Here is a 72,089-nt window from a genome sequence, read left to right as displayed (position 1 = left end):
TATGAAACTTTCAGTTGCATCATATAGATTTCTTCTTCAAGATTGCCATTAAGAAATGTAGTCTTGACATCCATTTGTCAAATCTCATAATCATAATGAGCACTAATGGATAAGAGAATTCTAATAGATTTAAGCATTGCTATTGGCGAAAAAGTTTCATCATAGTCAATGCCTTCTTTTTGTGTCTACCTTTTCGCCACTAGTCTTGCTTTAAAGGTACCTTTCCATCTATCCCTCTCTTCCTCTTGTAAACCCATTTGCAACCAACTAGTTTAATGCCGTTAGGCGCCTTTACAAGATCCCACATATGATTGGAATACATAGAATCTAATTCAAATTTCATAGCTTGGACCCAATGATGTGCATCTATATCATTTATTGCTTCCTCATAAGTGTAGGGATCCGATTTAGCCTCTTCTGAGATAGCTTCATAAGTTTCTCCCAAACCTATAAATCTTATAGGAGGCCGAACAATTCTCTCACTACGATGAGGCAACTGTGTACTAGGCATCTCATGAGTAGTATCTTGTGGTGTATCTAATACAGCCACATCATCCCTAGTTTCATACATTGGATGTTTAACTACAGGTTCATTCATTTTAGCCAAGATAACTCTAGTTGTAGGAGTAAAATTATTCATGTAGTCATTTTCCAAGAATTCGGCATTTGTACTAACAAACACTTTATTATCCTTATGACTATAGAATAAACTTCCAACAGTTCCTTTTGGATACACTACAAAAAATACCACTCCTATTTTAGACTGTAACTTGTCAGACTTTCCTTTCAAGACATGTGCTGGACAACCCTAAATGTGGAGATGTCTCATACTGGGCTTATGCCCATTCCACAACTCTACAGGTGATTTAGGAATAGATTTCGAAGGTACTAAATTCAGAAGATATATTGCAGTGCTTAAGGCATATCCCCAAAAGAAAATTGGTAGAGTCGAATAACTCAACATGGATCTAACCATATCTAAAAGAGTCCTATTCGTTCTTTATGCTACACCATTTTGTTGTGGAGTTCCTGGTGCAGTTAACTAGGATATAATCTCATTTTCAGTCAAGTAATCCTTGAAATTCCCAAGAAGGTATTCGCTACCTCGATCAGATCGAATGGCCTTTGTGCGCCTACTCAATTTATTCTCAACTTCAGCCCTAAACTCTTTGAACTTTTCAAAGGTTTCGAACTTCCATCTCATTAGGTACACAACCAAATCTAGAGTAATCATCAATGAAAGTAATGAAATACTTATGGCCACCTCTTGCTTGGATTGACATAGAACCACATACATTTGAATGTACTAGTTCTAGCAAATCTTGGGCTCTTCTACCTTTTGCATTAAAAGGTCGTTTGGTCATTTTACCTTCCAAACAAGATTCGCAAACTGGAAAACCATTAAAGTCCATGGGTCCTAAGAGTCCATCTTTGATAAGTCTTTGAATTCTGTTTGAATTAATATGATCCAAACGCAAGTGCACAAGATATGCTTCACTAGTGGAAGGAAACTTTATCTTTAATGATTTTACATGAGAGTTATTATCTAATTCAAAATTATATAATTCATGCTTATTAGGAGTTAAAATATAAAGACCATCCACAATATTGCCAAAACAGATAAACATTTTACCCTTATTTATTACAACAATGTCTTTAAAGATAACACAATATCCATCATTACCTAAATAAGTTGCAGAAATTAAATTCCCACGAACATTAGGTACATAAAGACAGTCTTTCAATATTAAAACCCTAGACTCAAAGTACAAATTAACAACTCCAACAGCTACAACCGGAATTATGCTCCCATCAGCCAAAGTAAGAAACAATTCCCCTTCACTCAGCTTACTAGTCTCCTGAAACCCCTGCAAAGAATTGCAAATATGATTAGTACAACCTGAATCCACACACCAGAAATTCATGGGATTTGGTACCAAACATATTTCAAGAAGAAAGGAACTTTTCATACCCTTATTCTTGGCAGCTTTGAACTTTGGACAATTCCTCTTCCAATGTCCTTTTTTCACCACAATAGAAACACCTTCCTTTGATCTTCTTTCCTTTGTCGGCAACCCCTAAGGCAATTTGCTTACCCTCTTACTTAGTGAAATCCTTCTTCTTCTTCTTCTTACCCTTGCCTTTCAACTTAGGTTGAGAAGTAGAAGCTTCACCCACATTAGCTTCAACACTAGAAGCATCAAGGATGCTTTCCGCCGCCACTAACTCATTCATTAATTCAGACAATGAATAAATTTTTTTGTTCATGTTATAATTGAGTCTGAATTCCTTGAATGATTTCGATAGTGACTAGAGTATCATATCCACTTGGGATTCTCCATCAATGTCGGCACCTAAAACTTCTAATGTATTCAGATTAGAGATCATTATAAGACAATGCTTTCTCACTGAACTACCTTCAGCCATTTTGGTATTATAAATTTGCCTCATGGTTTCTTGCCTTGCTGAACGACCTTACTCACCAAACATCTCCTTCAGACTTAGCATAATGTCCGAAGCTAGTTCTACATCCTGCATTTGATATTGTAAAACATTTGAGATAGATGCTATGATATAGCACTTGGCCATTTCATTAGATTTCTGTCAACGATCATATTATTGTTTTTCTTCAGAAGGAGTATCTAATGAAGGAAAGTTAGGACATTGTTGAGTAAGCACATATTTGTGCTCTTCAACAGTCAAAACAATGTCCAAGTTTCTTTTCCAGTCAACATAGTTGGATCCAGTCAGTTTGTTTTGATTAAGAATAGCAATAAGTGGGCTAAATGATGCCATGATAAATCTGAAAACAATAAACATGAATATAATGAGTAAACTGGACATTATCAATTTAGCATATAAACATATAGTATGAAACCTTAATAAAACTATAATATAATATATGCAACGACTCTGCAATCCCATATTCAATATCCCTCAGCATAGAGTGAACATTAAATACTATGATTGATTGAGAACTATTCTCATTATTAGTGCTATCATGATAACTCTTATTAAACACTAATAATATATTGTACATTTAGCCTCTAAGTAATAATAGTAAGAACTCAGCATAGATAATATTATAATACTTAGTTTAGTGTATACCATTATCTAGAATCATGTGTAGCCACATTTCATCCCTTTAACAGGCTTATTTTGTAGTATCATGATACAAAACACCCTCCGCATGGAATGCAAAGCTCAAGGCTAAAACAAGGTGTTTGATCAAACCACTATAAACTATGAAATTCAATCTTGTAGAACCATGAAATAAATATTCTCCGCATGGAATGCTAAGCTCGAAGCAAAGACAAAGTATATATTTCACACTAATATGAACCAACAATGAAGGCCGTGAGATGCAACCCTTGTATCTCTCTCCCACTAGATGTTTTAAAATAAATGTTTTTAAATTTAAAACATGCGTAAACAAATCACACATAGCCTTGCTCTTTTATATATGTAAAAAAAAAAAAAAAAAAACTTTAAGAAAATTCTGGATCTTCAGTCCTCGATCGATCGAGAATGTACCTCAATCGATCAAGAAAAGTTCTGGCTGCTCGATCGATCGAGAAGAATCCCACGAAGCTCGATCGATGCTTGACAGATTCTTGATCGATCATGAAAAGTTCTGCCAGCTCGATCGATGCTTGATAGATGCTCGATCGATCGAGCGTCGCGAATTTCAAATTTTCCAGAATTTTTCTAAGACAGTTTTTTAACAACCATCATATGAACATATTGGACAAAGATTGATATCTAAACTGAATATCATCGATGCTATAACCTTAAAATTCAATTTAACATACTTAAACTCAAATTTAAAGAACATCATAACATCAATATTAGTTTTTATCAAACAATAATTTCAACAACCATGCAGAAAACTAATTTCTAACAACATGAAACTATTGTCACTAATTCCAAAACTCAAAACATGTTAAACAGATATGAAGACTGCTTTGATACCATTTGATGGAAAATGCATGTTTGTATTGCATACAAAACATACGCAGCAGAAAAATAACGGATCTACTTCATTCATAAAAGTTAACATGTACTATGTAAGTTTCAGAATTTGAGAACAAGAGAGTTTACCTTGGTGCGGTGAATTTTGAAACCAAAGATCATAAGTTCTTGAGAACACTTTTAATCTTAAGCTCTTGAGAACACTTTTAATCTTTATTCCAATTCCACTAACGCCCAAGATGTGTGGTCTCTCAATCAGTTTTCAAAGCGAGAATGTCAAAGTGTCTAACACTTCTTACACACCATTTCACAATAGTGTTGTTTTTCTCTCACACTCAAAAATTATGTATGCTTCTTCCTTTGTATCTAACTGATTATCTAATTGGGCTGGCCTTTTGGGTCTTTCCAATTGGGCTTAAGTGTGTGGCTTGAAGTGGGACCAAAGAGGACCAATAAGACACTAGCTCCAATGGGTCTTGGGTTTTTCTATCAACTCTTGATAAGTTCAAAGTTACTATTAACTATATTTAATACCACTATATAAATATAGTTGCACTCTAGGCCTTATTTATAAATTATATACCAAGACTTTATTGTACATGCAACCTCTTCATAAAATATTCGTAATAATATAAAGTCATGAATGTAGACTGCCACTTTGTAAATTACTACATCTTATCCTTGAGTACCCGGTTTAATCCTTTAAGTTATTCATTATATATTTATGAAATTCAATTTCATAAATATATACTTTAGTAACTCCTTACTAAAGTGGTTAGGCCTAACTCTCTGAATAACCAAACCCATTAAACTTATCTCAAGGGAATATTTTGTATCTCCGTTAAGAGACTATGAATTCTATCTTCAGAATATATGTTCCATCAACACTAAATGTGGTTGCCCCATATACTAAGGTTTTGACCGTAACTTTAGATCTCACTCCTGATATATCAAAGCAACCTACACTTCATGATCATGTCTATTATCCTCTCAAGATTAAGAGTTCATGCAAATATAATTCGTGAGTTTATTATTCATTTGACAGTCGTTAGAAGAACAATAAATCTCACAGCGGTCCAGTTTAATATGTCTTAACTCTTAAGACATATTAACATAGCAACTAGAAATCTCAATTTCCATGATCAAGACAAATCATGTTAATTGATATGTTATAGTCTTTGCAGATGAAATGCCCAATTTTATCACCGACTACGAACTACAATTCTGAGTTTACAAAGAACTTGTGATTTATATTTTCTGTAACTTTTCATATAAATCACATACTATGCATCTCATGGACTATATGATAATGTCTCAATATTCATGTTACCATTATTTTTAGATAATAATAAAGTAACTTTATTAGTCACAATATTAAGTCATACATAATGTCATACATAATAACATACATAATAACATACATAGTATCATACAATAGGATTTAAGGACACTAATCCTAACAAAATGAGCTTTGATGTTAGAAAGCATTACATAAATAAAAGTAAGAAGGATGGAAAGAAAAAATCAAGGGGATTTGTATGCGCAAAGCTGGGCATTCGAGGTCCAGAAAAAGAAGATATGATTCGCACTCGTAACCGAGATGATACAAGGACTAATTGTCCTGTAAATCTATATGTTTCATTAGTGCGAGAAACTGAAAAGTATAAAGTGACTGATTTTATTGAAGAACATAATTACACTCTTCATCTATTAGAAACAGTTTATATGATGAGATCTCAACGAAAAATCTCAGAAGTTTATGCAGGATTGATTGAGTTAGCATCCTCTTCTGGAATCAAGCTAAAAGCAGCACATGAGTTAATGAGTAGAGAGGCTGGTGGGAGAGCTAATCTTGGAATCACTGAGCTTGATCAGTATAATTATCTTAGAACAAGACATCAAAAAAATTTGATATATGGTTAAGCTGCATGCTTATTAGGATACTTTCAGGAACAATTGACTACAAATTCATCATTTCAATATGTAGTACAATTAGATAATGTTGAACAGATTACAAACATTTTTTGGGCTGATGCTAGAATGATTATTGATTATTCTAATTTTGGTGATGTGGTGACATTTGACACTACATATGGTATTAATAAAGAGATAAGACCCTTAAGGGTGTTTACCGGTTTCAATCACCATAGAGGGTTAACAGTTTTTGGGGCTGCTCTATTATATGATGAAACGGCAGAATCATTTAAGTAGTTGTTTGAAAGGTTCTTAGTTGCACATGCAGGTAAAAGACCTAAAACAATTTTTACGGATCAAGATCCTGCAATGGCAAAGGCATTGAGTGAGGTAATGCCTAACACGTATCATTGATTATGTACTTGGCACATAATGCAAAATGGGATAAAACATTTGGAGAATTTGATGAAGGATGGTTCTTCTTTTCTTCAAGTTTTTAAAACTTGTATGTTTGAGTTTAATGATGAAATTGAATTTGAAAAAACTTGGGAGGACATCATTGACACATATGCTATACATGATCGTAGTTGGTTGGATACTATCTATAAATTGAAAGGAAAATGGGCAAAGAGTTATATGAAGAATGAATTTACATTGGGAATACGAAGTACCCAACTCAGTGAAAGCTTGAATGGAGATTTGAAAGACTACTTGAGATCTGATTTGGATGTGGCAGAATTTTTTGAACATTTTGATCGGGTGATTGAGCAAAAATGAGAAAGAGAGTTACAAGCTGAATTCAATGCAAGACAAAAATTTCCCCAGTTAGGCTTGAAAAATTCTTTATTGTTGAAGCAAGCAGTACAAGTGTACACACCTGTAATATTTTGAATGCTTCACGATCAATATGACCTTGCATCAGCAACAAGGATAAAGAATCGCCCAAGAGGACTTGTTAGTGTATACATACACTATTGAGTTTATGCATAAGCTTGGTGAGTTCATAGTCTCTTATGACACTGTAGATAAGACATTTTCATGTAGTTGTAGAAAGTTTGAAATTGTTGGGATTTTATGTTGCCATGTTAAGTCTTTGACTTCCTTGATATAAAAATAATTCTTGTTATGTACATTTTGAAAAGATGGACAAGAGAGGCAAAAAGTGGAGGTATCTTGGACAATTTGAGAACAAATGTGGAAGAGGATGTCAACTTGAGTGTCACATGGCGATATAGAAGATTATGTCCCAAGTTGGTACAATTAGCTTCTATAGCGGCAGACAATGAAGAGACATTTGCATTAATAGAGAAGATGATAAAGGAATATGAAAAAAAGGTTGAAGACATTGCAGCAAAAAATGTGGCTGGTCATCAATTGCCCCATTAAATACCATTATGTAGTGGTGCAGAAAATCTTGATCCCAACCAACATTTGGAAGATTAGGTTGAAAGAGCAAAAGGTCTTACGAATAAAGAAGGCCGCAAGGGTGGAAAAGAAAGAAAAGTTGGGTTAAGAAGCAAACAAAAAAAAGGAGTACAGTTGGATTAAATGATGAGGTTAGCCAATAGTTTTCCAAAGTAAATTTTATTTATTTATTTTTATTCCTTACTAAGTTTTCATTGTTTGTAAACTTTTATATTGTTGTGGCTAATATATATATATTGTAAGTGCACAATTGCACCTAGACCCGAAGATAGACGTGGGCTCAGGCTCAATAAGCCTTAAACAATAAGATTTGTAGAGTGTGGATTTGAAATATATATATATATATATATATATATATATATATATATATATATATATATATATTGTAAGTGCACAATTGCACCTAGACCCGAAGATAGACGTGGGCTCAGGCTCAATAAGCCTTAAACAATAAGATTTGTAGAGTGTGGATTTGAAATCTAGTTTAAGGGTATTGGAAACTTGGCAAACAGGCTAGAGCGCCACTATCTTTACAAATGATAGACAAATATGACAAAGGAACCTCCTCGGTCGTAAGCCGAGAACGATTTATGTATTGCTTCTCTTTTATGCCAAAATTACAATTCTTAGTTCTTTTTCTGCTAACTGACAGCTCTCTCTTTTCACAACCTTCTTCAAGTCTTTAAATAATAGCTGGAAAGTTTAATTCTACTGTTCAAGGGTCATTTCCCTATTAATGCGGCCAGAGAGGTAGGTGCAGGGTCTTTAATGTGGAGGTAGCAGCCTTTTTCACAGATATTTTTACCACGCCGTTGCCTTTAGAGGGTACTTGGATCTCCCTCTTACCCAATAGTTTTTTCAGGACTCTGCCTTTAATCTTCTTGGCAAATCCTAGGGTGCGTGCCGGGCCCATCCGAGGAGGCATTCATCCTCGGACGATTCCTCGAACGCCTATAGTGTAGGCTGGCTCGTGGGCTTAAGGGCCCAATGACAAAAACAAACCGGTACCAATTGATCAAGCCCACAACCCATCTACTTATTTTGTAAATCTTACCCCCCACAATAGCCCCTCAAAACTTTATTTTTCCCCCCATCCGAGGAGAGAAATAGATTTTTGATCCAACCAGAATACTTGTCACACGTTTTGTACATCGCCACGCGTGTGGGGGTCTTTTTATTTCCTAGAAAATGTCGTCTGGCACTTCGAATCCCGGAACGCGCGCATTTATGACCGCAAGTTATACCCTGTTCCCCACGTTCAATGGTGAGATGAACATCTAACGGTCCAGGTCGCCCCTCGAAAATTTGAGCGGGACAAATATAATTTCAAGGCCGTCTCCCGCACGTCAAAACGCTTGGAAATCTGCGCCTTCATTCATTTCTCCAGAATTCAATCACATCAAAATATCAGTCATCGTCTTTTCTCTCCAGAAACTCGTGAAGACTTGCATAACCAAACCCCGTAAGTTCTTGCTTTCTTTGCTCCTCCCTTCTCAGATTCTGTCCTCGGCTCTACTCTTAACTTCCTTCCTTCTCAAAACTTGTATTTTCACATCTTCTAAATGGGTAGATTCAAGTGCCTAGTAGATATCGATGCTGGTATGGAAGGGTTTAGGACCAAATACCAGATTCCTAATGACATAGGTCTAAAATACTGCCCGGTAGAAGCTGTGGGAAGCTCTAGGAAAACGGGGGAAGTCATCATTCCCATGATCGCCATCATCAAAGGTGGAATGACTCTCCCTATGAGAAGTGTGACTAGGGAATACCTCTTCAGCCATAGGTTATGCCCAGACCAGTGCGCACCAAATGTGTTTAGGGTCTTAGGAAGTGTCGACACTCTAAATGAGCAGATGGGGTTGAACCTCACATGGCACGATGTTGCCTTTATGTACGAATGCCACAAACTTAGAAATGTAGGTTATTACATTAAGTCGCAGTCTAGTGTAGTTAGGTTGATCTCGTGTCTACCCAAATCCAACAAAGGCATAAAGGACACCTACCTCATCGCCTCAGGGAACTGGTATGACAGTCCCCACTGCCCAGTCGAATAGGGAGATCCAGGTGTGACTGCTTAGAAATTAGACTTACTAACCCCTAATTCAATCCTACTACCTTTACCATTTTTAAACTTTTATCGCATATTGTTTTCTTTTGGTTTGATGTCTATCCTTAGTCTGACCATGTCCTTCTTCTTTGACGTTTTTCCTTGCAGATAAACAATACGTGCGCCCACGCCTAAGCCACTGCAATGTCGCCGATCTAAACAGAGTTCTCAGCTCAGAAGTCTTTGTGAGTGAAGACCTACAAGTGAGAGCGGCACACTTGATATTAGGATACAATCCTATATCAACGGACTTCCAAGAGATAGAGAACATGATTATCGCAGGGGACCGGCGACGCCGAAGGATAAACGTAGCAAGGCCGCACTTTCTCTCTGACCACGATATTCCCGACGAACCCAATACCATCCTATACGCGCACCTTATCGCAGCGGTTCCACTCTCGGCGCACTCCCAAACGATCGCCATCCCGGAAGAATAAGCCTCTTCGCTGAACTCGTTGGACGAGGAGATAGACCAATTCCAACTTGAAGACGCTGAAATACCGAGAGGAAACCCGTTGGTCGTACTCTCAGACGAGGAGGATGAGCCTGCCGAGACTTCCAGGATCGCAGGTTTGATTGTTGCCCGCCCCGACTCCAGCTCTGAAGAGGAAGAGATGGATATGCTGAAAGGGCTAATGCAGCAGAGGGGCGAAAGAGTCGCCAAGAAAGGAGTAGGGGGATCTAAAGTTCCCTCATCCTTGCCACCACCTCCTCCTCCATCCAATCCTAAGCCTCACATCGAGGAGCCCAAGAAGAAGAGGAAAGGAGAGGCCGAGGAGGCTGGTGGGGAAAAATAGAAAAAACAGAAACAACAGCAACAGCAACCCCAGCAGCAAAAGCTGGACAAAGACAAGGGGCGTGCTCCCTCAGTAGAAAGCGGGGAGATCCGGGATCTTGCCGAAGTGTGCTGTGCACCGGCTAACTGGTCTCCCAAGCTCACACTGGACGGGGCACCGATCTCCTGCCAGTCTAACATCAGGATGTTCCAACATGGCCATGCCCTCCACCTGGCCGAGGCCTTGGAACGTCCTCTGTTGCTGCCCAGGGACATGGAGAGCCTAGATAAGATGACTCAGTCCCAACTGTTCCTTTCACTAAAAAGGGACTTGGGCTTGGTAAATGTTCACGTTTTATTTCCCTTTTTTTTTAAACTCACCGCACGAGATCTTTTTATACGTTTGATAACCTAATGTCTTGTTACAGGCCGTCCAGCAAGTCTTTGCTACCGAGAAGTGGGTGGAGGATTCTCGGAAGAAAGCTGGACTGGAACTGGAGCTTCAGGTGGAAACCGAGAAGTCCCTGGGCCAAGCCCTCGCGAAAAATGAGAAGATCACTTCTCAACTGGCTGGTCTAAAAAGAGAAAGGGACGGCGCTAAGGCCAGCCTGAGGACCATGAAAACCCAAGTGGAGGGGCAACGCAAGCTTCTTCATCAAAAGGATGAAGAGCTATCCAAAGTTCAGAGGGACCGCTCCAACTTTGAGAAGGAGCTTGCAAAGATAAAGGACGCGGCTCGTACCTTCAAGGGTTCGCTAGAGGCCGCAAAGAAGGCAGCTTACGACGAAGGGGTGGGGGCCACACAAAACCAGCTGACAGAAGAGTTCGCGGCTTTGTGCTGAGAATACTGCTAGCAGGTTTGGGGGGAAGCCTTAACTACAGCAGGGATCCCCTCAACTTCCGAGCTGAGGAGGCCCGAGAATGTTTGGCTTCCCCTGGACATACAAGAGATAGAAGATCCTCCTGCTGTCATTCCTGCCTTTGAGACAGCTCCTTCTCTGCCCCCCTCAGTGATCCCAGAGCCCATTCCACCTCCTACAGAACTTATCAGTTCCAATAAAGAGAAGGAACATGGTGAAGGTGCTGAGAAGGCCCCAAGTCAAAGTGCTGAGCCCGTTGTCCTCCCTCCAACTGCAGTGGACAAAGGAAAACAAGTCCTGTCTTCCTTTGAAATGGAACTAAAGAGTACCGAGGCCACCAGTACTTCCCAGCAAGACCCCCCTTCCAAAAGCTTAGGGCCGAACCTAGGACTTTTTTTTTTTTTTTTTTTTTTTTGTAATTGAGATTTTCATTGTAATGCATATCAAGAGCAATTAATGAAAATTTGTCTTCTTTGATCTTCATTCGAATTGTGTTTATATTATTTTTGTCTTTATCATAAGAGCTCTCATTAGCACACAAAGAAAGAATGAATGAGACAACTAACTCCAGTTCCAATAGTTGAACTCTCATGACTTTAAACAATAGTACACATGCTTGACTTGTGCTTCACAAATTACACCTAAAAAATATAACATGTGCAACGGAATGATAACGCTTACCAAGCCAACTTAGAATTTAATTTGAGGCATGAAGTGATCAAAAATACTTCATCAATATCTCAACATTAACACGACATGGATTTTTGCTAGCCTTTATAAAGCAAACTTTGTTTTAATGGTAAGTACGACATCAATTTGCACAAGGCCTATGGGCCGAGAACCACGCATACCAATGTGATACTTTGAATTTGTAACTTGGAACGTTAATTTAACCGAGGTAAGGGGTCCGAGGACCCTACATTATGTGGTCTGAGGACCATGCATCACGAAGTTTCTGTTTGATACTCAATAATAGTAACTTAAGATGTTAATTTCCTCAAAGTAGAAGGTCTGTGGACCCAACATAACTAAGGTTCTGTTTAACAAATAATGAGATATCAATTTTCACAAGGTATGTGGTCTGAGGACCATCCATGACCAAGTTTCTGTTTGATACTTAATAATATATCAATTTCCACAAGGCATGTGGTCCGAGGACCATGCATCACCAAGTTTCTGTTTGATACTTAATAATAGTAACTTAAGATGTTAATTTTCCCAAAGTAGAAGGTCTGTGGACCCGACATAACTAAGGTTCTGTTTAACAAATAATGAGATATCAATTTTCACAAGGTATGTGGTCCAAGGACCATCCATGACCAAGTTTCTGTTTGATACTTAATAATATATCAAATTCCACAAGGCATGTGGTTTGAGGACCATGCATCACCAAGTTTCTGTTTGATACTTAATAATATATCAATTTCCACAAGGCATGTGGTTTGAGGACCATGCATCACCAAGTTTCTGTTTGATACTTAATAATAGTAACTTAAGATGTTAATTTCCTCAAAGTAGAAGGTCTGTGGACCCAACATAACTAAGGTTCTGTTTAACAAATAATGAGATATCAATTTTCACAAGGTATGTGGTCCGAGGACCATCCATGACCAAGTTTCTGTTTGATACCTAATAATATATCAATTTCCACAAGGCATGTGGTCTGAGGACCATGCATTACCAAGTTTCTGTTTGATATTTAATAATTATAAGAGATAAACCCAAATAGATATTCATAATTTGAAATGCAAACGACACAAGTGCTTTTTATTAGTAATAATACCTTCGAAGGTTGTTTACATTACATGGGCGTTGTACCATTTTTTCATCTAGGTCAGCTAGTCGATATGACCCTATGCCTGCTACAGAAATGATCTGATATGACCCTTCCCAATTTGGTCCTAGCTTCCCCCAAGCTGGGTTTTTTGCACTACCAACAAGCTTTCTTAACACCAGATCCCCAGGCACTAATAGTCTTAGCTTTACATGAACATTGTACTCTTTCCTAAGCTTCTACTGATAATAAGCTATTTGAACCATTACAGCCTCTCGACGTTCCTCAACCAAATCCAGGCTCTTTCCCAAGAGACCATCATTATTTTGTAGGCTAAAAGAACTCGTCCTTAGCGTTGGGAAACCAGATTCTAAGGGTATTACCGCCTCGGCCCCATAGGTCATAGAGAACGGTGTCTCTCTAGTGGACCTGCGCGGCGTAGTCCGATACGTCCATAAACATGTGGTAGCTCCTCTACCTATCTGCCCTTCGCGTCATCCAACCTCTTCTTAAGTCCGCTGACTATGACCTTGTTAATGGCCTCGACCTGCCCATTTCCCTGAGGATAGGCTGGGGTGGAGTACCTGTTTATGATGCCCATGTCACTACAGTACTTCCTGAAGGCTTTGCTATCAAATTGAACGCCATTGTCTGAAATAAGCGTGTGGGGCACCTTAAATCTAGTGATAATATTCTTCCAAATAAACCTCTTGGAGTCGATATCCCTAATATTCGCTAAGGGCTCAGCTTCGACCTACTTGGTGAAATAGTCGGTCCCCACGAGCAACCATCTTTTGTTTCCTACAGCTCTCGAAAAAGGACCTACTATGTCTAATCCCCATTGAGCCAATGGCCAAGGACTGGACAGAGGATTAAGGGTTCCCCCAGGCTGATGAATGTTGGGAGCGAACCTTTGGCACTGATCGCATTTTCTTGCATAATCCTGAGCTTCCCCCTGCATATTGGGCCACCAATATCCCTAAGTCAGAGCCCTATGGGCTAAGGACCTTCCCCTGATATGGCTTCCACAAATTTCCTCATGCAATTCTTCCAAAAGCGCCTCCGTTTGCTCGGGGTGCACACATAGCAAGTATGGTCCGGAGAAGGAATGTTTATACAGTTTCTGATCCTCGGATAGCCAGAAACGAGGGGCCTTTCGACGAATCTTATCTGCCTCATATTTGTTCTCGGGAAGAATGTTGCTCTTCAGAAAAGATACCACAGGGTCAATCCAACTGTGTCCAGGCCTTATCAGGTGGATACGGGCGGCACTTGCAGTGGTCAGAGTTGGCTCTAGCAAATCCTCGACTAGGATAATCCTAGGTAAACAAAGAGCCGAGGAGTTGCCAAGGTAGCCAACGAGTCTGCATGTGTATTCCCACTCCTAGAAACGTGTGTAAGTACAAAGGAATCGAATCTAGATTGTAAGCTTCTAACCTAGGTCAAGTATTCTTGCATTCTTGGATCTCTAGCCTCTATGGTCCTTGTCACTTGGCCAACCACCAACTGAGAGTCCGAGAGCATATGAACTTCCTTTCCGCCCATCCTATGCACCATGTTCATGCCGACCAAGACCGCTTCGTACTCTGCCTCGTTATTAGTCATCGAGAACGCTAACCTCAAAGATTTTTCAAAGACAATTCCCTCAGGGGATATCAAAACAAGTCCGATACCAGACCCTCTTTAGTTAGCTGCGCCATCGACGGACACTTTCCAAATCGAAGGTCCCTTGTTCATAATCATGCCAACTGATTTCTCATCCATGTGTGATTCCTTCACAGTTTCTTCCAACAATGGTTCAGCAAACTCTGCCACCAAATTTGCGAGAACCTGACCCTTCACCGAGGTGCGTGGCATGTATTTGATATCAAAGGCTCCAAAAATAGTTCCTCATTTAGCCACCCTTCCAAAGTAGTCAGCACTGCGTAACACTGACTTGAGCGGCAGTTGGGTCAAAACTACAACGGTGTGGGACTAAAAATAGTGAGGAAGCTTCCGTGTGGCATGAACTACAGCTAAAAGTGCCTTCTCCAAAAATAGGTAACGCACCTCGGCTTCATTCAAGGATTTACTGACGTAGTAGACCGGTCTTTGCACCCCACCATCGTCCCTCACGAGGACCAGGCTGACCGCATGGACGACCACTGCCAGATATGCAAATAGGATTTCATCCTCCTCAGGCCTAGACATAAAGGGTGGCCGGGACAGGTATTCCTTAAGTTGTTGGAAGGCTATAGCGCAGTCCTCGGACCATTGGAACCCTTTCCACTTATTCAACAGTTGGAAGAAAGGCCTGCACCTGTCAACTGACCGAGAGATAAACCTGTTGAGGGCAGCGATCATTCCGGTCAACTTCTGAACTTCTTTTGGATTCCGAGGTGGCTGTAATCTTTGAATGGCCCTGACTTGTGCCTGGTTCACTTCTATCTCTCTATGGGTGACCATATAACCTAGGAACTTTCCGGAACCCACACCAAAAGAACACTTTGAGGCATTCAGGCGCAACTTGTACTTTCTAAGTACTTGAAAGGTGTCGTCCAAATCCTTCACGTGCGAAGGTATTATCTTACTTTTCACTACCATGTCGTCCACATATACCTCGATAGTGTTTCCAAGTTGCAACTCAAACATTCTGGTCATCATTCTTTGGTATGTAGCCATTGCATTCTTCAATCCGAACGGCATAACCTTATAGTGATAGTTCCCTGTCGGAGTAATAAAAGCGGTCTTCTCCTGATCTTCTGCCACCAATGGAATTTGATGATAACCCTGGAAGGCATCCAAAAAGCTCATCCGAGGATGTCCGATCGTGGCATCCACAAGCTGATCAATGTGTGGCATAGGGAACGAGTCTTTTGGGCAGGCTTTGCTTAAATTTGTAAAGTCCACACATACCCTCCACTTTCCGTTCTTCTTTTTCACCACGACCGTGTGTGCCAACCACTCTGGGTAGAAAACTTCTTTTATAGCCTCGGCCCTCTTGAGCTTGAGCACTTCCTCTTTAACAACCTCAAAATGCTCTTTAAAGGAGCGCCGAGGTGGCTGCCTTTTAGGAACAATAGCAGGGTTGACATTTAAATGGTGACAAATGAAGCTTGGGTCAACCCTCGGAGCCTCGTAGGGGTCCCAAGCAAAAACATCGATGTTGTTCTTTAGAAACTCCACCAATTCCATCTTCTCTTGGTGTGGTAAACGTACCCCAACTTGGAAGAACCTTTTAGGATCATCAGCTACCAAAAACTTCTCCAAATCTTCACACATGGTTTCCTCCGATGTCACCACTTCGGGTGCATCCGGAGTTGTTAACTACAATAAGTCCTCTCCGGCCGATATGCATTGCCTTGCCACTGATTGGCTACCACGAATTTCTTCGATGAATTCCCCCGATGGGAACTTTACCTTAACATGTAAGGTGGAGGAGACAGCACCCAAAGCGTGCAGCCAGGGCCTGGCAAGGATGGCTGTGTATGGGGAATATGCGTCGACCACAATAAAATCTACTTCAACCGTTTCCGAGCCAGATTGTACAGGCAACCAAATCTGTCCCTTTGGTATAACGGCCTTCCCCTCAAAACTTATTAACGGCGAGTCGTAAGGGGTGAGGTCCTCCAATTTCAACTTCAGCCCCTTAAATAAGTCAGGGTACATAATATCTGCCCCGCTGCCCTGGTCAATCATTACTCTCCTGACGTCGTAATCCCCTATCCTCAAAGTAACTACTAAGGCGTCATCATGGGGTTGGATGGTCCCAACCTTGTCCTCCTCTGAAAATCCCAAAATGGGCAGATTCACTCTGAGCTTCTTCGGTTTCGCGCCTAACTCCTGGCCCGAGAGTGTGAAACTGCCATCACTCTGGTGGGGCATGAACCGGTCCGGCCAGGTGCAGCGAAGATAACATTTATCGTTCCTAAGGACGGCCGAGATGAATTATTCTTCTAATGGTTAGAGCCAGACTGACTGCCTTGCCCGTTAGGTTGGTATAGGTGCTGCTTCAATTTCCCCTCGCTAACGAGCTGCTCCAAATGGTTCCAGAGAGTCCGAAAATTCTCGGTGGTATGACCGACATCCTGGTGGTACTGGCAGAAGAGATTCTGATTCCGCTTCGCAGGGTCCCCTGCCATCTTACTAGGCCATCTGAAGTAGGGTTCCTTACGAACTTTTTCCAACAGCTGGTGCACTAGCTCTCGGAATACAGTATTAACAGCCTGAGGAGTTGCCGAGCCAAGTTGCCCGGAATAATCTCTCCTCGGCTTATTGTTGTGATATCTGTCCGACCTGAAATCCCTTCTTTCCTACGGGATAACCTTCGCCTTACCCTTACCCTGTTGTTGGTCTTCTTCCACCCTCTTATACTCGTCGATGCGGTCCATGAGGCGACGTACACTCCGTATGGGCTTTTTGGTCAAGGATTTCCTTAAATCATGATCAGTGGGAATACCCACTTTAAAAGTATTAATTGCCACCTCGTCAAAATCTCCATCTATCTCATTGAACATCTCCCAATACCTGTCGGAGTATGCTTTCAATGTTTCACCCTCCCTCATGGCCATAGATAAAAGTGAATCCAGCGGCCGAGGAACTCTGCTGCATGTAATAAACCGTGACGCGAATGCTCTGGTAAGTTCCCCAAATGACCCGACAGACCCCGATTTCAGGCCATTAAACCATCTCATAGCAACAGGTCCCAAGCTAGAAGGGAAGACTTTGCACATCAAGGTCTCGTTGTGAGAATGCACCGCCATTCTCTGATTAAAGTGGCTCACGTGCTCCACCGGGTCTGTCCGGCCGTTATAAATGGTGAAGGTGGGCTGAGTGAACCGCCTGGGGAGCCTCCCATTCTCAATCCTACACGAGAATGGCGATTTGGAAAGTTGGTGTAGCGCCCGACTCATAGCATCGTTCCCCAAGCCCCTAGAGGGGAGCTTCCTACACCTGCGGCCTGATAGGTCACCCTCTTCGCAAGAGGAAGTTTTGCTGGGGGGCAACCACGACCTTGAACTATAACTACTTCCCTAGGATTCCCCAGAAGAAAGATCAGATGGGGGGTGAAGCACGCCTTCGTTTGACGCGGCGCAGCTTCTTCTTGAGGTGGTTTATTTCCCTTTGCATGGCCTTAGCATCATCTTCATGGGTGGCATTGCCTCCACCGCAGGTATGACTCGCGCCAGGATATACAGTGTGAACACTCCCCTATCGATCCCTCCGGCGCTCAAGACGTTCGAAAAGATCTTCGGAAAGATCTTTAGGTGGTGATCCCTAAGATTCTGCATGGTGTGAGCCTAAGCCTGCCATGGTGTTCCAGTTCCTCCAACACTAGATTCCCACAGACGACGCCAATTGTAAGTGCACAATTGCACCAAGACCCGAAGATAGACGTGGGCTCAGGCCCAATAAGCCTTAAACAATAAGATTTGTAGAGTGTGGATTTGAAATCTAGTTTAAGGGTATTGGAAACTTGGCAAACAGGCTAGAGCGCCACTATCTTTACAAATGATAGACAAATATGACAAAGGAACCTCCTCGAACGTAAGCCGATGACGATTTATGTATTGCTTCTCTTTTATGCCAAAATTACAATTCTTAGTTCTTTTTCTGCTAACTGACAGCTTTCTCTCTTTTCACCACCTTCTTCAAGTCTTTAAATAATAGCTGGAAAGTTTAATTCTACTGTTTAGGAGTCATTTCCCCATTAATGCGGCTAGGGAGGTAGGTGCAGGGTCTTTAATGTGGAGGTAGCAGCCTTTTTCACAGATATTTTTACCACGCTGTTGCCTCTAGAGGGTACTTGGATCCCCCTCTTACCCAATAGTTTTTTCAGGACTCTGCCTTTAATCTTCTTGGCAAATCCCAGGGTGCGTGCCGGGCCCATCCGAGGAGGCATTCATCCTCGGACGATTTCTCGGACGCCTATAGTGTAGGCTGGCTTGTGGGCTTAGGGGCCCAATGACAAAAACAAACCGGTATCAATTGATCAAGCCCACAACCCATCTACTTATTTTGTAAATCTCACCCCCCACATATATATATTCTCATATAGGAGCCTGGTTTATCTCCTAACATGTAATACAATAATTATGGCTCACATGGAGAACATTATTCGCATCAAGTAAGATATTTTTTCTATTTGTAGTGGAATAATTTAATAATTTGTGAAGTTGGAGGTTGTACTATACTTGTCTTTTCATTTGTGAATTTATTAATAAGGTTTTCTTTTTTGTGATATAGTAGACTTATCCTGTCGCTTTTTCCACGCCAATGATGACATCTGAATTGAGACCAATCCATAGTTACCAAACTAGTTTCAAGTCATTCTAAAGGGTAAACATACTTGTTTACATGTTTTGCACTTATAAGTAATTAGATGATTTTTTATACTCTCTTATAATCATTGTGATTACATAGGCACCATTAACTCCATTATTGTCTCAAGTATCAAATCCTGCGGATGTTAGTCAGGTAAAATGTAAATGTTTTCATACATGAAATTTTGAAAAAACTTACATGTTTACTTGTTTTACAATTATAAGTAATTAGATGATTTCGTAAATTATTTCTCTTATAATCATTGTGATTACATAGACACCATTAACTCCATCATTGTCTCAAGTATCAAATGATGCAGCTGTTTGTCTAGTAAAATGTAAACATTGCTTTAAGTGACTATCTTCCCTCAGTTGAGCCCTGCCAATCTTCCCTTCTTTTTTTTTTCTTTTTTTTTTTTCATGAACTTGTTAGATTTGTGTGATGTATATTCTTGTTTTAAGTGACTATCTAGAAACTTTTGAATTTCTGTGGTGGATTTGAAGTTTGTTTTTCTGATTGATTTGTATTACGAAGTTTTTGTTGAAGTGGCTTTATGTGTAAGATTTAAGTAGGTCTTGGCTGCCAATTAGGTAGTTGATGGGTTGGGATATTGTTATGGCTTGGCTATGTGTTGTCTTGTTGACGAGTGATTTGGGTTGGCTCTTGATGGTTGATAGTGATGGATGATTTGGGTGTGGCTGGCTATTGATTGTCTCTTGGCTATGCATACCTGGTAATGGGTGATTTGGGTTTTGGCTTGGTCTGTGGTGAGTGACTTTATTAAAAGGTCATTCCTGACTGGCCCTTTGTGTGAGTTCCACCTGTAACAATTTGGTGAGTGACTTATTATATTTTTGGTTGAGGCAAGTTTGGTTTTGGTCCCTCAAATTTAAAACATTTAGTTTTAATTCTTACTCACCAAATGAATATTGGTCAAGTAAAAAATAAATCCATGTGTTTATATTTTCTCTACTCACCAAATGAATAAACTTATTTGTTTATATATATACACAGGGAAATGAAGTTAGGTTCAATTATGAACTAACTCCATGTGTTGAAAATACAAATGCTTGCCTGCAAACACTACACTTTTTTGGTGTGTAAAAAACTAATAAATGGTAAGTTCAATTATAGTGAAATTTTCTCATGTTTGTTTAAGTTCAAAATGTAACTTGATTTTGTTGACATTTTTTCAGGCTAATATTGATTTTGTAGTATTAAGAACAACATTTTTTGGTAGTTTGTCTAATAGTATATTGCAGTGGACATGGCTTGGACAGTATTTTTTGGCAGGTTGTCTGAGAGTATATTGCACAGTGGACATGGCTTGGACAACATTTTTTGGCAGGTTGTCTGAGAGTATATTGGACAGTGGATAGTATTTTTTGGATAGTTTTTTGAACAGCGTATCTGACAACTTAGATAACTGATTGCACATGTAGCAAATTTTTTGAATAATTTTTTGTAACTAAAGAAGCTACTCAAACATGTTACATCTTACATGTGCATGTTTAAGGAACTTCTAGTTAGACATTAATTATATATACAAGTGATTAATATTTTTAAATGCAAAGGCATGTGCTCAACTATTGTTCATTTTTTGAATGCAAGTGATTACGGTTGCTAATGGTTAATGCTAATAGTGGGTCAACTATGTCATATGGCTTTGTTGAAGAGAAAAGATCCTTATGAAAATTATATAAATTTGGTCATTGATAACGAACTATGTTATGCATCAAAAGACTGACCTTTTGTGGAAACATGCGAGTTTTTGAACCTTAAGTCAAAATTTCAACTGTTTATTGAAACTTTGATGACACATGAAATTAATAAAATAACAATGCAAAGACATTAGAAGTGTCTATTTGGGATGCATTTGATATTCTCAATGAATTGAATTGATCCCATTTGTATTCCATTTCTCTGCTAGAAGGCTAAGTTACATATTTTATAAATGGTGTCATTGCAGAAATAGGAGCCATAATGGTAGAAAACATTGTGAGTCTTGTCATTCTGTAAAATCTCAGTTATGAGCATGTGCATGCAATGGAAGCCAATCCACTTTGAAAATTATGAGAACACAATGAGCTTATCAAAATTCTTAAGTGTAACATGGTGCAGTGGTTTCTTTCCATCAGATTTTAAAAAATGCTTATATAAAAGGCACAACTAGAGTGCATAAAAGCTAATCATTTCTTCTCAAAGACAAGCTAATAATTATGGTTCTCATACCATCTAGTAATAATAAAAGGAAATAACCATTTATGCTAGTAGTAGGGCCACCAGATTCACTTGTTATAAACAACAAAAATTCATTGAAATTTTTATCCACAACCAAATGAACAAAACCCAAAACAAAAAGGCTTTATAGCTTAGCTAAATTAGCTTCACAATATACATATGTGATTTCAGTGTTTCAAGAAAGCCAAATAGATATGAGTCATGTTCTTTATATCTAAAATTTCATGAACAATTTCTCCAAAAAAAAAAAGAAAAAATCATGAACAAAGCCAGCTTCATGGTCTTCACTAGTCCCTCCAGCACCTGCCTTTTCATGAACAAAGCCAGCTTCATGATCTTCACTAATTCCTAAAATGATTATATTAGAGTGTAAGAAACTAAGAATACACCCTTAAAATTTATTACATTACTAAGCAAGACTGAAATTTAAAATTCTGTTAAAGTTTAAAAGCAAGACCCCACCTTCTTTAGGATATTGGAAAACAATGTTTCTGTAGGTAGGAAGGAATAGTATCTCCCAAATGGCCATCATAGATAGCAAATAGTCCTAATTCATGTCCCTCAATCTGCATAAATTTAGCAACATGATAATCCTCCATGAGATGATTAGCTTTCCCTTTTACTAGGCTGAAACCAAACTTGATTAACCCTTCATGGCTTCTTCCTTTGCCAGAGCTATATGAGGAACGCCCTCCTACAAGCTACATAACAAAACTACAAATAACAAAAACCTCAATATTAATCTTGCGTGTTTTAGAGGTTGTTATATGGTACAGAGCAAACAAAAGTAGTTGCAAGTTGCAACTTTGAAAACCATTTGCATGAGGTTGCAAGAAGAAGATTAAACGAAGAAATTACTATATTTAATCAACAACTATCATTAAAAAAAAATGAAGCATTGAAAGTTATCAAGATAGGAACTTTTTTTTTTCTTTTCCTTCTTATTTTGGTCTCTATTAGTCTATTTTGCTATGTTTATGATGGTTCTTTTTTGTTTTTCTTTTTTTAGAGAGAGAGGGGGGGGGGGAGACACAGGATGAAAGAAGAGGGTCACCAAAAGTTAGTTATATAAACTGCAAGTCAAAAAACATGCAGTTGGTTCAATTATGATCATCAGTTCTTCCTAAAATATGTGGCCTAACAGTGTAAAAATGTCAGAATCTCTTATACCCAATTTCAGCAACCCTGCAAATATTAGTCCAATTCTGTGCTAAAAGTCCCCCATCAAACTCACTAAAGAAGCAAGAAGATAACTTGAACAGTTGAACTCCTCAAACTAACTAGATGTGCCATCATCACCTTCAAAGCCCCCCAATTATCCATTCTATACAAGTGATTATACAACAAAGAATGATCAATAATCTCACTAAGAACCTGCAAACGTTGAATAATTCAACTGAATAACATCACAAAATTATCATATTCACTCAAGAGTCTATACCTACTAAGAAAATTGGAGACACAAATCAATCACACAACACAAATAATCCTCTAACAAACAATTAAAGACTATGCCTTTTCAGCTTATTGGTTAACCTTTTCACAACACAGAACATATTGATTGGTATTAGAGACAAACTAATAGACACATGAAGTTAAAAAAAAAAAAAAAACCCTTACCTTTGTGTAGGAACCACTAAAACAGCAAGCCTATCCATAAAAGGAATTCAACAACCACTTCAACTTCTTCAACTAAAATTTCAACATCCAACCCCTGTAGCCACCTCCAACCCAGATTTCAACCAAACCAACCTCCCCAATTTCACAAACTGCACAATCAAAAACAATAGTTGATCATTATAATATGAAATGAACAAAAACCCTTCAACTATTAAAACCCTAAAGCCTTAAAGCCCTCCCAAGAAAAAGCCACAAAAGCTAAAAACAAGTAACAAGAACAAACCAAAACTGGGTTATTGAGAATTTCCTCTTACCGATCCAACTGAAAGCCAAAAATGGCTGAACTTTGTTTTTTTGGCTATCAAAAAAAGAAAAAAAAGAAAAAAAGAAGAAGAAGAGAACTCACCTCCTTGCGAAGTCCGATGTAGGAAGCGGTGATTTTAGGGATTTCCGATGAGAAAAAGGCTAGTATCGTCGGAACCAGAGACCCGGGCTAGTGGCTGGGCCCTGAAGAGAGAGCTTCATCAACTTCTCTACACCCGATTCTCTCCAAACCCCAACCTTGCTCTCTGATCTGGGTCTAAAAAGCGCTCGACAAGGGCATGGGGGTTTGGCTTCAAAGGGTGAGTTAATGTTTTTGCTTCAATTTTGCTGATGGGTCTGAGTTGGGTATAATGGCAGCGGTGACGATGAGGTTGCGGGAAGCGTGGAGGTTGAGAGAGACACCGGTTGAAGTGGGAGAGAAAGGGAGAGGAGAGAGCTTTTTACATGAAAAGTGATGCTAAATGAAAAGAAAAGTGTGAGCACACGGATTGCCAACATAGATTATGAGGTGTCAATGTTTTAAGCCATTAGATTAAATCTAGGGCTGAGAAAAGAGGTATTGCACTGGATATGGATCCTAATTTATATTTGTCAATGCTAGACAGAGACGGAAGAGGTAATAATATCACACCGGTTACTACCTCACTGGTCAGAATAAACTAAAAGTATAAAATCACTATTTAAATCCAAGAATTTGTCACATTAGTCTCTCAGTCAAATCCAACAAATATATGTTTTTTTTAAGACAATTATATAATGCCGCTTACGCAAGCTAAAACTAAAACTAAAAGTAAAACTGCCACATTTTGGTTTTGCAAGTCAGATGTCAGAGATTTGTGTCTATGTATGAACTATTATACCATCTAATCTAATCTAAACTATAAGTCTATAAGAGCACTCACAGCAGTGGTGGTATATTGGTATATTGATATTTTTTAGCTTTTTAAATACCAAAAGCATCTTTCAGTGATTTAAATCTATTTTTTTAGGCTCTAATGAACAGTGCATATCTATAGATAGATCGCACTGTTAAATGAAATAAACAAAAAAATTAATTTTTTATTTTGTGTTCACATTACCTTTTTATTGTGGTGTTTTTATTGTAGTGAGATGTATTATTTTATTGTAGTAGATATATTATTTTATTGTGATGTTTATATTATTTTATTGTGTTGAAAGCTAAAATAGATCCACTGCTGCAGCATGTGTGTAGGTAAAATAGATAAAGTAACTTTTGGTGGAGCTAAATTGCTAAATTTTTAGCTCCACTGCTGTGGATGCTCTAATGCCGCTTACGCAAGCTAAAACTAAAACTAAAAGTAAAACTGCCACATTTTGGTTTTGCAAGTCAGATGTCAGAGATTTGTGTCTATGTATGAACTATGATACCATCTAATCTAATCTAAACTATAAGTCTATAAAGAGAAAATTTGAGATATCTCCATTCCCTAGTTCACAACTAGCTTTGGGTACATTTTTTTTTTTTTTCAATCTTTGCATGAAGTGAGAAATTTGAGCAATGGAAGTCACAGAAGAAAATCCTCAAGTTGGTTTTGACTGTGAGGAAAATAACCCAAGAAAAATGGGTGGTTTCTGGGGATTTGTACGGAGACCTATACATTGGTTCAAAATGCTGTGTAAAGAGTTGCATTGGACCTTTGTGTTGGGTGTGATGATTGTGTATGGAGCGAGTCAAGGTGTGGGTGTGGGTGTGGGACTGAGTAGAGTTAGTACACAGTATTACCTGAAAGATGAGCAAAAATTGCAGCCCTCTGAAGCTCAGGTGTATTTTGGAGTTATTCTAATTCCTTGGATTGTTAAGCCTCTTTGGGGCCTCCTCACTGATACTCTTCCGATTCTTAGCCATCGGAGACGCCCATATTTTTTTCTCGCAGGTACCATGTGTTACTATTATTATTATATTTATTTATGACTTTGTATTTTCTACCTCTTTTTATTCATTTAATGTTGGTGTATATATACATCCTATATGATTAGTTGGTACTGAATTTGTGGAGTTACAGGGCTTTTGTTTCCTTATTATGTCCGAAATTTGTATGCGGCTCATGTTCATAAGTGTAACGAATAGTGATTATTATAATGTTTTTGATATCCATTTTAGAAATGATTCTTGTTTCTTCGGTTGTCAGCATATCCAATTTAGTTTTGGAAAAAAAAAATTATTAAAGAATTACAGTTTTGTTTTCCCCTAGATTCCCCTTCGGATGAACAAATATTAGCACATTTGTTCTTTGAAATCAAAACAAGCTTTACCAACAACAATATTATGTTAAAATTTAACATTGTTGCTTTAATGCTAGATGGTCACAAGGCTTCCTTAAACTTCAGTTTTACAACTTATTGCATTTTGTATGCTAAAAGGTTTTTTTTTTTTTTTTTAATTTTTTTTTTTTATAAATGTGTTTTTAAAGAATGCCCGTGATTGTATAGGACATTATGTAGATATTGGTGTATTTTTCATTTAGCCCTCTGTTGTGGGTTTATTCTTTCATCCTCTGCCACGCCTTCCTTAAACGATAATAGTTTCAACTTTCAAGCTCTCAATAAGCTTAACCTCTGTTGGTGTAATTGGTGTTATTCTCAACCACCACCACCACCACCACCCCCCCCCCCCCCCCCCCCGACCTTCCAACAGTTCTTATTGGAGGAGAAAGTGCTATTTGAGCCATAGCTCATTGAATGGGTGGTGGGTGAGAATAACACCAATGACACCAATCAAAAGTCAACATTAGGTGAGTTCAAGTTGGCTCAACTGGTAAAAACTCTTGTTGTCAAATAAGTGATCTAGGGTTTAAGCCCCGCTGTCTCCAAAATCCAATTGGTTTCTTGGCTTGAAAATAAGAGCAATCATCATTGAGTGGACACTATAAAATAGTGTTATTCTCTTTCTTTTATTCTTATTTTTCTTTCTCCTCCATCCTGATTTACATAGAGGATAAATCAGGGTCAGAGATGTTGTAGTTCCACTTGTTGAAGATGAACAACTTTTCCGTTCTTTGGAATTTAATAAGAACCTTGGCAGAAACATTTGAACAGAGGAGCAAAATGAAAAGAAATGTAGTGGAAAGTAGCAACTTTACATGGAAAGCTTTCTTGATGGATGAGGGGAAAACCATATTAACTGTCAAATCTTCCATTTGAAAATTTGGTAATTCCTTCTGGTTGAATTCCTTCTGATATACCTGAAAAATCATAACCTTTTTCCCATTGACAAAAGTAATTTCTTCTGCGTGAAACTACAGATGTTACAAAAGGCGTGTATAGATTGGATTAGAAAAATTAGGAGAAAGAGTGAGCCTGGTGCTCTACAGGAACAGTTCTATTGCAAGTATAGGTATGCAAGAAGCCAGTCCTTTAACCAAGTATAAAATAAAAAAGGCATTCAAGAAATCCTAGCAGAATGACTCATTCAAACTGAGTTACAGCATCAAAAATGAAGAAAATAGGGAGATTTGAAAAGTACAATGCTGATCGTGTCCATAATGTTCTGCTTTTAATTTTCACATCCAGTGGTCATAATGCATACTTTCACATGGATTCTACTGGGGAGATATATCCATTGTTGTTTATTTTGTGTATTATCTGATGCTGCAAAAGCTTATATCACGATTTAGTATGAGACAAGTTTTTTTCTTTTTGGCTCGAGAAAGTTGACCTTTTATTCATGTTATGTGATCTGAAACTAAATGTCTTGTAAGAAGCTTTTTTCCTTTTGTATCTCTTTGGGTGGGAAAAAGAAAAGGAGATACAAAGAAGTTGGATGCTTTTGGTTACCTAAGAGTTTTCCCTCATATAAGTTCTGGTTTTTCTTGGTTTATTCCACATGCTTGTGCCCTGCTGAATGCACATGTTTACTAGAAAGTTCTCACTCAATTAATTTCAGGTTTTCTTGGTGTCATCTCCATGCTTGTGCTATCACTACACAAGAAATTGCATCTTGCATTCGCCTTGTTTTCTCTAATGGCAGGCAGTGCTGGGATAGCTATAGCAGATGTCACCATTGATGCCTGTGTCACACACAACAGTATAAATCATCCTTCCCTTGCTTCAGACATGCAAAGCTTGTGTGGACTGAGCTCTTCCATTGGAGCACTGGTGGGATTTTTACTTAGCGGCATTTTTGTCCACCTAGTTGGGCCTAAGGTTACCTTTTGCTCAATTGCTTGTTCTTCTTCTCACCCCTCTTGACTGCATTCATTTTTCTGCAATTCTTTTAGCCTGTAATTTTATCAGATCCTCGCCTACGTTTTTAATTTGTTCAGCTGCCAAGCAATGAAAGTGATTTGATAATTTAGTTATTCAATTTTTACTAATCTGATTTTTGACAAATGAGATTTGGAGATAAATCCTAGCCTTAAGAAGTTCCGTTCAAATGCATAACATGATATACAATACATGTTGTATTCACACATGCGCCATAAAATTAGCATGTATACACGACATGTTTCAGTTTTCTAAGATGTAAAATTTATATGATCAACTTATTATTCAACATTAGAAGCCTAATACAGAGTATGATTTTAACCTGTCAGGTTTGATTTAAATTATGTTTGAGTGGTTCTCTATAGAATGGATGCAAATATATTTTAATATATATCGGATGTATTTTGAATCCTGTTCCTTCTCAGGTCAAACTTCTTTTGCTATTTTATCTGTTATCAATCTGTTAATAGTGGTAGCCATTTCTTGACAGGGTGTTTTTGGATTGCTTAGTATCCCACCAGGGCTGGTCATTTTGGTAGGAATATTGCTGAGGGAATCCCGTCCATAACTTTGCATACAGACGGGTAAAGTTACCTTACTCTTTTTAGGCACACTTTGTATTTCTGCTTTCTTCTATGCTAACATCAAGATCTATATAGCTTGGTGAAAAGTTACTGGATGCAAGTAAGACAATGTGGGCAACATTGAAATGCCGGGATGTGTGGAGGCCGTGTTTATACATGTACTTATCAATTGCTTTAGGATTGAATATATATGAAGGAATGTTCTACTGGTATACAGATGCCAAGGAAGGTCCATATTTCTCGCAGGTACAATGATTTTTCACCTATTTTTATACAATTTAGGTACATTGTTCTAAAAAATTCCAAGTTCTTCGTCTTTTTAGCTGTTGAACATTTATTCCTCACATGATCACGAAATTGTGCATAGGAGAGAGCCTCTTTGCTCAATGGAATTTCCTGGCCATCCTCATTGGAGAGAGCTCAGTTTGAATCCTAGTGGCAAGGTCCCCTCAGCCTTACTATAACAAACAAAATAAGTTCCAAGCTTACTTCTTCCAATTTTTTTTTCATATACAGAATAATAGCTCCTAATTCTTACCCAGGTCCAGTCAGAGCAGTATACTGAATGATACACAATCTATTCCCAACTTTCCTGCATAAACTGTTATGTTACTGGCTTTTCAGTATATATTTTCTAAATACACAATTATATCCGTCTTATCTGTTATTGAGAATTTCTCCCCCTTGTTGAAATTTCTTTTTCAAAGTGTAGGTATAGATAGATTATGAGCTTGTAGAAAAAAGCTTTAAGAGCTCTAAAGCTCTTTGCAAAAAAAGGGGGTGTGTAGTAGGGTAGGCTCGGTGAAAGAGCTTTTAAGCCACTTAAAGCTCCTATGTAGAAAAAGCAGAAAAAATTGGAGCTTTTAGGGGAAAAAAAAACTACAATTCACTGTTCAATAACTTTAAAGCACTACTCAGTATAATTGCCTAATGCTTTAAATGCTAAAGAAATTTTCAGTTAAAGTTCTATATTGTAAATGGTCTACTAGTAAAGCTCTACAGTTAATGCTCTACTTCGTATAGCAATGCCAAACGGGCACCATATATTGTAGAGTATCTTTTGTTTTGTCAATTGATTTTTTATTATTCCTCTTTGTATGTTTTAAACTGAAATTATTTATCTATTTATGATAAACCTAACAAATGGAAACTCATTATATATATAACCCATGCAGGAGGTTATTGGAACTGATAGTGACGTTTTTTACGAGCTTAGTACATTAAGAAGGCTGACGGGAATATGCGACTCGTCCGCCACTCATATTAAGACGCCTTCTTTTGGCGATTCGAGGTCACACCCCTTACGTGGCGAGGTGAGGCTAAATTATCAAACTGACGAGTCAAGGCTGACGACCTTGATAGTGAAGGTTCTTAGCTGACGTTCTTGTTGGAGACGTACGCAGGCTGACGACAGTGTAGGAGGTACATGTGGGTTGACGACCTTGGCAGGTAAAAGCTAAAGAAGTAATCCAACCATCATTCTTGGCCTATCTTGACTTCTACATACGTGAATATAGGGAAAGTTCTTGCGCTACATGTTCAACCTTAGTCAAGAAGACTCCTATAAGGAAAGGGCTCTATACAATAGGTAAAGATCCACGAATTACTCTTCTAAAAGGAAAGTACTTCTTCACCAAGGCGTTTATTTCGGCTCCATACCACTATATATACCCCAAAACCCTCATGACCCAAAGGTACGCACAATTATCTCAACTCTGGCACTCTAGGGTTGTTTAGAAGATTCTAACTTGATCGTCGGAGGGTTTTTGGCCGGCACCACACCGGTGCTCTCTGTTCGATCATCTATTTTCTCTTCGCAGGTGTTGCTTCGATCTGAGGAGTACTTGCAGCTTACTGGTGATTTCTTCGGCATCATCAGTTGGCGCCGTCTGTGGGAACGACATTTTCGAGTATCTCAGCCTTGCTCTATTCCTGAGACAAAAAGTTGCATGGTACTCACTCGATCGATGGCAACAAATAACAACCAAGGCGACGAACCGCACGCCACAGTTCTAGAAAGGCAGGTCTAAACGCTTGCAGCGGCGGTTGAGCGCCTCACCAAGCAGAATCATGATTTGGAGGAACAGTTGCGACAAAGGACTGCACACCCGAGCGCACCAAAGGAAGACCAGGAAGGTGCTAGTCCGGAAGGAAGGAACGCGGAAGGACCTGAGGGCAGCAATGCTCCGACTAGACCGGAACGACAAGAAACCAACCGACCATCCGTCTCGGACACCTTGCCGACCCACATCGCTGCTGAGATGCAGGAGATGAGGGAACGTATGGACGTAATGATGAACGCCCTTAGAGGACGAGTATCCAGCAACCTGGACGACCTAGTCCACAGGACGGATTCCCCTTTCATAGCGCTCGTGAATTCATGTCCTCTTCCTCCAAAGTTTCGCATGCCACACATGGAGAATTACGACGGATCCAAGGACCCATTGGACCACTTGGAATCCTTCAGAACCCTAATGCATCTTCAGGGCGTACCGGACGAAATCATGTGCAGGGCTTTTCTCACCACTTTGAAAGGGCCTGCGAGGGATTGGTACAGTAGGCTGACGCCTAATTCCATCGGCACTTTTAAGGAACTAGGCGCACAGTTCGTATCACACTTTATTGGAAGTCACCGACACAAGAGGTCTACTGCGTGTATACTGAGTATTAAGCAACGAGAAGACGAGACATTAAGATCATATATAGCCTGCTTTAACAAGGAATCCCTCTCGATAGACGAGGCGGATGACAAGATACTTATGGCAGCCTTCATGAACGGGCTACAAAATGGTAAGTTCTTGTTCTCTCTATGCAAGAATGACCCAAAGACTATGTCAGAATGACCCAAAGACTATGTCCGATGTACATTACAGGGCGACGAAGTACATGAATGCGGAGGATGCCTTGCTCGCCCGAGAGGACAAGCCCAGAAAAAGGGAAAGGCAGGAAGATGCACAACCAGATAGAAGACAAAAAAGGGCAAGAACCAGAGAGCAACGAGATGATCGACGACCCAAGCCGCCTACAGGAAGATTCACAAACTTCACTCCCTTAAATGCGCCCATCGACCAGGTGTTGATGCAGATTAAAGATGAGGAAACTTTGGCCTTTCTTGGCAAACTGAAGGGAGATCCCAACAGGAGACCAAGGGACAAATACTGCTGTTTTCATCAAGATCACGGCCATGACACCGCCAATTGCTACGACTTGAAACACCAAATAGAAGCTCTCATTAGGCGAGGAAGGCTGCAGAGGTTCGTCAACAAGGAGAGGGCGGACCCGTCACAAAGTCAAGCCCCTCGGCAAGACAATGATCGCCCCAGGCAACCTGTAGGAGATATAAGGATGATTGTAGGAGGCACCACGATCGCCGGGTCTTCCAAGAAAGCCCGAAAGACATACATCAGAACGGTCCAGAACGTCCATATGACAGGTCCCGTGCTTGAAAGGTCACGGATTGACAATCCCCCCATTGAATTTTCGGAAGTAGACGCCCGGCGCCTTCATCATCCCCACGACGACGCTTTGGTCGTCACCATACGGGCAGGAGACTATAACATACACTGAGTTCTCGTAGACAATGGTAGTTCAGCAGACATCCTTTACTATTCCGCTTTCCAACATATGGGAATTGAAAAGGAACGACTAATTCCGGCTAACGCCGCGCTCGTTGGCTTTGGAGGGGCGAAGGTACATCCACTTGGCGTTGTCACTTTAGCGGTAACCATTGGAGACTATCCACAGCAAGTCACCCGGAATGTAACATTCCTGGTAGTCGATTGCTCGTCGACTTACAATGCCATCATAGGACGTCCAACCCTCAACTCATGGAAAGCCGTAACCTCGACATACCACTTGATGATAAAATTCCCTACTGATCATGGAATTGGAGAATTGAGAGGAAATCAGGTATCCGCACGCGAATGTTACGTGGCCATGATGGAGATGGACAGTCACATTCAAGCCATGAACATAGAGGACCGTCGGGTGGCGACAGAGCCTGCCGAGAGACTCGAAGACGTACTTCTTGACGAAGCCCACCCGGAGCGAACGACAAAAATCGGCACCCTGGCCGACTCGACGATACGTTAAGAACTCGCAACCTTCTTGAAAGAAAACAAAGACGTGTTTGCATGGAGCCACGAAGACATGCCAGGAATTGACCCGTCAGTCATGGTGCACAGGTTGAATGTGTCGCCATCTTTCCCGCCCGTCCGACAGAAGAAAAGAACCTTTGCCCAAGAAAGAGATCAAGCAATAGCAGAAGAAGTCCGCAAACTGCAAGAGGCGGGATTTATCTGGGAAGTGTATTACCCCGATTGGTTGGCGAACGTCGTGATGGTCAAAAAGAACAATGGGAAATGAAGGATGTACGTCGACTTCACGGACTTAAACAAAGCATGCCCCAAAGATAGCTACCCCCTCCCGCGGGTCGACATCCTGGTGGATTCTATGGCCAAACATCAGCTGCTGAGCTTCATGGATGCATTTTCCGGGTATAACCAAATACGAATGGATGAAGTTGATCAAGAGAAGACTTCGTTCGTAACAAGCCAAGGCCTCTTTTGCTACAAGGTCATGCCCTTCGGCTTGAAAAACGCTGGTGCAACCTATCAGAGGCTCATGAACAAGATGTTTGCACGACAGATTGGAAGAAACGTCCAGGTATATGTCGACGACATGCTGGTCAAAAGTTAGAGGGAAGAAGCTCATCTGGAGGATCTTAAGGAAACATTTGATACCCTTCGCTCCTACAACATGAAGCTCAATCCAAGCAAGTGTGCCTTTGGAGTGACGACAGGAAAGTTCTTAGGGTACATGGTATCCCAAAGAGGGATCGAGGCCAACCCAGACAAGATTCAGGCCATTATGGGGATGACCCCTCCTAAAAATATTAAGGAAGTACAAAGCCTCAATGGTAGGGTCGCCGCACTTAGTAGATTCGTGTCGAAGGCGGCAGATAGATGTCTACCTTTTTTCCGAACATTGAAAAAATCCTTTGAATGGACGGCCGAGTGTCAACAAGCGTTTGAAGATCTGAAGGTCTACCTCTCTTCGCCGCCGTTGCTAAGCCCCTCACAACCAGGAGAAGAACTGTTCTTCTATCTGGCCGTTTCCCTGGCAGCTGTCAGTACGGCCTTAATCAGAGAAGACGACAAGGTTCAACGACCCGTGTACTACGCGAGCAAGGCATTGCATGGTGCAGAAGAGAGATATCCCCCCATGGAAAAACTTGCCTTCGCTTTGGTTACAACGGCCCGTAAACTTAAGCCATATTTCCAAGCCCATACAATAGTCGTCCTAACGGAAAAACCTTTGTGACGAGCAATGAGTAGCCCCGCGGCTGCCGGACGAATGGCACTGTGGTCGATAGAACTAAGCGAATTTGACATACAATATCACCCCCGCATTGCCATCAAGGGACAAGCGGTGGCCAACTTCATCGCGGAATTCACCAGCGCAGAAGGCGAAGAGGAAAAGAACCCCCAATGGAGCATTTTCACTGACGGGTCGTCCAACAAGAAGGCTGGTGGGGTAGGGGTTGTACTTAAATCTCCGGAAGGCGACGAGCTCAAATGTACGATTCGCCTCGATTTTCCTACAACTAACAATGAAGCTGAGTACGAAGCCCTGATAGCAGGCTTAGACCTTGCCCAAGTTGTAGGGGCCGCGAACGTAGTTATTCACTGCGACTCCCAAGTCGTCACAAGCTAGGTAAACGGCGAGTACGAAAGCAAGGGTGAAAGAATGAAGAAGTATTGGGAGCAAGCGAAAAAGAGAATAGATGGGCTACAAGCCAAAATAGTCCAAATTCCAAGAGGAGAAAATGAACATGCCGACCGTCTTTCCAAAGCCGCATCTGCGGAGCCTATGATCACCATTGACAAGGTACTTTCTTTTACTCAGTCCTCACCATTGATTGACGTTGTCAACATACAGGAAATTGGTTCCGAAAACAATTGGACCACACCTTTGATTTCCTACCTAAAAGATGGCACGTTTCCTGATGAGAATGAGGCTGCCAGGAAGCTGAAGGTCCGGTCAGCACGGTTTGTTTTGATAAAGAACGTCTGCTACAAAAGGGGCTTTTCTCGACCGTACCTAAGATGTGTAGACCCCGAAGAAGCAAGCTATGTTATGAAAGAAGTACATGAGGGGATATGCGGCAACCACTGTGGATCACGGTCATTGGTACAAAAGTTGATTCGGGCCGGATACTATTGGCCGACAATGCAAAATGACGCCCAGGTTTATGTGAGAGCTTGCAACAAGTGTCAAAGGTTCAGCAACATCATTCGGCAACCGGCGGAAGAATTGACCCCCATAACCGCCCCATGGCCGTTCGCCAAATGGGGGTTGGATATCATGGGACCATTCCCAATGGCAGCAAGGCAGCTGAAGTTCCTCGTCGTCGGCATCGATTACTTCACCAAATGGGTTGAAGCTGAAGCCCTAGCCACAATCACTGAAAAGAATATAAGGAGTTTTGTATGGAGAAACATTGTTTGTAGGTATGGAATTCCAAGAGTCTTAATTTCGGACAACGGTAAACAATTTGACAACGACTCCTTCCGAGCCTTCTGTTCAGAATTAGGAATCAAGAACCATTATTCCTCCCCAGCCCATCCTCAGGCAAACGGACAAGTGGAAGTCACCAACCGATCCTTGCTTCGAATCATCAAGACTTGGCTCGAAGGGGCAAAGGGCGTATGGCCTGAGATGCTACCCAGCGTGTTATGGGCATACAGAACGACAGTATGAACCCCTACAGGAGAAACCCCTTTCCAGCTGACATACGGAAGTGAAGCGGTCATTCCAGCCGAGATAGGACTCACGAGTTATAGGGTGGACAATCACGACGAGGGAAGAAATGATCAAGAGCTTCGTTTACAACTGGATCTAATTGACGAGGTAAGGGCGGTGGCTGAACAGAGACTCGCACGATACCAAGACCTCGTAGCCAAGCACTACAACTCCCGAGTCAAGCACTGAGACTTCAAAGTCGGAGATCTTGTTTTAAGGAAAGTAATGGGTGCAGCTAGAGATCCCACACAAGGAAAGCTCGGCCCAAACTGGGAAGGACCCTACAAGATTGTATCATGGCTAAGAAAGGGCACCTATCACCTAGAGACTCTTGACGGGCAGAAACTACGACACCCATGGAACGCCGAGCATCTCAGAAAGTACTACCAGTAGAAGATAGCAAGCAGAACATTACTCCTCATTACCAGTTTATGCTCTTTAATTATCCGTCTTAGCTTATTCCTGTCTACAGTATATTTTAAGTCCAAAGGACTGAAAGTTTGTCTTTCTTTTTTGAACAAAATTTTACTTATGCATTCATCGTACTAAGAGGAGGTTCATTCAGAAACGACCAGTAAATTTTTTATGTCTTGAAGAAAACAGCAAATCCTCTACTACTAAGTCTACAAGTTGGACGACCTTATGGCCAAGTTCACAAAGTGGATGGCCTACTACTAAGTCCACAAGTTGGACGACCTTATGGCCAAGTTCACAAAGTGGACGGCCTACTACTAAGTCCCCAAGTTGGAAGACCTTATGGCCAAGTTCACAAAGTGGACGACCTACTTCTAAGTCCACAAAGTGGACGACCTACTTCTAAGTCCACAAAGTGGACGGTCTATTTCTCAGTCCATAGAGTGGACGGCCTATTCCTAAGTCCACAAATTGGGCGACCTATTTCTAAGTCCACAAAGTAAACGGCCTACTTCAAAGTCCACAAAGTGGACGACCTGCTTCTAAGTCCACAAAGTGGACAATCCCATGGCTAAGTCCACCAAGTGGACGGCCTCATAAATAAGTCCACAAAATGGACGACCTTACACCTAAAATCCACAAAGTAGACGACCCCAATCCGAGGCCAACAAGGTGGACGACCTCATTGCTAGGTAGAAGGCCTTATCACCAAGTGCATAAGATGTACAAGGGCAATAAAATGCTGATCTGTTCCCTCTTGGACTCGTCACCTTGCCATGATGCAACAAAGTGACGGTGTAATGTTCAAAGTGACCACATAATAAGTTAGCTGACGGCATTGTTCGTGGAAATGATGGGCGTATAGCCGAATGGATACATCGAACTAGATTAGCTAAAAAAAAAAAAGAAGAGCTGACGCCATTAGGAAATTGACAGGCATACAATTAAGTTTTATCCAACGACGTCGCCCATGAAACTGACAGAATGATAAAAAACGACCCTAAGTTTTCATGGAAAAGAAGCTGACGCTGTCATCAGTTCAAAAAATTGAATTGAAAATGAGAAAAAACCCCGTCACCCATAAGTTGACGAGCTCATCACGAACATATAATTCTGACTTAGAATAAAAAACACACATACTTGAAGCATAAAATGACATTAAAATTAAAATAAATGATGTCTTTACAAAAGCCCAGAAAAATGGGCGTCAAGTACTACAACTTCGTCTACACTTTTCAAAGAGAAAAAAGAAAGAAAATTTTTAAGTTCATAAGGGGGGCCTCAGGGTCTTCCATCGTCTTCGGCAGTAAAAGGCTGACGCAGGAGACATAAGGGCTGACGGCATCTGGGTCGCCATTGTGAGGGTTTGCTGGAGTCAGAGTAACGGATTGATCCGCGGCTGGCTGAGCTAGAACTACGCTGTTGTCTCTGTGACTGTTGTCGTCAGCTTCTTCATTGACGGCATCGCCTGCAGGGGTTGACGGGATGGACTCATCCATTGAAATCCTTGACAAATCCAAGTCAAGATAGACAGATTTTACTTGCTTCAAGCAGTCCTCGAACCCGTCACCGTAGTAGGCAGCACAAGCATCTATGAAGGATGAAGAATCCTTAAACTCCGTCACAGCATCGTTCCTAGCCGTCTCCACTTGGACTAGGATGGATCTCAGCTCCTTTTCCGCCGCCACCTTGGCCTCCGTCTCCAGCTCCCGTCGGCGGGTTTCCTCCGTCAGCTTTTCCTTATAATCCTTCAGCTCCGCGCCCAAGATGCGGTTCGCATCCTTGTACTGCGCCTGCCCGTCAGCCAAGTACTTGACGCGCTCATGCAGACGGGTAATCACCCCTTCCTTGGCGGAGCACCTGTCTGACAGAGCCTTCATGCGAACCATAGCTTGGAAGAAAAAGGGGAGGAGACAACGTCAGGGTATAAAAAATTGGTCGGGCACCAAAGTAGAAAGCGAGGCTCACCCTGGTAAGGTCGAAAAGGCCTGACGCCTTTATCTCGTCAATAGTCTGCTCAGCACAAGGGTCCATTTCCTCATCCTTCAAGATGGACTCCGTCACCTCTACGGCGTAGTCTTTATGGGTCAGCAGACGGCGTACAGATCCCTGGGAGATGGGGCCTGACGAGGTCATTGGCCCCTTACCTGCCCCGTGAATGGACCTGAGAGGTGACGGCCTTCGTGAAGACTTGTCCCCGGGAGTTGGGGCAACCTTCTTCCCTAGACGGTCTTCCCTACCGTCAGGTTTCCTCTTGGCCACGACCTTCCCGACGGGTTTAGGGGCTGACGGTGGGGTCGACTCGCCCCTAGCCTTCTCTTGCTGTTTCTTCTTGGCCGCAGCGGCAGCTCGAACCCTTTGTCTAGCTGACTCCATTTCTGCGAAAAATAAAGGTTAGAAAAAGACAGCGTCAGGATAAGGACAAGAAGTTAAAGGATACTCACGACGACGAGAATAAGCGTTTAATTTGCAAGCTTCCTCCGTCGGTTCAGGACCACCACAATATAAATGAAGAGTATCTAGTGTGATCAAGTCCCGACACTTTCTCTCGTCCAAAGGAATGGCCGTCACTCGACGAATGAAATCCTCTTGCTCCGCGGTAATGCGTGGACGATTGTTAGCTGCAATGAAAGGTGATGGGTTAGGATATCAAGTAAGTAGACAAAGTGAGAAGGTCGACGGGATTAACCTGAATTTCTAACATATGCCCATGTGTTATCAAAACCATTGGGCATTGACTTCCATTCCTGCTAACGGCATACCCAATTTATTCCTTCTACAAAGAAGTATTTGCCTTTCCACTTCCTATTGGAATCAGGCATATCTGACACTAATTTCAACTCCTTTTTCCCTCACCGCAAAATGATATACTCCTTTTGACGAGGAAATGTGTTGAGGACGATAACACAAAAAGAACTCGTCCAAGGTCAGCTGACGGTTTCCACCACTCAGACTACCCCACAAGATCTCGGCACCAATAAAGGTTCGCCAAGCGTTGGGGGCAATCTGGTTGACGGATATCCCAAGGAAGTTAGCTAACTGACAATGCAACGCCGTCAGTGGTAGCCTTAGCCCGGCCGCGAACATGGCATCATACATGCCGACGTCCGCGGTTCGTCCCAAGTAACACCTCTCGCCTTCCTCAGGAAGACGGATGGGAATGTCGTCTGGTATTTGGTAGCGGGACCGCAAACTCTTAAAAACATTCTCTGACATCGTCGAGAGAAACTTGTTGATGGACCACTCTGCGGGTAAGATGAAGGGACGATCATCACCAGAGGATCCCGAGGTACTCTCTAAGGTCCCCTCGTCCTCGTCACTCTCTCCCCCGTCACTGATACTCGCTTTTTCATTAATCCCCTGGTCTTCATCGTCTACCCTTTCTTCGCCACCATCACCACTCACCTCACTTCCTCTAGAACTCTCTACTTCACCGTCAGAAGGAGTTGACGATTCTCTTTCTGACGACCAGGATAGGCCCTCCGCGGGCTCACGACCTGATTGGAAAATGTCGTCATAACCCACTCCTTCGCGGATCGACGATTGATCACTCGGCGTCTCCCTAGACATCTGACTACCTACAAACGACGGGTTTTTATTCTAAGATCCTAGGCAGACAACTTCACTAAAGGGCGTCACTAGAAAAAGTAAAAAGGTAAAGAGAACTTACGTGTAGGAGGACGGTCTCAAGAAGCTGACGGCTGTACGATTGACGGCGTGATAAGATCGGCAGTGACGTATTCTTTCTCTCAAAGTGAACAGGGTGTGAAAAGTGAAAAAAAGGTAAAAAATGAAGTATATATAGGAGAGAGGAGGCGCGAAAGACGAAGCGACACACCCGTCCAGGCACGGAGCCAATCAGTCTACGCCATGTGTCCCACCATTTAATGAAGATGGCGCGAATCACTATGCAAAGACCATTTCCCCAATAACGACAACTCCATGACCCGTCACCCATAGCTGACGGAGTAATGGAGTGGGGGGCAGTTGATAGTGACGTTTTTTACGAACTTAGTACATTAAGAAGGCTGACGGGAATATGCGACTCATCAGCCACTCATATTAAGACGCCTTCTTTTGGCGATTTGAGGTCACACCCCTTACGTGGCGAGGTGAGGCTAAATTATCAAGCTGACGAGTCAAGGCTGACGACCTTGATAGTGAAGGTTCTTAGCTGACGTTCTTGTTGGAGACGTACGCAGGCTGACGACAGTGTAGGAGGTACATGTGGGCTGACGACCTTGGCAGGTAAAAGCTAAAGAAGTAATCCAACCATCATTCTTGACCTATCTTGACTTCTACATACGTGAATATAGGGAAAGTTCTTGCGCTACACGTTCAACCTTAGTCAAGAAGACTCCTATAAGGAAAGGGCTCTATACAATAGGTAACGATCCACGAATTACTCTTCTAAAAGGAAAGTACTTCTTCGCCAAGGCGTTTATTTCGGCTCCATACCACTATATATACCCCAAAACTCTCATGACCCAAAGGTACGCACAATTATCTCAACTCTGGCACCCTAGGGTTGTTTAGAAGATTCTAACTTGATCGTCGGAGAGTTTTTGGCCGGCACCACACCGGTGCTCTCTGTTCGATCATCTATTTTCTCTTCGCAGGTGTTGCTTCGATCTGAGGAGTACTCGCAGCTTACTGGTGATTTCTTCGGCATCATCAGGAACCATATCAGCTGTTGGTGCAATAGGCTCACTTTTTGGGGTCCTAATCTACCAAAACTTGTTAAAAAATCACCCCTTTCATGATATACTTTTCTGGGCTCAGTTGCTCTTTGGTGTATCAGGATTGCTAGATTTGGTATTGGTTTTACGCATAAACTTGAAAATTGGTGTACCAGATTATTTGTTTGCTGTAATTGAAGGAGCCATTTCTCATGTTATTGGTCGTATTAAATGGATGCCTCTTCTTGTACTTAGTTCCAAGCTTTGCCCTGCCGGCATAGAAGGAACTTTCTTTGCTTTGCTTATGTCAATTGATCATGTCGGGATGCTCACATCGTCTTGGGCAGGAGGCCTCTTACTACACTTTTTGAAGGTCACACGAACACAGTTTGACAACCTTTGGATGGCTATATTGATTCGGAGCTTCTTACGATTAGTTCCAATTGGGCTTCTATTTCTAATACCTAGAAGTGATCCCAACTTGTCTATCCTTCCAACTGAAATGTTGAGGACAAAAAACGGTAATGGGATTCTTGAACCCGAGACTGTTGAACTGACCTCCCTCATCAATAGCATTTGACGACAACAGGAACCTACTAAATTTCAACTTGGAATAAAATAGAAATCTGATGGGAATTTGTGGTTGCTGCATTGAAACTACTGGTTTGTTATCTACAACCTGAAGAAGGGTTTCCATGCAATTTGGCCGGAGAATACTGTAGACATGGAAAATTATGAATTAATTCTCTGAGAAACTTTTTGAAAAGTGGGCAATTGCCTGAGTTGTAATATTATAAGGAGATGATAAATAATGTTGCTATGTTGAAACATGGATTACAAAGATGTATTTCGATCATGATTCCTCACTGCTTCAAACCATTGAAGTGTACCTCTGGGAATGTGCTTGAGCGTCCTCGAAAGTCATTCATACTAAAAATTTCAAATGCACAACTAGAGGAAGATTCTGTACATGCAAAAACCTGACAATTCTGGTGAACTATGTTATACATCTCTAGAAGCAATTCTGCTTTAGAATTGGTGTATGCTTGACGTGGAAGGGAAGGCAATGAAGCAGATTCTTTTTTCTCCATCCATTTTGCATTGTTCTTTTCTACTTTTATATATATATACTAGTTGCTAACCCGTGCTATGCACGGGAACCTACTTATTTGTGAGGTAAACTAAAATAATTTTATAAAAAATTAAAGAAATTACACAATTGCATAATTTGCTCTTGTATGACTTTAATTTGTGTTACAGTTTGATAAAGAAGTCATTGTAGGGTATTTGCCTAATAATCTTCATGATTTCAAATTCGGCCAAGAATCACAGGTTTCAACTTTCAAGTACAATTCGTGAAGTGGAGAAGATCTGGGCTATTGAGCCAATTCTATGAAGTGAAGAGGAATAGTTGGGGTTTTTTAGCCCATTTTTTGAAGTGAAAATTTGGGCTTTACAAATTGCCTTAAAAAACACACGGATTTATTGTCTTGTTCTGCATATGACACATCACTCATTCACACTAACTCTATTTCGGGTCAAATTATTATTAAGTTTCATGTCAAACTATTTTTTTTTTAAGATAATGATTTTCTCCAATGCAAAGTAGATGAAACCTAACCTAACTAGATTGATATAGGTTTCTAAAATAGAGAAATGGTACAAATTTTGAGTTTGAGTGTTGGACTTATTAGAGGGATAAAGTTTCACTTTTTGTTAAGTTTTGACTAACCAAAAATAATTTTATTTAAATAGAAAAATTGATAATGATGAGTTTGAGTTTAAGTTAGACGTGTTAAAAAGATAGAATTTTACTCCTTGTTAAGTTTGGACTAAACAAAAATAATTTTATATAAATAAAATGATAATTTTATTTAAAAAATTGTGAGAGCTTCATAAGCTTTGGTTTAATAATAAAGATCATGGTATAAATTATATAGCAAATCAATAAAATCAATCACTTACAAAGTAATAAAATCTATCACATACAATGAGATATCGTGATAACCAAGAGCTTGAGATCATATTTAGAAAATATATATCTGATATATGTACACTCCTATACAATTAATTACACAAATATAGTTAATTCCATACTCATTCAATCAAATATCTTTCATAAATTACATTAATAATTCTTGATATCCAGGATGTATCTAAATTCTAACAGTGCCAGTAAACAAAGATGCTAGACCTCAATGGGATTGAAAAGGAAACATAATGCCAATTTACACAATTGCTGAAATCATCACTTTCCACTATTGAGAGAGAGAGAGAGAGAGAGAGGTGGTTGTTGTGTTGCATCTCTTAAGAAGAATCTACCCTTTACATTTTTTTTTTTTTGATGTAAAGGGTAGATTAGATAACTCTAAGGTGGGCTGATTATACTCTTTTGGTACTATTGCCTGGCAGATTTGCTGTTCAGACAATACAATGGTTCAAAATCAACCCTTCAATATTCTATCATCAAAGTGGAATTCGGCCGGTAGCTTGGAAAAGAATTTGACTTGCAAAGGAGGCCACCAACCATTATTCGGGTCTCTTTCAAAGACAAAATTCAATCAAGAGCATTTATGAATATAATAAGTCTAGAGGATAATTCAGTGATATAACAATGGGGGAAGTGGTAGCATAAATAACATCTAAATGCATCTTATAGGGACATAGCTGCTCCTTTTGGAATTTGGATCAAACACATCTTTGCAGCTCTCCATACCATTTTAAATCATAATCATATCATTGAAAAAATTATAACACTATAAGAAGAAACTCAAGTTATTATACTTACACACCCAATGGTATTGGCCCATTAATTGAAACAGGATCCAAATACCATAGACAGATACAAAGAAACAAATATAGCTCAAAATATCAATGGAATAACAAATTTGTGAAAAATAAAAATTATGCAGCAAACAAAAAAAAGCACCAAGTTACCAATCAAAGCAAGATGCTTATCCTATAATAATAATAAATAAATAAATAAATAAAAAGCGAAATGCTTATCCACAAATTTGTTGGATTGAATAATCTGCAGAAAACATAAGCAACGAAAATCAAATAGAATACTATAGGGCATAGACATATCTAAGTAGAAAGAACATAAAGAAAATGGTTATTAGAAGAAAAAATAATAATATCAGCAAAGCAATAATTCATTGCTTTGTTAAATCTCTACTTGAAAAATATCAACCAAAACCTATAAAGTAATCCACAATTGGCAAATTAACAAATCAAAACTCACTTTTTTTTTTTTGGATAAGTAATCAAAGATTTATTAGATAGAAAAGGACATCATGTTCGCAATAGTGAACACTCTAAACATTAACAAAGCAAAATTCACAATTCGCCAACGTATCTAAAAAACCCCTTCACAACTGATTGTGCTCCCAGTTACTTTTGCTTCACTATTTTTTTCCTCAACACCCAAATAGATGCTCAATTAAAACTTTGAGAATATAATTCAACATGCCAAATCCAACCTTTACAGCGGAACTTTAAACAAAGGAATAACTCAACGTGTGGCTTTTTGAAAGGCCACACATAGGTGTGTTCACCGCAAACAAACCATAGAAACAGCACCAAAATTGTTCGCAAAATAATATAATCACATTGCACTGCAAGTAACAGTGCACGGCAGCATATGGTGCAATGTAATTTGCGATTTTATAATAAGAAAATTGTACAAACCGTACCGCACCACACCCTCTATATTAATATATTTATTTTTTTAATATTAAATATATTATTAATAGTTTAATAACCCTAATTTTTTTTTACAAAAAATTTTATTAACCCTAGCAAGTATTGATTACAAAAGTCAACCCAAAATAAAGAACAACTAGCTTAATAATTTAAAACTTGACCTAAAACAAAGGGAAAAAAAATCAGTTTTGGCTGGCCAGGAAAAGCTCAAAATTTGAAAAATATACTGGTTTCAAACCGTTCAAATTGTATCTTATACATGGCACCGCACATGCGACTGCAAAAATGAGGTGCGGTGCAGTTATGGTTTTGGCTAAACTCTAAATCGCACCACATTGCACATGTAACCGCAAAGATGAGATGTGATGCGGTTGTGGTTTTGGTTAAATTGCACTGCAAAGTGCGATACTAAAAATGGCCTAAAACCGCATCGCACCGCACTGCGAACACCCCTAGTCACACATTTATAAACAAATGTTACTTATCAATACTGAGGCAGGGAAAGAAAAAATTTCATGGTATAAAAACACAAGTCCTCAAGCAAAGCCTAAAGCCTCTTGGCTGGGAATTTCTAACAAAATGAAACAACCTCAACATGCATAAAAAAAAATTCAACGCCTAAAATAATAGAGTAAACATTAGTTAACTCAACAAATCAACTAAGCCTTAATTGTAATTGCAGTCCGAATTCATAGATGTAAAGATTACAAAAAAAAAAATTAAACAATTTATGCCAGTACAATTTATGCAATACTATCGTATAATAAATTATGAAAAGGCAATAAACAACAAAATTACAACTTCCAATGTTCAAAACCTTACATGACATAGAAGCATTAACTCGATTTCTTTTCACTTTGCTGCAAAATATGAAACAACAAATATCAACATACGAAACAGAAAATTGGTTTATAGAAATTTATTTAAAAACAATTTAGAAAGTTATTCAAAACAGTACAAATTTTATAAAATAGTGTATTGCAGTGCATATTTTTATGAAATAGTGAGCAGTGCAGATTTTTGAGACATTTTTTCAAACACACATCATGCATTATTGTTGCAACCATTCCCTGCATATAATGTGATCAAAGAACTTGATAGGCCAAAAACCTATTGACCTCTTGTGATGTATTAAGTTGATTAATTAGCCAAGTTTATTAATTAATCAAATTAATATGCAAACGCGTGGTAGCACAAACAAATCACCAATAAACTAAAGTGTAGCAGAAAATAAATTTGACATGGTGATTTATTTACGAATGGGGAAAACCTTCAAAGCAAAAATTCCACCGGGTGATTTTAAGGTCATCACTCCCAAGAATTCACTATTATCACAACAAACGGTTACAAGTAAAGGAATCCCAGTACCTTATACCAGCCTATAGTTGAACTAGGAATGGCAACGGGTCGGGTTCGGGCCGGGTTTTTGCATACCCGGACCCGACCCGCGGGCCAAGACCCGGAACCCGGACCCGGCCCGATTATTAATCGGGTTTTTTTTTCCGGGGCCCATACCCGCCCCGCCGGGCCCCACGGGCCCCGCGGGCCCCGTTTATCTTCTTAGGCCCAAATCTAGCCTAACAATTTTTTTTTTTTTTGAAGCCCATTAAATTTTTTCCCTAGATTCAAGCCTATTCAAGCCATTTAACATGGCCCAAATGCCAAAATTTGGCATTTAGGCCACATTATAGGGCAACCAAATCAAACCAAATTATAAGTTAATCATAAATCAATAAATCACAACTAAGATTTTAAATCAACAAATCACTTAAAAAGCTACAAAATAAATCCCACAAGTCTAGGAAATTACAAAATGTCTTATCCTTCAACTAACAAATGAAAAAGACTAAGAAATTCTTACAAAATGTCTTATCCTCCATAACCGGGTTTTTATCCGGGGCGGGTTTCGGATTTTTTTATAAAACCCGGACCCGACCCGAACCCGCTTCGGGTTTTTTTTTAAAAACCCATACCCGACCCTATTCTTTATCGGGCCGGGTAAAATCCGGCCCATTAGGGTCGGGCCGGGCCGGGTATCCGCGGGCCGGATCTAAATTGCCATCCCTAAGTTGAACCCTTACCCCAATACCCAATTGGACTTGTTCTGTAGTGACAATCTCTCATTTTCAATGCATGGCTCCTAGTATGTGACTAATCAATTGCACGGATCCCAGTACGCGACTTCAATCACCAACTTGAGAAAGATGTTGGCTGCAAAGTTCTTCAGTTCATCCTCACAATGAAGAACAAGAAGATGCTTGGTTACAAAACCCTACGTGCAAAGACACAACAGCTTCTTTACAAAGAGTTGAACTAGGACAAACTTTGTCTCCGGTCACAAATTGCTTGAACAGACTTTTCTCAATGCTTGTGCAACTTGTGCTTACTTTGATGGCTCTTAAAATAATCCTTTTATATGTCTAGGGTTATGAGAAAAGAAGGCCCAAAGACAGATCCACGGATTAGAATCAAAATAGTGAAAAACCGTTTTTCTTAAATCTCGACAGCTAGAGGTGTCGAGGTGCTGTCGAGCAGCTGTCGAGCCACGAGGCTGGAACAGCTTCTTAAAGCTCGATAGATGCAGCTGTCGAGCTTTAATGAAGAGCACTTCTCAGCTTGTTTCTTGGACAGATTTGCATGACTTTAACACTTGATCTTGAATCTTGTTTCTTGAAGTATCAAAAACATCCTAGATCTACCCAATTACAAGTAAAGTGCGTTTTGTCAAAGGATTAACCAATTACATAAAAGATTGACATATATTCTTATCAAGTGAACCACATATGTCCTAACAGAACTACCTTGTCGTCAAAAGAGCTACCTATAATTTCAACAATAATAGAATACCATAATACCTCCAAAACAATCAAATAAAAATTTCTACAATAATTGACTCTAATCAAGAGTATAGTCAAAATAGACTACAAAATAGTTAAACAGTTCCAAAGCCAAAAAATAAATGTTGTTTCCAATTCTTTCAAAATCATCTATGTTTTTATATGCAATCAAGGAAGACTCTATTCAGCCTTGCAGTAATAAGAGCTATAAAATATCCAATAATGAAAACCCAATATGCACTTTAAGGTATTTCATCCACATACAAGTAACATTCTAGGCAGCAAAAACCCAGACAAACATCAATTGCCTTGCCATAATTCAAAATAGGAATACAAGAACAAATACCCAATTGAAATTAGAAGGAAGAAAAGTTCCATGTACCTAACATATGTCTTCTTAGTTGAAAGTTCATGTCCTAAAAATATATGTATGAATTTCAAAAAATATATGCTGCAAACAAAAGCTATCTGCAAAGTAACAACTACAGCCTAACTGAAAACATAAAATTAAGACCTATAATGTCTTTAAAATACACACAAATTACCCACTATATGAAAAAAAATCATTAATGCAAGCATATATCATATAAACTTAAAAAAAAAAAAAAAAAATCTTCAAGACAAAGTAAGCCTAGAGTCATATTTATTTCATTTGTTTTTGGGTCAATGTCAGATTGCTAACCTTGATATAAAACTTAGATTAAAAAAAAATTTGAAGTCACATATATGAGATAGATAACTTTTCATTAACCAATACCCATCAAGGATTGCAGCAAATTCAAGAAATTTCATTCAAAATGAAGCAAGAACCATCCAAAATTATAATGAAAGAAGTCCACAACTCAAAGAGATAAATAGCAATACAAAAACCCCAGTGAGTGGGCAGATACTAGCAAAAAAAAAAAAAAAAACAGAGGAAAGTAGCAAACCTACTGACATCATAAAGATGGATCATTCAATCGTGGCCCCCTGATGCAAGGACTGGCTATCTGCGGCTTCTTCAGAATTAGCCTCCTTTTTACTTGAGTCATGAGCACCCTGCCAAAATTTCCAAAATTTTAATATTCTATGATGCATAGGACCTAAACGCTTGTCAGAAAGCATAACCTGAAAGGAATATTTCAAAACTGCATGTAGGTGAATGCATTACCTGAAAGCATGAATAATTAGAAGTTTGTAGGTAATAGATATGAAGTTTTCCCTTACAATCACCAGCACTGAGGTACTTGCAGAGATTGAGAAAATTTAAAAGCATTCTTATTAGCTATATGTTGTCACGAAACATTCTTTGATTAGCTAAAATCAAGAAATTCAAAAACCGAAAATCAAAATTCTAAATAGGATTGGAAAAATTCAGAACCAATTGGAATCTAAATATCTACGAAAACATTCAAAAACCAAAAAATCAAATTCTATGTAGGAGTGGAAAAATTAAGAACCAATTGGAATCCAAATATCTACCAAAACTGAAAACCCAAAGAGTGAGAGAGAAAAACCTGAATGCCCAGAGCTACAAAGAAATAAAAAAGAGAAAAGAAGTTACCAGTGAAAGAGGAGATTGGTGGTGAATCAACAACAAAACCGGTTTTCCAAATCAACCACCCCCCCCCCCCAAAATATGAACGCAGATATTAGAAAATAGACAACGGAGATGCAGAGAGAAATCGATGCGGTGGTAGAGATCCATGGTGGCGACGGCGGTGGGAAGAATTGAGTTTAGGGTTTTGATTTTCGGGGAAGGAAATGGTGAGTTTTAAGTTTGGGGGAAGGGGAGTTTAGCGTGACAAATGAGAGAGAGAGTTTTTTTTTTAAGAAGTGTCGACTGTATTTGGTGGGGGAAGAATGATATTTAAATACTGCTGAATAATTAATGTATTTTGTAATTATAATATTAATTAATTAATGCTGACGTGAAAAATTGTGGGAGCTTCGGAGGCTTCAGTTATATATATATATTTATTAATTGTTATTTTAAACTTGCGGAAGAAGAGAAAAGAAAATTATCATTTTCAATACATTTTAAGATAACTAAAAAAAAAAAATCAGTCGAAGCTCTGTCTTTCAATTTCGCAGAAGTCTCGGCATTTGGTTATTTGGATTAACCAACAAATAGGGGTGGTTCATCGATTTTTGTTCAGGAGGTTAATAAGAAACATAAATTATATAAAATCTAAAACAAAAGAGACTCTAATATATTAATATCACACAAAAAAAAAAAAAATTGTCCATAGTACTAGTAAAAGAATAAAAAATAAACTATATGTTCATTTAACATTTTTTTTTTCTAATACATAAACATATTAATTATTGCTATTAAGTGATTTTTTTTTTGCAATTCTTTAATTTTTTTACAATTCTTTAATTTATAAGTTTACAAGTCTTTAAATGTTTTATTTTTTTATTGTCCTTTAGTGTTTATGTACTGACCCACTCACAAGTCACAAATTCAATCAAATAGTCGAAGTACAAAACACAAACTCATATCTCAAAACTTTATATCAAAACAATACAAACACTATTACAATAACAGTAAAGAGTAAAGACACTGAAAAAAGTCAATTTGTCAAAGACTCAAAACTCAACAAAAAAATCAAAAGACTATAACCCCCCCCCCCCCCATAGACATGGTGATTCAGTGAAAGAGTATATCAAAACACATAAACACACACTCTCACAGTGAAAGAAACAGAGCAAGAGAGAGTTGAAAAACCAGATCAAGTAGCGGCAGTAGATTAAGTGGCAGCGGCGGCAGATTAGGGATAGTTTAGGCAGTAGTAGATCCTGGGCACTACGTGTGGTAGATTGTTTTTGTGTGAAGCAGAGACGGCCTTTTTCCTTTGGGATTGAAGAGTGAAGAAGGATAGTGAGAGATTCTAGGGGTTATGTAGCTGTTGACGCCTTGCGGTTGCTTGACCACCCATCGTGGCGACACTCACACACCTTCTATATCTCGATGCGAGAGATGATGGTATAGCGGTGTGTCATACCTGGGGTGTGCGAATTGGAATTCGAGTCGATTTTAAGGAAAGTACCAAGGGTAAGTGAAGTCGCCACCAATCATTGAGTTTGTCTAAGGTGTGATTGGTCACCTGACTATAATTGATTTTATTACCGATCATAGGTTATGAAAAATGGTATTTTTCCTAATGTAATGTGGATGGATAAAAAAAATCTTGACTCTTGAGTTCGAAAGTCTAGTTACTTGTAAAGAAGGTGTTAGACACCCCACAACGCCTGTTCGTAGACAGTCCTTTGTTTTGGTAAAATCATAATTTAAGGATATTGGCAGTTGAAAATGAGCCATTGGCATTAGATTTTAGGGCTTTAAACATTGGCTTTGAGGTTTGGTTTCGGAAAGGGTGTGGTCCCAATTGATGTTTTCCCACTACATTTGAAATCGATGCCAAATTTCCATGACGAACATCTGGCAGCACTTTGCCTCAGATGTGTCATAGCACACAAAACGTTATTCTCACCAAGCTTTCGACATGAGAATACGGCAATGGGGATGCCCCATTCTCATGTCGAAAATCCAACAGAGTTTCGCATTTGGCGCACTATGGCACACCAATAGGGTTTCGTGTTTGTGTATATGGCACATATCGACATGCTCGTGCTATGATGAGTCAAAGCCCTTCAAAGCATCAAGCATGTTGATGCCTGTCGCATACACGAGAATACCAATGTCACTCAGGTGACAAGGATCAAGACAATCACACTACAATGATTGTGCACACAATATAGCATGAATATGCACCTATAGCAATCCCCTTGAGCGTAAACTCACACTACAAGGTCAAGAGCACTCGTGATCAACGAGGGTCACTCGCATAACCACAAGAGTCTATCATACAAAGTGCACCCACACACACATAGGAATATATATATATATATATATATACATACATACATACATACATACATACATACATACATACATACATACATACATACATTATGCACAATGCTATCACACAGCAGGAAAGTAAACAGACATTGCCAACATTCCAAGGGTATGGCCCAACAAGGCACGGGAAAAGTAAAATAGACATTGCCATATCTAGGAAACGTGGCCCAAGCAAGGAGCAGGAAAATAAAATGGGGTACATGGAGGGAAACCCTAATACATGCTTTAGAGAAGAGGCTTAGAGAGAAGGAGAAAACTACTCTAGAGGGGCTAGGCCCCCTAATCTACTGAACATTTCCTTTGTGGGCTTGCATCCTCTTGCTTGCGTCTTTGCTGCTTTTGCTCGTGCCTAGGAAGTTGTGCCCTCGCTCCATGCATCCTTGCTCCTTGCATGTACATGAAAAGACAAAAGAAACAAGCTAGCAGATGAGCAAATAAAGAAATAAGGGAAAAAGGAAGAGCATGCTGTGAGAGACCTCGCCAAAAGTGCCTCTAAAAAAAAAGAGATTTTTGGAGTGCTTTTTGCGGCACCTCTCTTTTTGTGTAAGTGGTGTGGAGTCGCCACTTATTTTTTTATACAAAAAAAAAAAGAAATATAAAATACATGACTGAATTGTTCTTCTCATTGATTGAAAAAAAAATACATGTTTGAAAAATCGAAAATTACATAGTTTTGGGTCCTAGTTACAAACTACCAAATAATTACCTAGCTTTTTGTCCTAGTTACATTCTACCCAAAATAAAATAAGGACAAGGCTTAGATCTACCAATCCAAAAGAACTAGATTTGGAGGCTAGGTTACAGAATGGAAAGGTGCTAGGCACTCATTCTACCCAGACAGAGTTTGGTCTTCTAGACTCTTGTGACCAATGTACCATTTATGCATGCTGTGAATGACATGTATATACACAAAACTAAATCACACAAATTTATTTATGAATGAGTCCTCTTATTTGTTTTAGAAAATTTAGATTTGTTTTAGTGATAGAAAAAAATTGATTTTGGTTTGTCAAAAATGCCAGATCTGTTTTGTAATAATAAGAAAAAATGGTTTTTGGAGAGAAAATTCAGATATTTTTTGGTGATAAAAAATTTGGTTTTTAGTTTAGAAAAATCAGATCTATTTTTGAGAATAAAAAAAATGGCTTTAACTTGGTAAAAGATTAGATCTGTTTTGTGCTGATTAAAAAAAATGGCTTTTGATAATGGAAAAAAATTAGATCTGTTTTTTATATGTTCAAAAAAATGTGAAAAAGATTTTTTTGGAGAGAATTTCATTCATAAGATAAATTTTTGCTACATGAACTAAATAAAACAAACAACCATGAATACAATCATGCATAATATTTTTCTTTGTTTCAAAATCTGCATGTATTAAAGAAAAATTAGACCTGTATCTAAGAAGGATACAAATCAGTTTTTGATTTGAGTAAATTCAGATCTAAATCTAATAAAGATGCAGATCCATTTTTGATTGAGAAAAAATTCAGATCTACATCTAAGAAAGATGCAGATCCATTTTATTTGAAGAAAAATTCATATCTATATTTAAGAAAAATGTAGATCTGTTTTTATTTCAAGTAAAATTTAGATCTACATCTAAGAAAGATGCAAATTTGTTTTTATTTTAAGAAAAAGAATTAGTTATATGCAAATTATTGAAATTAAGAAAGAGATCACAACAATTATATATAAAAAAAGATCATGCTTTAACAAAACAATTATTAACAATTCATGTTATCGATAAAAAAAATGCATCATCATAAACAAGAACCATAAAAGAGAAAAACGAATAGGGTGATTGAAAACAACCTCTTGCATGGAGCATTCCTTGTTCTTGAGAGGATGTTTTAGGGTTCAAAGAAATTTAGTCAATTATATTTGAAACCTAAAAACCCTAATTTTGGCAACAAATATTAGAGAGGATCAGCAAATATAAGCACTTTGAGAGCCTAAAAATGTATGACTCTCAGAGCACCCCCAAAAAAAGTCCTTGAACTATGAGATCCAGTCTCTATTTATAGAGGCCAGAAAACTCTAAAAAAATAGCTCTGATGTGTAGAACGCGAATCGGGACTCATTCTTTTGCAAAAAGATCGAAAATGGTGTGCCTTATCGTCACCCGAAGGGCATTGGGGCAAAGCCCAAAAAGGCCGAATGGTGCTTTTAGACGCTAAATGCACTTTCGTGTATGGGTGCGTTTTGGACTCTCTTTCTAGGGTTTTTTTTATCCAGTTCTTGTACCTAGACATGTTCTCATCCTTAGTCTATAATTTTTTTTTTATCTCTTTTCTGGATAATTTAGACTTTTTGGGAACAATTATCTTGTAGATAAATTCCTAAAATAAATCTTGATAAAGTTCAAATTATCTACAATTTTATTGTTATCCAATCATCCCTTTTATTTCTATGCATGCAATCCTATTTTAGACACTAATTATCGACCAATCACAACATTATTTAATTAATTTTAATTGTTTAACCAATTAGAATAATTTAAATTAATCGTGCATGGTTGACTCTTCCTAGACACAATGTATGTTGACCGTGCAAACTTGATCATGTGATATCTTTTGATCCGATGGTTCAATTTAAAAATTGAACACACCATTGCGGCCCTAAGAATCTCAAGATCATTTTTACGATATGCAATGAATAACTTGATGCATGTAATGCAAGAACAAATTGATGCATGTAATGCAAGAAAAAATTAATGCATGTAATGCAATCATGATTTTTGTGGTACATGGATAGTCATTCCAGTCATCGTCCTTGATTAAATCATGGGTGCAAAATCAAGTGTCTACACATGCAAATAACACACTAACAAAGAGAGCCCAACAGGGGCAAAGAAAGCATGCTAAACATATGAAAGGGCAAACAAGCATGTTATCTAACAAAAGAGGGTGTCATAGGACGACACACAGACTTATGCATAAACATGTAGGCAAGCGTGCAAAAATGTAAAGAAGTGAAGAAAGCCAAACGGGTGGCACAAAGCAAGCAAGGCACACATATCAATATTGCACAAAGTGGATAGAGTTGTGCATCAAGCACACCAACACCATAGAGGTGTATCTAACAAGTGGTTACATCCAAACAAGCCCTAAGAGGAACATATGCAACCACACATGCAAGTGGCCCCAAGGACCAACAAGCACAAGCCCACAGAGGGCACAAAGCATGGCACAGCCTAGATCTAGATAGACAAACATTGACATAAAGCGTAGAAGCAAGCAAGAAAACATAGAGGTCCCAGCCCATTGATATAGGCCTAAGTGTGCAGGTGTAGGCCTAGACCACAGGATCTAGATCTATACCCCACCAATAAGGGCCAAAACACAAGAAAGAGAGATATCAAGGGACAAAAGGACTATAGAAGCACATGGCATAGCAACCAACATATAGTTCTAAGCACAAAAAAATTGCACAGAGCACATATATGCATAGATCTAAGCATAGGCATGGCACGGTGCCCAAAGAGACATAGATTCAAGCATAAACATGGCAAAGAACACATACACATGTAGATCTAAGCATAAGCATGGCAAAGAACACATACACATGTAGATCTATACATAAAAATGGCAAAGAACACAATAGGCATGTAGATCTAAGCATAAACATGACAAGGAGCCTAAAAGCATGTGGATCTAAGCACAAACATTATATTTAGACATATCCTAGCCCAAGAAGGCTAGGCCAATAACATCAAAGTGATAAAATCATGGCAAAAGTAAGGAAACATGCTAGAAAAACCATAAAGACATGCTAGGAAGCAAGAACATCCTAGGAAAAGCAATGGGTGTGGATTGTAGATAAAAAGCTACATCCACACCCCTAAACCTCAAATCCAAGGTATAGAACCAAGGAGGAATCAAAGGTTTTTTTGGTGTATTTTTGGGAGAGGGATGTAGAGAAAAGAGAGAGAAAACAGCCTAGAAACTACTCCTAGATTGCCCAAAATCGTTCCCTATCTAGATCTGGTTTGGAAAAGGATGTTTTGGCCACTTTATAAGCCAAAAAGTGTCTGGCGGCCATTATGTGACCACCAACATTGGAGGCCTTTTTGAAGGCCTTCCTCAACTCATATTGAGCTGATCTAGGTGTCCTTGGAAAGCTTTGGATGTATAGTTTCTGGAAAGCTAAAGAACTCGAAAATCCAACGGTAGGATCAAAAGCTATGGCCTCAAGAATCAAGCTGACGCGCCCAGCATAGTTTTCAGGATGTTTCAACCGTTTTAACTCCGATTTCGACACATGAGCAGTCATTGGAAAGGGAATTCGATAATCTTCACAATGTCGCTGGCCTTAACCCGTTCCGATAGATGGATAAAAAAATTAGGGTTTTTGCTGCCTTTAGGAGTCAATCTTGGGTCAAACTTGGTCAAAATTGACAAAAATCTTTGAGTGGCTCGGGTTTGATGTAGAAGCATGAAAAATGTTGTTTGGGGATGATTTTGAAAAACTTTGACTTTCGGTCAACCCAAGCCTGACTAGGGGCATTTTGGTCAATTTGACCTAAAATGGCACTTTGAATGCTCCAATGCCTGAACAGGTTATGCCAGGTCAATCTAGATGTTTCCGCATCCCCATGGAGAAAAGTTGGATAAAGATTGAGGGCAGAAAAAAATACGGTATCTATTGCTGCCCCTTCTTTACCTAGCATCTTATTGGTAAGGAGAGGTGTTGGATAAAGATCATGATTCCGCATTTTGTTGCGCCAAAATTTCGTGTGCAAACTACACTATTCATAGGTTGAGACTAGCCTTACTTGACAAGATTGAGCTGTTGCAGCTGGTCTGAAAAAATTTCTAGCTTGGTCCTTGATGCTGGGCAAAAGACTCTCTTCTTCTTCTTCTTCTTCTTCTTCTTCCTATTTTTTTTTTCTTCTGTGAATATGTTAGTAGCAATGTAACTAGGAAAACATGCTAGCACTTATTTTATTTTTGGTATTTTGGCATATATGTTTCTTTTATCATTTAAGCCATGATGTTGGAACATAATATTTGTTCACATGTTTAAGTAGCATAGGTGAACTTGCATATGTTGGATGCTATGAAAACACATGAAACACTATGAAAACTAAAAGAATGACTGCACCGAATAGAAATCCTAAAAGAGATTAAATGACCGTTGCTAAATATAAATCTTGAAAAGATGGATAAGATTAAACTACCGCCACCAAATATAAACCCTAAAAGAGATTAAACAACCATTCCCGAATATAAACCCTAAAAGAGATTAAACGACTGTCACTAAATATAAATCTCAAAAAGATGGATAGGATTAAATGACCACTACTGAATATAAACCCTGAAAGAGATTAAACGATTGTCACTGAATATAAATCTTGAAAAGATGGATAGGATTAAATAGCTACCGAATATAAACCCTGGAAGAGATTAAATGACCATCATCGAATATAAACCTTGAAAGAGATTAAACTATCGCCGTTGAATATAAATCTCGAAAGGATAGATAGGATTAAACGACCGTTGCCGAATATAAACCTTGGAAGAGATTAAACGACCACCGCTGAATATAAATCTCAAAAAGATGGATAGGATTAAACGACCGCCGTTGAATATAAACCCTAGAAGAGGTTAAACAACCGTCACCAAATATAAACCCTGAAAGAGATTACATAATTGTCGTTGAATATAAATCTCAAAAAGATGGATAGGATTAAATGACCGCTGCTGAATATAAACCCTGAAAGAGATTAAATGACCGCCGCCGAATATAAACGTTGAATGAGATTAAACGACTGCCGCCGAATAGATGGATAGGGTTAAACGACCGCACCGAATATAAACCCTAAAAGAGATTAAACGATTGCCGCCGAATATAAACTTGAAAAGATGGATAAGATTAAACGACTGTCGTTGAATATAAACCCTGGAAGAGATTAAAAAACTGTCGCCGAATATAAACCCTAAAAGAGATTAAACGACCACTGCTGAATATAAATCTCTAAAAGATGGATATGATTAAATGACCGCTACTGAATATAAACCCTGAAAGAGATTAAACGACCACCACAAGATATAAATCTTGAAAACATGGATAGGGTTAAACGACCGCCGCCGAATGTAAACCCTAAAAGAGATTAAATGACTGCTGCCAAATATAAACCCTGAGAAAGCGGCATTTTGAAAACTTGGATGTTTTTGAGGAAAAAGAGATAGGATTAAATGACCACCGCTGTATATAATTCTTGAGAGAGAGGCATTTTGAAAACTCGAATACTTTTGAGGCAAAAGAGATCGGATTAAATGAACGCCACCAAATATAAATCTCGGGAAAGAGGCATTTTTAAAACTTTGATATTTTTGAGGCAAAAGTGATAGGATTAAATGACAGCCGCTGAATATAAATCCTAAAAGAGACATTTTGAAAACTTTAATATTTTTGAGACAAAAGAGATAGGATTAAATGACCGCCGCCAAATATAAATCCTGAGGGAAAGGCATTTTGAAAACTCGAATACTTTTAAAGCAAAAGAGATGGGATTAAATGACAGCTGCCAAATATAAATCCTGAGAGAGTGGCATTTTGAAAACTTTGAATACTTTTAAGGCAAAATAGATAGAATTAAACGACAGCTGGCAAATATAAATCCTAAGAGAGGAATTTTGAAAACTCGAATACTTTTGAGGCAAAAGAGATAAGATTAAACGACCACCACCTAATGTAAATCTTGAGAGAGGAATTTTGAAAAATCGAATACTTTTAAGGCAAAAGAGATAGGATTAAATGACCACCGCCGAATATAAATCCTGTGAGAGAGGCATTTTGAAAACTCAAATACTTTTGAGAAAACATGACATTTTGGTATGAACATGCATGATATACATTAGGCAGTAGGGTTAGACATACCTGACTATTTGCATTGCCATATGTTTTAGGCTTACTAACCAAATTTGAATTTGCTTTTGTAGATCATGTCTCGATGGGCGAGATCTAGTGGGGATTGCGGGAAGGCTCCCGCTATTGTTCCATCTTGAGTAGACTCATCTAGCAATGATGAAGACACTATCTTAACTCACGTGTAGGTTACGTGGACCCTTTAGCGGCATTTTGACCAAGGTGGTGATGACATTGTCCCTACTAGTGGCATGCACATAGCATATTACACCAGGAGCCAATGTTTAGTAGAGACAGTGAGTGCCTCATCTTAGTCCCGCACTGGGAGGCATTTTGAAAAGAGATAGGATTAAACAACTGCTATCGAATATGAATCCTAAAAGGGAGGCATTTTGAAAACTTTGAGAAAACATGACATTTTGGTATGAAGATGCATGATGTGTATTAGGCATTGGGGTTAGACATACTTACCTGTTTATTTGCATTGGCATATGTTTTGGGCTTACTAATCAAATTTGGATTTGCCTTTGCAAAGGCTCCTTGCATTGTTTGATCCTGAGCAGACTCATCTAGCAGTGATGATGACACCATTTCAATTAGTGTGTAGGTTGCACGAACCCTTTAGAGGCACTTCAATCGAGGAAGAGATGACACTGCGCCCCCTAGGGGCATACATATAGCACATCGCACTAGGAGCTGGTGTTCAATGGAGACAGCTAGTGCCTCATCTCTGTCCCGCATTAGTTTAAGAGGCGGTTCTTCATAGTTCCCTAGGACCGAGGAAGGAGGATGCCTAGGGGGACATGAAATTGGAGATGAGCTCATGTTTGATGTAGATGTTGATTTGGCGACTGATGACATAGCTAGGCAGGGCCTTGGTGATCCTAGGCGCAGGAACCTTAAGCCGAGGTTTCCACCTTGCTAGGTCGAACTTGAGGGCTACACCGGGGAGATTGATGATAGCATTGAGGACACCCATCTGCAATATGAAAAGGCATGATTCCACACAGGCACGGTCAAGCATGCTCTTCTTTTTTCTTTTAATTGTCCGTTCGGTATAAATATAGTATGTGTGTTGATGAACAACACTTCATTGATTTTGATCACAGGGTGCTGACAAGGTTCGCGGCTAAGGGTCCTGGTCTTCATTTTCCCTCTGCTTGTTCCATGCATCTACTCATGCATGTTGTCGTGATATCTTGATGGAGCAGGGATTCGAGGCTTTCCTTCGTATTCCGCCTTGTTCCATAAGGCATGGATTGGTGGAGGCTTTAGTGCAACGACTTCATGTTGAGACGAACACTTTTCACTTGAGCCATGGGGAGTATGCAGTCCTTCCCCTTGACTGGACGGCTATCTTAGGACTTAGATTTGGAGGGGAGCCAGTCCCGACTGAGTTAGTGAGATTTACGGTGGTGAGTGAGTTTTTGGTTATTCTATGCCCCTTTACTAGGACGACCAGAGTGTACTTTGGGCCTACTGATAAGGCCCAGATTTGTATGTAGTGGCTAAAAATGAACATACCTTGGAAGATGGAGCTGGACAACGTCAATTTTAGGTGGTTCTTTTTCTACTTCATTGGTAGTTGCCTGTTGGGCAACAATCGGTAAGTGCTGACCTGCAGGCTATTGGGAACCATAAGAGTGATGTTTGTCATAGGGGCTTATGATTAGGGGTCCCTTTATTACAATTTTTCATTGCTTATTTGAGGTAGGTAGTGAGCCAGGGCTTTACGAGCCTCGAGGGTTGTTGGTAGATTTTGACTTAGTGTGTGTATGAGTACATCCTAGCTATGCAACCATAGTACACTGGCCTTTCTATGACGATATGTCCTAGGGTATATGCTTGGTCCCTTTATGATGCTTCTAGAGTTGTTTTGACTTAGCGGACTACTATCAGTGCCACGCTCGATTGTGTCACTTGGGGTGAAATACATAACACTCCATATGATGAAGGGTTGTTGGCTAGATGCGATGTTACTCCTGCTATGGGTTAGTCGTGCGCTCGACACTAGTTTTGGGCTCTGACAAGCTAAGAGTTCTTCTTGGCTAAGCGGAGTTTCCACCAAGTCATGCTGACCTTTAGAGCACCCAGAAATCCACCTCTTGAGATATTTTGTCCTAAGGTGATTGTGGATGACCCTGCTTAAGCGACTGGTTCCTTTGAGGGCTTCGTGACAGAGGATATTGACTGTGCTACGTAGTTTTTAGCATCATCAGCTAGACCTGTCATTGATGATTGCCCTATGAGTGAGGGCAGAGTGCTTAAGGCCATTTCACACACTCGGAGGGCATCAGATGCTCATTTAGGATCACACGTAGAGGCCTTGTAAGGTCAGGTGCAAGATCTTAAGAGTGTTTTTGTCACTAGAGAAGGGTACACGCAGGAGGAGTTTACTAGAGCATTGGATCAGGAGAGGGAGTTATGACTGTTGGAAATAAAACAAAATACTGATGGGCCTTTCCTCAGTTACTCTCACAAATATCCACACACTACTTAGTGTGTAGAAAAGACTCACACTCACAAATTAAATAAAGAGAGAGAGAGTGGAGAGGGAAGAGTTAGAAATCTTTAAGGTTTTGTATTTCTCAACTCTTGCATAGAATTTGACGGATGAATGGGTTTATATAGTACACCATCCAACCTTTAACTCTCACTACATTTATTTTCTAACTCTTACATTCATAAATCTCACACATAACTTCAATAAACTTCCCACTACATTAACTTATGAAACTCACTTATTTATGAAGGATTAATTACAAACAAGTTTAACTTCTAACATCCCCCCTTAAACTTGTTTTCTTGATTACTCCAAGTAAGGCTCGCAGCTTGTTGAATGTGTCATACTTGAGTGGTTTAGTGAGTATATACGCTTTGATCATGTGACTTCACGAACTCAGAGATGAACTTCTTTTCTTGCAATACATTCTCGAATAAAATGATACCTTGTGTCGATGTGCTTGCTTCGGTCATGAAGAGGCTGATTCTTTGCAAGAGCTAGTGCGGACTTATTGTCCATAAATATCTTCGTAGCTTCTTCTTGAAACATTTGCAACTCTTTCAATAAACTTCTAAGCCACTTTGCATGACAAACATCGAGGTAGCGGCAACGTACTCGGCTTCACAAGTGGAAAGCGTCACAATTGTTGCTTTTTGGACGTCCATGTAAATGCGAGTATTACCCATATAGAATACAAAACCGGTAGTACTCTTTCTATCATCCGTATCTCCGGCCCAATCACTATCATTTTAGCCAACAAGTTTAAAAACTTTAGAGGTTGAATATAAAAGTCCATAATCCAGTGTACCTTTTAAATAGCGAAGAATTCTCTTGGCAGTCTTCAAATGAGTCATCTTCGGTGCTTCCATGTAACGACTAACTAGTCCAACGCCAAAAAGGATGTCTGGTCTTGTACATGTTAGATACCTCAGACTTCCGATCAAACTTTTGAAGAATGTTGGATTAACCTTCTTTTCATCAACATGCTTTGACAACTTCACTCCACATTCTACATGGGTGCTAAATTGATTGGAATTTAACATCTCAAACTTCTCGAGAATATCCTTCACATAACCTTCTTGGGAAATAAAAATCCCATCCTCCATTTGCTTCACTTCAATGCCAAGATAATAGGCCATAAGTCCAATATCTGTCATTTCAAACTCCTTAGTCATTGCTTTCTTGAAGTCTTCAAACATGCTTGGATTGTTGCCTGTAAAAATCAAATCATCTACATACAGACAAACAATTAAAATATCTCCATTTGTATGCACCTTATAATAAAGCGCATGTTCATGTGAGCATTTAGAAAACCCATTAACCTGGAAGTATTTGTCAATTCTACTATTCCAAGCTCTTGGTGCCTGTTTTAGGCCATATAGAGCTTTCTTTAACTTCAACACTTTATCTTCCTACCCCTCTACAACATAGCCTATAGGCTGCTCAACATAAAGTTCTTCCTCAAGGTAGCCATTCAAAAATGCGGATTTTACATCCATTTGAAAAATTCTCCATTGATTCTGAGCTGCTAAAGAAATTAGCAATCGTATAGTTTCCAAACGAGCAACTGGGGCAAATACCTCATCATAATCAACACCTTGCTGTTGACTATACCCTTTCACCACCAATCTTGCTTTGTATCTCTCTACCTCTCATTTTGCATTCTTTTTCAACTTGTACAACCATTTTACACCAATTGTCTTCGTTCCAGTTGGAAGAGTTGCAAGCTCCCATGTATCATTCTTCTTTATTGCCTTTATCTCTTCATCCATAGCATTTCTCCATTTTTTGTCTCGCCTTTGCTTCTTCAAATCCTCTAGGTTCACAATCGGCAAACAGGACAAAAGTGTTACATCATCATTAATCTGTTGAATCATAAAGATCCTGGATACTTCTCATTTTTCTTGGTCTTTCACTAGAACTTCCTTCTAGTAAAGATGATGATGATGAACTTTCATGAATGGGAGATGATGCGCCTTTGGTGATGGAGGTGGAGTGGTAGGCTTTTCCTGAACTTCATTCCCTTGATCTTCCTCTTCAGATAGAGGAAAGAAATCATACTTCTCCTCTTCTTGGGTACTCCAATCCCATGTGCCTTCTTCATCGAATTCCACATCTCGACTAACAATGACTTTTCCAGTACTCGGATTATAGAGCTTATAGCCCTTAGAGCTTGGATCATAGCCAATGAACACATACTTCTTGCTTTTATCATCTAGCTTGGATCTCTCTTGATCTGGTACATGTGCATATGCAATGCTCCCAAACACACGAAGATGGGAAACTGTAGGCTTCTTCCTACTCCAAGCTTGTTGTGGGGTTTTTCCTTGTACACTTCTTGTGGGGCAACGATTGGACAAATAGATTGCACAATCTATAGCTTCAGCTCAAAATTCTTTAGGCATTTTCTTGCTCTTTAACATGCTTCTGGCCATATTAAGAATTGAGCGATTCTTTCTTTCTGCTACACCATTACGTTGTGGTGACCTTGGAAGCTGATAGAGGGCGGCAAATCCCATTTGCTTCACAAAATTCTTTGAATTCATTTGATGTGAATTCGCCTCCTCATCGGATCTTAAGGCCTTAATTTCATGACCACTCTGCTTTTCTACAAATGCCTTAAATTTCTTAAATGCACCAAATGCTTCGATTTCCGCTTCAAAAATAAACCCATGTTTTCTAGTAAAATCATCGATAAAGAGAAGAAAGTAGTTACTTTTACCAAGTGATGATGGCTTGATAGGTCCACACACATCGGTATGAACAAGTTGCAATGGCTTGGTTGATCTTGTACTAGCTTCTTTTGGAAAGCTTTTCCTTGATTGCTTGCCAAGGAGACATCCTTCACAAAGCTGGTTAGGATGCTCAATGGAAGGCAATCCTCTCACCATCTTCATCTTTGTCAACAAGCCTGTAGTCCTCCAAAGTTTAAATGCCCAAATCTTAGATGCCAAAGCCAAGAAGAATCTTTAAAACAAGCCTTCGGACATCTAATAGCATCGGTTGAATATTTAACAAGAACATTCTATTTCTTGTCATAGGCACATTAGCTATCACATTATTTCGATGATCCCTTATTAAGCAACTACGATCTTTCAACTGGATATCATAGTCTTTCTCAAGAAGTTGTCCTAAGCTCAAAATATTAGTTTTCATGCTTGGCACATAATATACATCAGAAATAAATTGATGATCTCCATTCTTTAAACGGATAAGAATTGTACCTATTCCCTTCACTGAAACTTTGGATGAGTCACCAAAGGTAACACTCCCGACTATCGATTCATCAATCTCCATAAACATCCTTTTATTCCCACATATATGGTTGCTAGCACCAGAGTCAAGATGCCAACAACAAAGTCGGCTCCACTTCTTCATTCTTATCTTCAACATAGTTAGCTTTCTCCTCAATAGTGTTAGTGGCATTTTTACATTCAGAAGCATAATGCCCATACTTTTGACAATTATAACGTTTGATATTAGACTTATCATACCTTCTTTTATATGGTCTTGAGAAACTTCCTCTTCCATGATCTCTTGTGGATTTTGAACTTTGACCCCTCTCTTCATAATTGGGAAAGTTTTGACCATTTCTTCCTCTAGATCCTCTCCCTCTACCACGTCGATGTCCTCGGCCTCTTTGGCTACTTTCACGCCAGCCTTTCTCATTCAAGGTGAGCTTTGCTTGTAGGACTTGCTCCAAAGGCTCTTGCTTCTTCTTATTGAGCCTTTCTTCATGGGCTTGTAATGATCCCATGAGTTGGTCAATGGTCACTGACTCTAAGTCTTTTGATTCCTCAATTGCTACAACAATATTGTCAAACTTTGAAGTTAATGACTGTAGAATTTTTTCTACTACACGGACATCATCCAATTTCTCACCATATCTCTTCAATTGATTTACAATTGCCAACACCCTTGAAAAATAATCTGAAATAGATTCAGATTCTTTCATGTGCAAACCTTCAAACTCACCTCTCAATGTTTGAAGGCGAACTTTCTTCACTTTATCAACTCCCGTTAGAGAGTTTTTAAGAATCTCCCATGCTTGCTTGGATGAAGTTGCATTTGCAACTTTCTCGAACATAGTTTCATCCAAGCCTTGATAAATCAATGTAAGTGCTTGTTGATCTTTCTTTCGAGCTTTTTACAAGGCTCCCTTTTGGTTTGGGGTTAAAGATTCTTCATCTTGTGACTCCACATAACCTTTCTCCACAATCTCCCACGCATCTTGGGATCCGAGCAACGCCTTCATTCGGATACTCCAATTTTCAAAATTTTGTTTGGTAAGTCGAGGAAATTGGAATGACACCATCCCATTAGCAATAGCCATTCTCACCACAAACCGATTGGCTCTGATACCACTTTGTTGGAAATAAAACAAAATACTAATGGGCCTTTCCTCAGTTACTCTCACAAATATCCACACACTACTTAGTGTGTAGAAAAGACTCACACTCACAAATTAAATAAAGAAAGAGAGAGTGGAGAGGGAAGAGTTAGAACTCTTTAAGGTTTTGTATTTCTCTTCAACTCTTGCATAGAATTTGACGGATGAATGGGTTTATATAGTACACCATCCAACCTTTAACTCTCACTACATTTATTTTCTAACTCTTACATTCATAAATCTCACACATAACTTCAATAAACTTCCCACTACATTAACTTATGAAACTCACTTATTTATGAAGGATTAATTACAAACAAGTTTAACTTCTAACAATGACAGAGAGAACGGGAGAGTCAGGCCGTTACCATGGAGAGAGTGTAGAGCTAGCATATTGCTGAGGCAAGCATGCTCTAGGGGTATATAGGTGTCTTGATCAGCGAGCTAAGGGCACATGGGATGTCTATGCCTCTAGCACCCTTCATCCTAGGCAAGGACCCTTTCATTAGGAGTCATGAGATTGAGTACATGCTAGTTCCTCTAGGTCCTACCAGCAGATGGGGATTTGCTCCCATTTTAGACTGGGCATGGGGCCTTACATCTGGGCAGGCTTCATTTCAGACTCCAGGATGGTTCTTAGGTTCTTTGGTTGGGCGAACTGGTCCTTCTACTGTGATGGTGCCGATGATGGCAGCGGTGGGTGCTTTGTTGATGACACTGTTAGAGATAATGATTCTCCTTATATTTAGCCATTGTTATTGAATTTTTATGATGTAGCCACTACGTGGGCATGTATTCATTTCGTTGAACTATTTCAGAAATTACCCCATGGTAAGCCAGATATGTATGTATCATATTGCCCCATAGTGGGACCAAACTATATTTTGATATCGCCTCTTGGTAGGCTCTTGACATGTATGTATTATTCCATTATAGGCCTAGAATGTACTTTGATATTGCCTCTTGGTAGGCTTCTAGATATATTTATATACATTGCCTCTTAGTGGGCCTCATATATGTATTGCCACTGCCTCTTGGTGGGCTTGGATGTATGTTTCTTGATTTTTCCTCTTAGTAGGCTCAAATGTATGCATTGATATCACCTCTTGGTAGGCTCAGATGTATGTTTGTTCATATCGCCTCTTGGTAGGCTTCATGTATAATCTTGATATTATTGCCTCTTAGTGGGCTCAGATGTTTGTATGAAAATTGCCTCTTGGTAGGCTCGAATGTATGTTTAATGATATTGCCTCTTGGTAGGCTCAGATGTATGTTTCTTCATACCGCCTCTTGGTAGGCTTCATGTATGCTCTTGATATTATCGCCTCTTAATGGGCTCCGATGTATGTATGGAAATTGCCTCTTGGTAGGCTTAGATGTATGTATACTAGTAGCACTTTAGCATTTATGAGTCGGTTGCACAACTGTTGTTGCTCATCGCACCATATTTTCACGAGTTTACTGATAAAATCCAAGATTGATTGACCCACTGAGGGATATGGAAAGAGGAGAGACCACATAAAATAAAACTGCCCCAATGTTGGTTTTATGTGATTCTCAACATCAGAGGAAAGGTTCCCATTGGGATGTACCCATTATTGTACCCAAAGTTTTGAACTTAAGTATATTGATTTGTAGAAATGGACTGAACCGCACAAAATGAATTGCCTCAATGTGGATTTTGCGTGGTTCTTAAACTAATCAACCGACTTGAAGCAGAATTAGAATTGTATTGGACAATATAGGTTTCTTGACAACCCTGATTATGATCATGGATTTCACCAAGCGATATTTTCTTGGACTCACCATGTGGCGGAATGTGTAGATTGACCCGGCTATCAACTGAACTGACCAGTGCTCTGAAAAGGGTTGTATATAGGAATTGATCACTGCGATCTTTGTACCATGCTGAATGGATTGCTTTTAGTGATTAAGAATGGCCTTGGTATTGTCCCATTACATGTCTTGACGATAGGGCTAAACTAGCCCCTAAACTAGGTGAACCAGGCTTTGATAATAAGGTTCAAGATATTCTGAAATGACGGATGAGACGCACAAAAATGAATTGCCCTAGTGTAGGTTTTGTATGATCTTGGTTTGTGCGAAAATCCTTGGATGGACCTGTATGCTGTTGAACCATCCTAGAGATTGAGGTTAGAGTTGAAAGTACTCTTAAGGACCTAAGAGAGTGCCTGACAAAGGTTCTTAGGGACAGGGATTGCTGAAAGGTTATTATTGATGCCACTATGGAGGATTTTATGAGATAGGAAGGAGATGCGAGGCTGAGCTCACCACACTTCAAGCAGAGCTTACGTAGAGGGATTAGGTCCCTTCAACCATAGAGGCTGAGTGTACTCAATTGAGATCTTGGGTCACTAGCTTGGAGAGTGAGCTGGTATATCTTACTTAGAGATTCACTATCTTAGGCCAGACAAAGAGATGAGGAGAGGGCCATGATAGAGGCTAGTCATGTCGAGGAGAGTAGTAGGGCTGATGATTTAGCCATGAGGCTATTATAGGCTAGGTCCTGCATTCACTCTACTTTGAGTCTTGAGTATGGCCCAACTGATGAGCCTAGTGAGACACAATTGGCATTTCGTTGTCTCCAGACTGAGGTAGCTGAGAAGAAGGAGGCAATGAGAGTTGCTACTGGTGAGATTATCACATTACAGGTTTTGCTTGATATAGAGAAATAGGGTTGCACCTTGAGTCCCAGTATGGAGAGGGAGCTAGTTCGTGTTCGACATCCATATGGCCAACTTAATGAGATTACTAGAGATCTGGACTTTGATGTTGTAGGGTTGCTTTTTACCCATTCATTGGATGGTCTGATTCTTTTAACTAGCTTTAGGGTGCTATGTAGGGTGGTGTCAGACTGTTTGGGCCATTTTTGATTTGTTAGAGTCCTACTGTCTCTTTTCATTTTTGCACATGAGCTATGTAGTTAGTATTCCACCATGTATAGAAAGGTCCACCGTAAATCGCTAGGCAATTGCATATGGCCTTCCACTTTTGGGTTTTTAAAGCATATTATATTTTGTAAGGCATGCTTAAAAATGGAAAGAAGGTGGAAACGAAGATGTTTTTGCATATAATGATTATTAAGAGATATTTATGTTTATGAGATTTGTGTTTGGATGAATAATGATGAATGCATGAAAGGATTAGAAAGGCACAAAATAGGCATGTTTAATGAATATGTGCGCAAATGCTTTGAAAATGCAAGATCATACAAATAAAATGGTAAATGTAAGTCTATGCATATCAATATCTCATGTTCCACAAGTGGGCCATGCGTGTTGTAAACATAGAGTAACCTAAGAAGATCCATCCTTTTTTTCCTCGATCTTGATCATAAACCCAAGTAGATTCAACTGACTAATTTTTCTTTTAAAATGTGACTGGGCCAGAGTTGGCTACCTATGTACCTCTATGGGGAAGGATCAGGTCACGTAATTCAATTGAAATTTTTTTGATTGCCTTAATTTTTGCCTAGACCGCCCTTTTGGGTTTTCAATCTAGCCGGCCCCCTCACACTCTTTTTTTTGCTCTCCTTTTGCATAGACTGCCCTTTCAGATTTTCAATCTACTTTCATATTTTTGTATGTTGTATGTTGTATGTTGTATTTTTTTATTTTTTTTATTTTTTTCATTTTGTTTTTTGCTTACATAGGTAGGAAGAAAAAAAGGTTGCACTTGGAGGCTCCTTCATGCAAAGTACTGTATGACAGCATTAGAATTAGTGGACATATTAAAATCTTGCCATCCATGTCGGCTAGGATTAAGGCTCCTCCGGAGAAGGCCTTATTTACCACGTACGGGCCCTCGTAGATCAGGGCAGACTTTCCTCTGTGATCAGGCATGGCCTGGTTGCACTTTTTCAAGACTAGGCCACCTTCTTCAAAGACTCTGGGTCTAACCTTCTTGTTAGATGCTCGCTCAACGTGGTGTTGGTACAACTGTCCATGGCACATTACGATCATGCGCTTCTCATCCATCATGTTCAATTGCTCATATTGGGAACGGGCCTAATCAGATTCTGACAACTCTGTCTGTGATAGGATCTTGAGAGATGGGATCACTACCTCTGTGGGGAGGATGGCTTCCATGCCGTAGACCAAGAATACAGGGTTGCACCCATGGAATTACGAACAAAAGTGCGATAGGAGCTCAAGGCAAATGGCAAGAACTTGTGCCAATCCCTATAGGTGTTTGTCATCTTCACCAAGATCTTCTTTATGTTTTTGTTGGCTGCTTCCACTGTACCATTCATCTAGGGGTGATAGGGAACCGAGTTCCAGTGTTCAATCTTGAACTGTTTGCAAAGTTGCTCGGTCATTTTCCCATTCAGATTCTTTCCGTTATCTGTAATGAGCTCTCTTGGTACCACGTAGTGGCAAGTGATGTTCTCTTTCAAGATCCGGGTCACCACAACTTAGGTGACGCTTTTGTAGGAGGCGGCCTCCACCCATTTGGTGAAGTAATTGATGGCCACTAAGATATAATCATGCCCATTTGAGGCTTTCGGAATCACGAGTCTGATGAATTCCATTACTCAGGCTGAAAAAGGCCGTGGTGCTACTAGAAAGTGTAGAGGTTGGGGAGGAACGGTGGCACATTCTCACATGCTTGATGTGTTAGGATTAGTGTTCTTAAATCCTATTGTATGATGCTATGTATTTTATTACGTATGACTTAATATTGTGTTTAATAAAGTTGTTTTGCTATTGTCTAAAATAATGGTAACATGAATATTGGGACATTATCATATAGTCCATGAGATGCATAGTATGTGATTTATGTGAAAAGTCACAGAAGATATAAATCACAAGTTCTTTGTAAACTCAAAATGTTGTTTGTAGTCGGTGATGAAAATTGGGCATTTCATCTGCGAAGACTATAACATATCAACTAAGATGATTTATCTTGATCATGGAAATGGAGATTTCTAGTTGATATGTTGATATGTTTTGAGAGTTAAAACATATTGAACAGGATCGCTGTGAGATTGATTATTCTCCTAACGACTGTCAAATGAATAATAAACTCATGACTTATATTTGCATGAACTCTTAATCCTGAGAGAATAATGGACTTGATCATGAGGTGTAGGTTGCTTTGATATATCAAGAGTGAGATCTAGAGTTACAGTAAAAACCTCAGTATGTTGGGCAACCGCATTTAATGTTGATGGAACATATATTCTCAAGATGGAATTCATAGTCTCTTAACGGAGATACAAAATATTCCCTTGAGATAAGTTTAATGGTTTTGTTATTCAGACTGTTAGGCCTAACTACTTTAGTAAATAGTTACTAGAGTATATATTTATGAAATTGGATTTCATTAATATATGATGAATAACGTAAAGGATTAAACTGGGTACTCAAGGATAAGATGTAGTAATTTACAAAATGGCAGTCTACATTCATGACTTAGTGTTGCTACGAATATTTTATGAAGGGGTTGCATGTACAATAAAGTCTTGGGATATAATTTAAAGATAAGGCCTAGAGTGCAACTATATTTATATAGTGGTATTAAATATAGTTAATGGTAACTTTGGACTTGTCAAGAGTTGACAGAAAAACCCAAGGCCCATTGGAGCTAGTGTCTTATTGGTCCCTTTTGGTCCCATTCCAAGCCACATACTTAAGCCCAATTGGAAAGGCCCAAAAGGCCAGCCCAATTAGAAAATCGGTTAGACACAAAGGGAGAAACATACAAAATTTTCTGAAGAGAATTTTGGAAGAACACTAATTGTGAAGTGGTGTGAGAAGTGTTAGACACTCCTTGATATTCTCCCTTTGGAACTGATTGAGAGACCACACATCTTGGGCGTTAGTGGAATTAGAGTGAAGATTGAAAGTGTTCCCAAGCGATTTTGATCTTCAGTTTTGAAATTCACTGCTCCAAGGTACACTTTCATGTTTTTAAGTTCTGAAACTTATTTAGTACATGTTAACTTTTATGAATGAAGTAGATCCGTTATTTTTCCGCTGCGCACATGCATATTTCTATCATGATGCAATCGTTTCCATGGTGGGCCAATAGTAGCTAGTTCTCATAATTTTTCGGGCCAACAGTGGTCTACTAGCATGGGCTCAAATCAGGTTTTCATGCATCTCTTCCATCAAATGGTTAGTCTCAAAGGCATCTATGCATCGAAGCAAAGTTGTGTCGTGGTTCCTCTTGTACAGGACTTCCCCACTTAAGGAAAATTGGCATGCCATGCACTTGATGAATTCCCTCTCACTGTCTGTGGCTCTAGGCGGGTATTCACCATCTTTGATATGAGACTTGATATCATGGTACCATGGCTTTCTGTTGATTTCAGCTTCGACATTCATGCATTCTTCAATATTCATGTAGTAGACCTGCACAGCGTAGACCTCTATGCGCCATTGTTGCATCTCATATCCTTCTGCCAATTTAACCATGCTAGCCAAGGTGGCTAAAGCATCTATGAACTGATTGTGTGCTTGGGGCAAATAAGCAAAGGTAATGTTCCAAAACTTTGCAATTAAGCGGTTGGCAAATTTTTGATATGGAATCAACTTAGAGTCTTAAGCTTGCCACTTTCCCTTTATTTGGGAGATAATCAATAGGGAATCTCCAAAGACGCTTAGATCATATGTGCCAAACTCCAAGGTGACTTGCAGGCCTACTATGCATGCCTCATACTTTGTGAAGTTGTTTGTGCAATCAAAATTCAGTTTGACTGAAATAGGGATTTGCTGGCCTTTTGGGGATATTAGAACTGCTCCTACTCTATTTCCAATGCTAAAGCTTCTATTGCCATGGTTCTACGTTATTGGTTCTTTCTCTATTGCCAAAACATCCTCATCTGGGAAGAGGGATTCTGAGAACTACAACTACACCCCTTGAACCTCAAATCCAAGGTCATTAGACCAAGGAGATGAAAAAGAGTGCAAGAACACTACCTTTTAATTGTTGAGAAAAGAAAGGAATCAATGGTTTTGTGATGTATTTGAGAGAGAATTTAGAGAGTAAAAGAGAGAGAATATATCCAGAAAGTTTCTAGAAAATGCCCAAAATAATTTTTTTTTTTTTTTTAATCTTAGGGGGGTCTAGGGTATTTAAAATGCAAAAAGTGATCCTTCAACTCTAGCAGCCACTTAGTGGCTACCGCCTTTAAATGGCTTGATGGAGGCCTTCTGGGCTTGGCTTAGGCTAATCTTGGTGTCATTGGAAAGGTCTAGATGTTTAGTTTCTGGAAAGCTAAAGAACTTTAAAATCAAAAGGTTGGATCCTAAGTTATAGACTCAGGAAGTGAGCTAATGTGCCTTGCACGGTTTTCAAGATATCTCAACTGTTTTGACCCAGATTTCGACCCATGAATAGTTGTTGGAAAATGAATTCAATAATCTAGGATATCAATTCGGTCCTCCACAGGAGTCACTCCTCATTCATTGGTGTATGGGATTGAGGCAGTATTTCCCATTAAATGGGTGTTCGTTCATTGAGAATAGTATTAGAGAATGAAATCCCTGAAGTAGATTGGTTACAAAGTAGATATGACCAAATATGCATGATGGATGAGAAAAGACTCAAGGCCTTGTATCACATTCAAGGTTACCAAATGAGACTTAGAAAAGCTTTTGACCAGAAGGTAAGAGCTAGAGATTTGAAGATAGGAGATTTAGTGCTAATGGAGATTTGAGCCCCAATTCAAGAAACAAACGAGAAGTTCAAGCAAAATTGGGCAGGTCCATACATTATCAAATAGATATACTTTGGGGGAGCAATAAGATTGATGAATTTAGATGGAAACCCTTTTACTGAGCCAACCAATATGGATTAATTGAAGAAATTATTAGGATTAGTGCCCTTAAA

At 39.4% G+C, this 72,089-nt stretch overlaps 4 protein-coding genes, 1 long non-coding RNA gene and 2 pseudogenes across 5 annotated transcripts; 4 read left to right on the top strand and 3 right to left on the bottom strand.

Annotated features, from left to right (window-relative positions):
• The first annotated feature begins 5,436 nt into the window (after positions 1–5,436).
• Positions 5,437–7,454, top strand: LOC142635130 (protein FAR1-RELATED SEQUENCE 5-like; annotated as a pseudogene).
• Positions 7,455–21,417: 13,963 nt separating this feature from the next.
• On the bottom strand, positions 21,418–23,871 carry LOC142633906 (uncharacterized). The gene is made up of 4 exons (XR_012843987.1): positions 23,398–23,871; positions 22,992–23,140; positions 21,834–22,085; positions 21,418–21,719 (listed from the first exon to the last, which is right to left on the bottom strand). It is a non-coding gene; the product is annotated as an uncharacterized LOC142633906 (long non-coding RNA).
• A 963-nt stretch (positions 23,872–24,834) lies between these two features.
• Positions 24,835–27,524, top strand: LOC142635129 (putative folate-biopterin transporter 3). Its single transcript, XM_075809341.1, has 2 exons — positions 24,835–25,210; positions 27,220–27,524. Exons 1-2 carry the CDS (start codon positions 24,835–24,837, stop codon positions 27,522–27,524), a joined length of 681 nt encoding a protein of 226 aa, XP_075665456.1.
• Positions 27,525–31,009: 3,485 nt separating this feature from the next.
• On the top strand, positions 31,010–31,690 carry LOC142635128 (uncharacterized). Its single transcript, XM_075809340.1, has one exon. It carries the CDS (start codon positions 31,010–31,012, stop codon positions 31,688–31,690), a length of 681 nt encoding a protein of 226 aa, XP_075665455.1.
• A 6,253-nt stretch (positions 31,691–37,943) lies between these two features.
• LOC142635127 (putative folate-biopterin transporter 3) lies at positions 37,944–40,600 on the top strand. The gene is made up of 2 exons (XM_075809339.1): positions 37,944–37,994; positions 40,124–40,600. Exons 1-2 carry the CDS (start codon positions 37,944–37,946, stop codon positions 40,598–40,600), a joined length of 528 nt encoding a protein of 175 aa, XP_075665454.1.
• A 19,802-nt stretch (positions 40,601–60,402) lies between these two features.
• LOC142635126 (uncharacterized) lies at positions 60,403–62,739 on the bottom strand. The gene is made up of 5 exons (XM_075809338.1): positions 62,319–62,739; positions 61,795–62,216; positions 61,536–61,707; positions 60,770–61,055; positions 60,403–60,583 (listed from the first exon to the last, which is right to left on the bottom strand). The coding sequence occupies exons 1-5, from the start codon at positions 62,737–62,739 to the stop codon at positions 60,403–60,405; spliced, it is 1,482 nt and encodes a 493-aa protein (XP_075665453.1).
• Positions 62,740–63,182: 443 nt separating this feature from the next.
• Positions 63,183–64,175, bottom strand: LOC142635125 (uncharacterized; annotated as a pseudogene).
• Between the last annotated feature and the right edge of the window lie 7,914 nt (positions 64,176–72,089).

Source organism: Castanea sativa, chromosome 5 (genome assembly GCF_040712315.1).
Source record: "Castanea sativa cultivar Marrone di Chiusa Pesio chromosome 5, ASM4071231v1".
In the NCBI taxonomy this organism is placed as follows: Eukaryota; Viridiplantae; Streptophyta; class Magnoliopsida; order Fagales; family Fagaceae; genus Castanea; species Castanea sativa.
This window is presented reverse-complemented; position numbering and strand designations above follow the sequence as displayed.

What these genes read in the sequence shown, in the direction of transcription:
- LOC142635128 (XM_075809340.1), top strand. Translation starts at nt 31,010, where the DNA reads ATGAATGCGGAGGATGCCTTGCTCGCCCGAGAGGACAAGCCCAGAAAA.
- LOC142635129 (XM_075809341.1), top strand. Translation starts at nt 24,835, where the DNA reads ATGGAAGTCACAGAAGAAAATCCTCAAGTTGGTTTTGACTGTGAGGAA. An exon ending in CCCATATTTTTTTCTCGCAG is followed by an intron (nt 25,211 to 27,219) that starts GTACCATGTGTT and finishes AATTAATTTCAG; the next exon opens with GTTTTCTTGGTGTCATCTCC.
- LOC142635127 (XM_075809339.1), top strand. Translation starts at nt 37,944, where the DNA reads ATGCGTGGACGATTGTTAGCTGCAATGAAAGGTGATGGGTTAGGATAT. An exon ending in GTGATGGGTTAGGATATCAA is followed by an intron (nt 37,995 to 40,123) that starts GTAAGTAGACAA and finishes TTCTGGGCTCAG; the next exon opens with TTGCTCTTTGGTGTATCAGG.
- LOC142635126 (XM_075809338.1), bottom strand. Translation starts at nt 62,739, where the DNA reads ATGAAGATGGTGAGAGGATTGCCTTCCATTGAGCATCCTAACCAGCTT. An exon ending in GCTTCCAAGGTCACCACAAC is followed by an intron (nt 62,217 to 62,318) that starts GTAATGGTGTAG and finishes CTGAAGCTATAG; the next exon opens with ATTGTGCAATCTATTTGTCC. An exon ending in AGTTTGATCGGAAGTCTGAG is followed by an intron (nt 60,584 to 60,769) that starts GTATCTAACATG and finishes CTAAAATGATAG; the next exon opens with TGATTGGGCCGGAGATACGG.